Raw genomic sequence first — 72089 nt, forward strand, 5'->3', positions numbered from 1 at the left:
CTATTAGGCCACGTGTCACTATTTGGTTGGGCCACATGTCAGGAGTATTTTTACCCTTAACATTTTCCCCTCAGAGGGGTGGCTCATACCCCACGGGTCGCGTCCTCTAATCTTTACTCATATAGTATTGTTCGAATATCGGGCGGAATGAGCATCGTTAAAAAGGAGGCGGACTGTTCCGTCCGTCTGGTCATGGGATTATTCCTTTAGGCTATCCGCCTTAATCAGTCCACTTGATTTCATTAATGGACTTTAAGTCTTGAAGTCAGTCGGACGAATGGTGCTGCATGGTATCAGGTGGGGCACCTGTTCTGCATTTCTTGGGCCAATGGCTTCTGACCTGGCCGTCTATTTTAACGCGCCGTTTGGGAAACTGTACGTCTTCCCCGTCTATATTAACGGGAAAGATAATTTAACCGTTAGGTTAATTTTTCAAAAGTTAACCATTTGAGCTTCTAGGCGGAGAAAGTAATTTTACCATTTTGCCCCCATAAATTTGCCTATAAATAGGAGTTGTTTGACTTCATTTTTCTACTTTACAACTTTGCATTTTCTAGAGAGAGGTCAGAGCTTTTAGAGAGAGAAAGTGCATTTTCTTCACATCTTCGAGAGCTCCGCCGTGCATTTGACTTTTCCGTTCGAGTTTCCTTGAGTTTTCCGGTCAACCTTCAAGATCTTCAAAAAACTTCTAAAATTTTCTTCTCGCACAGAGGTAACTGTCTACTTCTCTTTACTTCTTATTTTTTCATACTTATATTATTTTTTAAACACGAACTGGTACAATACTTAGCTACGTCCGTTTCTTTTCATGAGGTCGGCCGTTCACCTGGGACTAAGGAGTCTAGAGTAGACGGAGATGATTCCTCCTCTCTTTGGAGTGGGTCCATTTGTAGTGCGTGCCAACTCACCCCCACCTATTCTTCTTTGTCCCTACAGTCGAACATGACATGTACAAGGCAAACGTACGACAAAGATGCCCCTAGGAATTCGGACGGCAGCATGGTAGATCCCCTATTCCCTTATGATCCAAGTAATACGGACGGGGAGGACACGAACACCACTAGGGATGATAATTTTAAATGGATATCCGCAAACCCGATCCACCCGCTATAAGTAAATGGACGAAAATCCGAGTTAAATGGATGAAGGGCGGGTGACGGATGAAGCGGGTGATGGATCGGGTCGGATTCGGGTGGGGCTCCGTTTCATCCGTCACCCGATCCGTCATCCGTTTATCACCCGATCTGCAGTCCACCCGTGTATATATTTTTTTTTCCAATTTTCTTACATACTATATTATGTATGTACTCTATATTTCTAAAAAATAAATATTTCTAAAAATTCTTTAATTTTATTTTAAAAAATATAAAAACCCCCTCAATTCCAAATTATGTAGTACTAAAGTTCATGATTTATTTTTATTTATGTTTTTATTATTGCAATAATTTGGAATAAAAAGTTAATAAATGGTTAATTTTTGAGTTTAAAATTGGCTAAAGGTGTTTTTTTATTTATTTTATTTATAATAATGTATTATATTAGATAGTTACAGTAGGAGATGCATCCGATCCACCCATTTAACCCGCGGATGACGGATGGATCGGATGCGGGTGATGGGTTTTGCGGGTGACTGGTGGATCGGGTGGAGCGAATGATTAATTCGGGTGGATGTAGGTGGAGCTCCATCCGATCCGAATCCGATCCGTTGCCATTCTTAAACACCACTGTTAGTGGTAGTGCATGCTCCGTAGTAGAAGTGATAGCCTCTTTTTCAGATAGACCAAATTAGAATGCACTTCTTCTTCTTCTAGGGAGGAATCCGAGCAGAATCCGGTACAACATCTCTCCCAATATACCAGCTCGGTCTTGATGTCGTTTGAGCTGGTATCTTCTGAAAGGCATCGTTCAGGAAATCAGGCAGACGCTAGGTCCGGCCGTGCGGGGTCGTTTGACCAAAATCCCCAACCGCCCTCAATCCAAACTACCAGGTCAGCCAGACCTAGAACTGGCATTCACATTGCTGAGCCGACCAACTTGCCCTTGCAGCGCTCCTCCTTCTGGAAATCAGGCGGACGCTGGAGGAAAATAAGATAAGGGTAAGAAACCCTTGGTGCCTGAAGGCACCATTTTCACTGAAGGCGGCCAGAGCTCCAAGGAGGGAGCTTGGCCGAAGCTGCTAAATTGGACATAGTGTTGTCCTCTGAATTTGGCTCGGCCAAGGCCCCTGAACCCCAAGCCGCTGAGGAAGAAGCTGAGAACCCGGACGCTGATTAGGCGGCCGAGGAGGCCAACACCGATAATTTTAAGGACCCGTTCGCCTGTACGGTCAGCGATGTTGCCTTGGCTTTTCTGCATCTAAACTTCGAGAAGTTCAAAGAGTTTTTCCATCCGGGAGAAGGCTACGAAATCGTGGCGCCAACCTGCTCTTACTCAGTGGCTGCCTGGGAGAGCAAGAGGCAGCAGAAGAAATGTTTTAGTGTCTACCGCGCCGCCTTGGAAGTGGGCCTTCGCTTATCCTTACATCCGTTCGTCCAGGATCTGCTGAACAAATATAGTATTGAAATTTTCCAGCTAGTGCCGAACAGTTGGGTAAACATTTTTGGCTATCTGGTGACGTGCCTTCGGCAAGGCTTCAAGCCGGACATCCTAATTTTCTATGAAATGCATTCCATGGTCCGGCTGGATGCTGGGACGGATGGTTGGTTTGTTCTAAACACCCTGAAGGAATACTGGATGGTAATGCACAATCCGTCCAAGTGGCGCGACTGGAAGCACCGATTCTACGACATCAAGACCGACAACGAAGCATTCAACTACGGATGAATCGCTTCAACGCTGATCCTATCCAACTCGGTCGTGGATTGCACAAACCCACTAAGTCACCCGTCCACCCTGACTACAGTTATCAATTGGACTACTCAAAGTCAAGTAGGTATTCAGGGATGGGAAGTCTGTAACCGTGCCGTCCAATTAGATTCCCCTAGCCGACTAGCTTAGGAACCCGGTATTCATGTCGGCCTACGGCCTATACTGGAACTACCCCCAAGGTGGAACCTTGTGACTAAGCCGTACGAATTTTTTTTTTTTTTGCATTCTGAAAATATTTTAACACTTTTTATTTTCTCTTTCTTAGACAAAGCTTTTGCAATGTTGGACCCAGAGCATAAGGGAGAGACCAACATGTCCGACTTTGACCTGGTGCGGTAGAAACTCCGTCAGCAGCAGTAAGACCAGGCCAAGGAGGTACTGATAATTTCTTCCCTTTTTTTTTTTTTTTTTTTTTTTTTTTTTGGGCCGAGCTGATATGTTTGAAAGGAAATCCTTCCCTATTTTACTCGGACGCAACACTGTTTGCTATAATGCCAAGTTGATATGTTGGGGAAGGGTATCCTTTTCGATTTCACTCGGACGCCTCTATTTTACTTTGATTGTCGAGCTGGTATATTAGAAAGGGGCTCCTTCTCGGTTTTTCTTGGACACTTATCTTACTTTGGCTTGGTTCTGGTCCTCGGACGAAGAGGAAGCAATCGGCCTCTGCTTCTAAGGACGACCAGTCGTCCAAGGCTAGGAAGACAACAGCCACAAAGGCTAAGTCTTCCTCTAATGCGACCAAGACTGCGCCGCAGGCTTCCCCAAAGCAGTCTAAAGGTGAGTAACCCCAGCTGACATCTAGTGGGGTGTCCAAGTCCGTAAAGCCGCAAACTGAGGTGGTCCACGATGAATCCGTCCATGTGGGTGAAGGGGTAAGTCGTCCCCGGATAAAACGACCGGCAACAAGGCCTCGACTCCGCATGTCGAGGTGATTGAAAAATCTGAGTGGCAAAAGGATGCCTCTTAGTCGGCCGAAGAGCATCTCGGTCGGTACTCAGGAGGTAGGGGATTAGCTGTTTCCCCCTCACACCTCTGCGTTTAACAGCCCATCCCCTTCATCTTTCTCGGAAGGTATATGAGTAGTACGTATACTTTCTTTACTTGAGTTTTCATGAATTGCTTCAACGATCTAACTCCCCTTTTGTTTGGCACAGACATTGCCGAGGAGATTTATATAAAGCTGCCCGGCCAGTCGCTCACAAGCGCTGACCTAAAGGCTATCCGAGAAGCCATGCAACGAGCTGTCCTCAAAGAGCAGCGGGTCAAATTCTGCAACATTGACGAGGGCTTCCTCGGCCCTATGATAAACTGCAGCCCCGAGGTAACAACATTTTCCCCAGGCTTTAATACTTAGTTTTATTTTCACACTTAGGTCTTATTAACTTGTTTCCGTCCGAATGTAGATCATCCTCAGACTTAGTGCCTTTCTGACTGGAAGGCCAAAGACAATATGAACATCAAGGCGGCTTGGGCTGAAAATAAAATGGATCTCCGATGAAAACACCGGAACAATTGCTATGTATGAGATTTGGCACAAGGCCAACATCAATGCACTGTCCGAAAAGTCGGCTCGACAAGCCGAGGACATCGTCAAGATTGGCGATGCTCTCAAGCGGGAGCAACTGTCTATGGAGGCACTGCAGCTGGAGAGAGATGAGGTGATTGTGAATGCCTCTTAGTGAAAGGAAGGCTTTGTGGCCTCTGAAAAACTAAGGACTGAGTTGGCCTTTTCTCAAGAAGCTCTCCGGAAGGCCCAAGGCGAAGTAGACTCCCTCAAGCTTGAGGTTGTGCGCTTGAACAAGTCCATTGCGGACTTGTCTGAGCAGCTGAAGGCGCCACAACTGATTGATCATGAGGAGGCCGTCTAGATTGAGCATAAGGCTGAAGAGAAGCTGAAGAGTCGCTTCTTTGAGGCATTCACCATGATGGTCGAGGATGGCGAGACGGCTTATTATTAGGAGCGCTTCACTCGCCGTCTTGAGCACGTCTACCTCAAGGAAGAGGCTGCTGCTGTTGGTCAGCTCCCTCTCGACTTCTTCGAGACTTCCTTTGACTCTGAGGTCGAGGAAGATGATAAGGAGGAGCAGAAGCCGGACGAGGAGGAGGAGCTTGCTAAGGTTGATGAGGTGCCGGCCAAATGAGGAGCTCGGGTCCCCTTGCTGCAGTTTTCAAGCTTTAAGTTCTGTGTTTTTATTTCTTTTATTTGAACAATTTCAATTTCCTGCCACCTGTTTTGAGTGGTCTTGTAATATACTATTTTTTAATGTATTTTTTATTTTTTTTATTTGTTGTCTGTTTTGAACGACTTTTATTTATGAAGTTTTCTTCTTTCATCCATACTTAGCATTTTTTAGCAATTCATGCCTTTATCTGCTTAGCGTACGAATGAATTTTCACCGGGGGTATGCCCCTTTATTCGGCGTTTCGCCTAGTCCATATTTAAAGAGGTTTGATTAACTTAATAGACTTTATACCTTGAAGGATATGGAGACTTGAAGTTAATCAAATCATAATAATGATTGCACTTAGACTAAGCAAATGCCGAATAAATTTTAGGTAAGTAGTCGTTTAACTAGCTCCAGTTGTGTCGTTCTTTGGTACTATCTCTCGGACGCACCCATGAAATTTCAAGTATTATCTCATCCTGATTATTTCTAAGTGTTTTTTGGGCTTGGGAGCCTAGGTATGCCCTTGCCCTTAGGGTAAAAATGCCTTAGCCAATTTCTAGGTTACCTCATATTCTATCTGTCCGACCTGTCATACAGACGGAAAGAGTTAATAACATTCTGACCATTATGGCCGAGTCGCTGTTCTGGGGAATGCCTTTGTTAAGCATTCCACCCGGCTGTTTAAATATGTCCCTTTTAGGGTCAAGCTACAAGCAGCTTTGTTTCTGTTTTTAGGCGGCATTTCTGCTTATCATTAGGTAGACACTCACGATATAAATGGAAAAATTTTAATAACAATGTATGACTTTTTCCATTAATATTGTCAAAATTACATTATTTTTGGCCGTACGACTTTAATTACATTGCTCGACCATTTAGACCTAGTTGTATATACAAATTTTTGGCTAAGTACAAAAACTTAATACATAATATTTTTTGAGGTTGTCCGTATTCCATATACGTTAAATAGGACGACCATCCAAGGCTTCAAGACAGTAAGTACCATCTCGCACTTCTTCCTTAATTCGGTATGACACTTCCTAGTTAGGGGTTAGCTTTCCATCCTCTTTTGCTCGACCTACCTCTTCCATTTTTCTCAGGACCAAGTATCCAATATTAAGCAGCCGCTTTGACACTTTGCGATTATATGCCCTCGTTATCCTTAGACGATAGATTTCATGTCTAAGCGCCGAATTGCCCCTAGCTTCTAGAAGGAAGTCTAGAGCAGTCTTCATGGCCTCCCAATTGGCCGATTCATCATATAGCATCACTCGTACAGTGGGATCATACATTTCAATTAGGAGCACAGCCTCAGCACCATAGACCAGAAAGAATGGGGTCTCCCCTGTTAGACTCTTTGCTGTCGCTCGAATGGACCATAGTACGTTGACCAACTCGTCAGCCCATAGGCCGCCTGCTTTCTCAAGCTTCTGCTTGATGCCATTGAAGATCAATTTTTTGTATGTTATAACTTGGCAATAGCCTTTGGGCGTCCGATCGAGGCAAAGCAGTGTGTTGTGCCCTAGTCACTCAGCCAATCCCTGAAATGGTAGGTATCAAATTATGGTCCATTAACGAACACCATTGATTGCGGAACACCAAAATGCGTGATTATGTTTTTCCAAATGAAGGCAGATACATCTTTCCATTTGATTCTTCGGACGGCCTTAGCCTCTACCCATTTCATAAAATAGTCAACTGCTACTAACATGTACCGCCTCTGCCCCGATGCAGGAGTATATGACCCCTAGATGTCCATGGTCCATTTTGCAAAGGGAAGTGGACTACTTATGGCCGACAAGCTGTTTGCCGGGCGGTGAATAAGGGTTGTAAATCTCTGGCACTTATCACATTTGCTCACCATTTCCATGGCATCCGAATTCATGCTCGGCCAGTAGTACCCCATATGGGTAACTTTCTCAACTAAGGTCCGTCCACCTATGTGTGATCTGCAATGCCCCTGGTGAAGGTCGTCCAGCACCTCATGCCCCTCTCAGGCGTAACACACTTCAAGTAGGGCTTTACAAACGATCTCTTAAACAAGTCCTCTCCTTCATCTCAAACCATGCCGCCTTTTTCTTCATCAGCCAACTCTCCTTTGGGTCGTCCGGAAGAACTCCATCTTTGAGATAGGAGATTATTCCGTCCATCCATGTGGAGGTTATGTCAATGATCTGCACGGGCTCGGCATCGATGCTCCTCTTTTCCTTGACTTCCCAAAACATAGATCTTGGAGTATCACATGATGTCGAGGAGGCTAGCTTTGACAGGGCGTCCACTTGATGATTCTCGAACCAAGGGGCTTGTTGCAGCGTGAAATGTTCTAGGCTCTCAGCCTCAACTTTCACCATTTGCAAATACTTCATCATTGTCGGATCCCTAGCCTTGTAGTCACCATTCACTTGGCTTACTATCAGCTAAGAGTCCGAACATGCATCAATCTTTGTTGCCTCGGCTGCCTTACACATTCTAAGGTCGGTTAAGAGGGCTTCATACTTGGCCTCATTGGTGGAGGCTTGAAATTGAAATCTACAAGCATATTCAAATTTATCTTCTTCGGGAGATAGATATATGATACCAGCGCCGCATCCAGTCGCTATTGCACTTCCATCCACAACAACTTTCCATATCCGATCCCTTGCCAGCTGTAAATCCGGCCTTCTCATTTCGGCCAAGAAGTCTGCAAAGGCTTGGCCCTTGATTGCTTTTCTGGGTTTGAATGTGATATCAAATCCTCTCAATTCTAAGGCCCATTTAGGCATTCGGCCGCTGGCCTCCAATGTCGTGAACAACTTCTACAATTATTGGTCCGTATACACCACAATCGAATGAGCAAGAAAGTATGGCCTTAGCTTTTTTGATGCCATAAATAATGCCAAGTCGAACTTTTCAATGGGTGGATACCTATGTTCGACATTGTGCAGAACGTGGCTAATTAAATACACAGGGATTTGATGGCTGTCCCTTCAACAAGCAGGACGACACTTAAGGAGTGATCTAAAATAGCCAAATACATGTATAACTTCTCATCCTTTGAGTAGACTGACAAGCCGGGGAAGTGTATGCAAATGATTCTTCAATTGTACGAAGGCTTCCTCGGCCTCCTTTGTCCACTTGAACATTGCCTTTTTCTTGATAGCTTGGAAAAAATAACGGCACTTATCCCTTGCTCTTGACAGAAATCGGTCGAGTGCAGCTAAGCAGTCGGTCAGTCTTTGAACTTCTCTTATGGTTCTAGGTGATTTCATGTCTAAGACCACCTGGATCTTCTCAGGGTTAGCCTCAATGTCATGCTGATCAATTAAGAATCCGAGAAATTTGCTGGACTCAACACCAAAGACACACTTCTTTGGATTTAACATCATCTTATGCCGCTTGAGTTCGGTAAACGAACCTTTCTCGGAGGTCACTCAGATGATCGGTCGGCCTCTTTGATTTAACAATCATATAATCAATATAAGCCTCCATTGTTCCGGACGATCTAATCTATGAATACCGTATTCACATGTCTCTGAAATGTGGCAGGGGCGTTCTTTAGGCCGAATGACATAACTTTGTAGCAATATAGGCCCTACTTGGTCACAAATGCTGTTTTTTTCTTGGTCTTCTCCCGTAAAGGGATTTGATGGAATCCGGAGCATACGTTCATAAAGAGCATTAGGGCATGCCTAGTCGTTAAATCAACCAAGCCGTCAATTTTAGGCAAGGGAAAGCTATTCTTATGGCATGCCTTATTGAGGTCAGTGTAATCTACGCACATCCTCCAAGTTCCATTTGGCTTCTTGACCAAAACTACATTGGCCACAAAGTTAATGTAATAATACTACCGAATGAAATCGGCATCCAGCAGCTTTTTTATTTCGGCCGCGGCCGCCTGATTCCTTTTTTCACCATGATTCCTCTTTTTCTGACGGACAAGCTTTATAGCCGAATTCATAGCCAGCTTATGGATTGCTAAATCTAGGCTAATACCCGGCATCTCATGAACTTTAAACGCAAATATATCTTTGAACTCTCTTAGCAGATTCACCAAGTCATCTCCAAACAAGCCTATGGCCATAGTGCCCACTTTGACCGTCCGATCAGGCTGGTATGGATTTAGCACTATGTCCGTATGATCGCCAGCCGGCCGTGGCCTCAATTCTTCTGGCCGACTGACGGTCATTAAATGCTATGCTTGCTCTTTCTTGATCGACTTGTGCTTTTTGCCGACCTAGTATGCTTGGAGTGACCCTTCTTCACAGTTTTGTTCGGATGCTTTCCCTTGTCCGAGTGATGTTGGCTTCACAGCCAGTTGATTGCATTCTTTTGCCATGGTTTGATTTCCCTGAATGGAACCTATCTTCCCATTCGGCCGCTCAAACTTCATCAACATCAAATGAGAGACGATTACAGCCTTTGCTGATGTCAAAGTTAGGCGGCCAATGATAGCATTGTAGCCGGTGAGCTCCTTAACAACTAGGAAGGGGACGACCATGTCCCTTCCTTCCCCTTTCTACCCAAATCAGACAGGCAAGTCTATCCGTCCGACCGGGTGGATAATGCTCCCACCGAAACCAACCAACGGGTGGGAGATATCCCTTTAAGGTATCCTCTGTAAACTTCAGATTCTTCTAACAATCTAGACTGATTATGTCAGATATGCTGCCTGTGTCGATTAGCACTCGTCCAACCTTCAAATTGGCGACTTTTGAAAGGAATGATGTCCTTCCAACAAGTGTATTATTCTGATAGAGGGTTCGAAATTATTAGAAAGCTAATTCTTTAATGAGGTAAAGTGATCGGAATGCCTAGGTGGAGGTCGCTTCCGATCAGTAATATTAATGCATAATTAATATTACGGCTTAATCTTGACTGAACCCTTCGGGTCGCACCCCAATCGAATAACCAATCCGAATCGACGAATCAATCCGAAGGATTAGATGAGTCATTAGAGTATTACGAACAAAGATGTCGGATATCAAGCTTAGAGCGTCTAGACCGAGCGTTGCAAGTCGAGTCGAATTTAGAATTCGACGAGACGTAAAATCAAGCAAGCGACAAGTTTGAGCCTAGCCGTAGCCACGCATTGACCTAGCCATTCAAGTGATAGGCTAGGCGAGGTCACTAACCCATTCGCATCATGGGTGTCTAGCATTCCTAGCACACGCACATCGCATGGCACAAGCATCGCAAGATGCGTGCATGCGTGTGGTGTGGCTGTGCATGTGTGGCTAGGCGTGCTAGCATAGCAGCACTAGCCATCGCATCATGCTAAGCATGGGCTAGCATAGCCCGCAAGTATCGCAAGCATGGTGCGTTGCATGCTTGCTAGCATGCTAAGCCAAGCACCCAACCATCTTAGCGTTGCACCAAGCAACAGCATCACATAACAACGTGCTATGCATGCTGGGATATGCGTGCGTGCTTGCTAGCGTGCTAGGGCCTAGCGCTCAGCCCATTGCAGCCTCGCACCAAGCAGCAGCATCGCATAGCAGCGTGCTAGGCATGCTAGGCTATGTGTGCGTGCTTGCATAGCAGCGCCTAGGAGCAACAAAGCAGCATCACATGCGTGCTGGCTGGTTGTGTGCTGCGGGCTGGCTAGCGATGTGCTGGTTGGCTTGCTGTGCAAGCGATGTAGGCTGGACGGCTGGCTGGGCTGCCCAGCCTTGGTGCTAGGCGCCGGCTGGCAGCCTTGGCAGCCAAGGCAGGCTGCCAACCAGCCAAGTGGTGGAGTGGTCCAGTTTTGAGTGGGGACCGATTTCAAGGGCCTTGCTTGATGAGCAAGGTTATGGTCCTCCCCCCCCCTGAAATGGTCCTCACCTAATTCTTCCTCCCCCATTGCCACTTGTAGCTTGTTGATTGATTTAGCATTTTATTTTATTTTTGATTAAAATAAAATAAGGAAAAATGCAAATCTTCCACATTGATTGAGAATGGGAAATCAAGGTTAATTTCCTTATAAATACCCAAGGTTTGGGTTTTGGGAAGAACACTTGAGTGGAACTAAAACGGCATCTCCATAGAAAAGTGAGAAAACCTTAAGTTTGTAATACTCTAGTTTTTATTGGTCAAGTCCCGACTAACCTTCGGGACTAGGACTGTTCGGGTCGGGTCAAGGGTGCGAGCCGTAGGAGGTCGTCGCACTTGCGAGGCTTGGGCTTTAAAGTAAGAGCTCCTTAATCGAGCGAAGCACGCGTTAAAGGTAAGAGTGTCTTTTCTCTTTCTCTCTTTTATGTTGTTAGTTATGTGATTAAATATTAGTTGCTTTAATTAGTGAGCGGGTCTTGGGCGGGTTTCTCTTTCGCGTAGCGTTAGACGCTACGAAACCCAAAAACTTTCAAGATGAACACCATGGGGGCATTATGGGGGGCTTTGATTTTGCCTCGGTCGGCCTCACAAACTGTCACCTCTGGAAAGGACTAGACCTTGACCCCTTCAGCGTGCATGACATTCCCCAAATTCCAAGCATCTTTCTTAATTCCCTTCATGGTTGGGCCGCTTGTAGCAAAGCAGCCTGATATGATGGCCACGAACCCTAAGTCTGTGTTATTTCCATCGTCATCTTTTTCTTTTTCTTTCTTCTTCTCGCACTTGTTTTCTGTCGAAGAGTATGTGAACTTGGACTTCATAACATATGAGGTTAGCAGCCCCTCTTTGAATTTGTGCCTTCTCCATATTGAACCTCTGTATGTACGAACGCAGCCCCTCTTTCTTCCCTTGGATGATGGTTGCCATGTTAAGACTAGTCTTGTAGGGTGGAATATTGTAGGAGAAGTTTCCAACAGACAATAAGCTGAGAGTTGTGAAGCGGTTGATGCATCCGACTGGCAGACTATTGAACTAGTCTTGAGCATTTGCATAAGGTGGCATCATCCACACTTTGCAAGTACATCAAATTTTTGTACGAGGAGATATGTTCTTTTGGCTTGCCCGTACCGTCATTGGCACCCACAAGTATAATCTTCACTTTTGCTGGATGAGGAGAGTTAAGAATTTCTTGAGAAAATGGAGACGGCTTGTCACCAAGATTCAACAAGCGCATTTGCCAATCAATAGGCTGATGTTGTGCGGCCGGTTCGCCCAGGTATACGACTTGAGCATACGGCATGCCGTATTGCCCATACTACCCGTACGTTAGGGCAATAGGCGACAAAACTGCACCATAATCATGGGGCACCTGAAACTGAAGTGGTTGAGTTAGAGGAACTGGGTTGGAGTACGGTGAGCTTGACTCCTGCTGGTCTTGGCCGAGCTGGTATGCTTGGAGAGAGTGTGGTTGGAGAAATCATCCGTTATGGTGGGAGTGGAGGCAGTGTCCGAGTAGTGTGCCTACTCGTGACGCTTGTTCCGGAGATAGTCACTAGCATCCTTTTAGTGTAGGGACGACTCGTTTGGCTGCCTCAAAGGCTGCTTGGTCTGCCCCCCTCCCCAGCCGACTGTGTTTTCTCAAGTAGCCTAGACCAGTTCATCCAAGGCACCTTGGTGACCTTGCATGTCTTCTGAACACTACTAGAAAACAGGCGATTTCTGACGGAAAAATTCCGTCAAAAACACTTTTCTGACGAAATTCAAGAATCGGAAGAGGTTTTTTGGCCCGGAAAAGTCCGTCGGAAATTTCCGATATAAAACATTCCTCCGGAAAATTCCGACGGAAATTTTGTCGGAAAATGTTACCAAAAAAAAGGCCCCCACCCCACACCACCACCACCCCACGACCTCACCTCACCCCTAACCTCCCCCTGCTCCCACCACTTAACCAACCCCACACAATGACGACCACCAGCCCAAACCCCACACCACGACCACATTTCACCACAAAAAAAAACAAAAAAAAAATTAACCAAAAAAAAAAATACCAACAAAACAGGTAGATCTAATATTAACCAAAACATGTAGATCTAAAATTAACCACCAATACAACGACAATTAACCCAAAAAAAATCAAAACAAGTAGCTCTAACATTCCGAATTTCAGTAAAAATAAATTAACCACAAAAATTTTAAGGAATTAAATAAATATACAACTATCAACAAAAATTTATAAACTAATATTACAATTACTTGAAAAATTAACCATAGTCAGAAATTTATTAAAAAATAAAACTAGATTTACAATCTAACCTAAATAAAAACAAGATCTACAATACTTGTGCGGTTGATGATTCTTGCGACGGTGGTTGTGTTGTTGTGGTCGCCCTTGTTGTTTTTGCATGGTGATGGTGGTGTTGTGGTCACCGTTGTTGTTGTTGTCGTTTGTTGGTGATGGCGGTGGTGTTGTGTGAAGGATTTATGTCTTCATCAACTGCTTACTAGATATATAAATGGATCAAATTATGGAGATAATTAAGTTCGTCCATTTGGGTCGTCGTGATATCATAGCTAGAGGTATTAACGATCTTTGGGCTAGTAAAATAGGCCAAATACCAATTGGAAGAATCCTATAAGGTCACACAAAGGGCCTAGATCAAGCATAAGAGGATGAGGCGCATGATGGGCCTCATCACTCTAGGTGGTCAGCCATGAGGGTGGTTTGGAGGGTTATTGGGCTCCCTAACCTAGTTTAATTATAATAGGATTATAAATAGACTAGGTGCCTAGGTGTTTCATAGAACAGTTTGACTGTTAATTGAAACACTAATTAGTAAATACGAAATCAAGCCTCTCAAACCTCCCTCTCTCTCATGGCTCTCTCCTCCCCAAGGCGCTAGTGGTGTGCGGTGGTGGTGGTGATCGTTCGTGGTGGTCGGTTGTCCAAGGAAGGTGGTGATCGCGGTTTTCCCTTTTACTCGACCAATCTAGCATTGGTGAACGTTTAATCAAATCCCGTGGACTAATTAGAGTAGTCACGCTTGGGGCTCTATTCTCTCCCTGATTAGCTAATCGAATAGCTACGTGGAATTCACACTTCAAAGGTATAATTATGTGATTCTTGTGTGTTATGCATATGATCCAGATTTAGGTGCGTATGAATATGATTCATGGAATTCTGCTTATAGTACCTAAAATCCTACATTATGGTCGCCGTTGTTGTTGTTGTTAGTTGTTGGTGATGACGATTTTCGTTAATGATGTTGATATAGTTGGTTGTTGTTGTTGGGTGTTGGTCATGGCCGTGGTGAAAGAAGAGGAGAGAAGAAAGAGACGGACATAGAAAGTAAGGAAAGAGAGGAAAGGAGAGGAAACAAGGAGAGGAGAGGAAACAATGAGAAGAGGCAAACCTCGAGAGAGGAAGAGAAGGGGAAAGAGAAGAGGGAAAGAAAAGAGGTGGAATAGAAAAGAGGTTAGGGTTAGGGAAAAGAGACGGGTCACGAGATTTGTTTTTTTTTTCCTTTTTATGAGGTTATGTTTCGACGGAATTTCCGTCGGAAATTTCCGACTGAATATTTTCCGTCGAAAATGACCTTTTCCGACGGAATATTCCGTCGAAAAGTACAAATACTTTGACAGATTCATATTCCGTCGGAAATTTCCGACGAATTGTTTGCATTCGTCGAAAATATCCGACGTTATAAAATTACGTCGGAAATTTTGAATTTTCTGACAGAATTACGGTTCCGTCGGAACGAGTCCGTCGAAAATCGACAGTTTTCTTGGAGTGGAACGGAGTATTCCCGGCCTCCTCAGTATTGACCGTCTTCCCCCGGGGTTTCTTTCATACACCCTCACCCTCTCTTCTGGCCAGCTGTCTAGAAGAAGAGGGAATCTTACCCTTCCTTTTGCAGCTTTTCCAAGGCGGCCTTTAAGGAAGCAGCCGTGACAGTAGGATCCTCCGCCTCATGGAATAGAGTGGTAAGAGGATCGCTAGTGTTGATTGTTGCAACGAGATTCTCTACATGTCCGTCCTGATCAAGACCGGGTGTCTGACCATCTCTAGCCATTTCAAACGTGTATCCCCATAGACGACGTCATATTTTTCGGGGCTTCGTAGAATCCCTCGAGACACAGGTCTTGGATATAGACGGACGGTCTTGGACTTCTGCAAAATAACGAATATTCCGCTTGACGAAATATTCACCTCTGACGATCAAGTTAGTGATCGGAAAACGATGTAATGTAGAGAGACAAAATAGAGAGAAGTTGGAGCAATTTAATACTCTTGAATGATATGTCTTAATCCACCCCTCCCATCATAAATGATTGGGGTATTTATAGAGGTAGGAATGTGTGTCATCTAGGGTTTCATGACCTAGAATGGTGTGCTCTGATTGGCGGCACAATCAAGCAAGGACAAGTGTCCTTTGGGGCGCCGTTTTAGCGCCTTTCTCCGGTTTCGGGCCTCCTGATGTAAGGTGGCCTTTCTCTCATTGAGGTGCTCCTATGTTTTGATATGTGTCAGCATACTATTGGGACACGTCGCCCATCTATTGGGCCACGTGTTAGGGGTATTTTTACTCTTAATAGTTGTTATAAGTTAAGTGTAATTGTAGATTTATAGAGAACACTTAGGTTGAGTGTTGGAATTTTTATTGAGTGATTAGGAAAAAGATACATATGAGCGGAAATGGACATATTGATTGGACCGTCACCATTCTTAAATCCAGTTGATTGACTTTTCCTTTATTTTAAATGGTTGGTCAAACCTCTTTTTAAATTTTTTTCTTTTTTTATTAAATTTTTTTTTTGAAAATTAATTTCTGAATTTTGGAAAAAAATAAATTATTTTCATTATTTTATTAAAATCCAAAAATAAGATTAAATTAAAAAAATTAAAATAAAAAAAAATTATTCTTCAACGTTCTTCATCCATGGATGAAATTAACTACCAATTTATGATTTTTATCCCTTAAATTCACTCGCGCATTGATGGAGAATGAACACATGCCCAATCTACACACCATCTACGATTTTTTTTTTTGTTTTTGAAAATCGAGGTTCGTGCGAATCTGGGTTGTTTCTTAATCCTTAAAGAATAAAACATTTTAATTGGACAATCTCAATCAAGGGATGCGAATGAAATCGATGATTATATGTATTCGAAAATCTTAATTTTCAGTTTTTCGATAAATCTGGGTTTGTGAGGTAAATCTTGGAAGAAACCGTAAAATATTTTCTTCAAAACTCTGTTTGATCCAAAAAAACGAAGATGAAATTTTAAATCTTGTTTTTGTATAAGGTATTCACCTAAATACTAATAGGACATTACTTGTGATGCACATCTTTAATAATTATTGCCTATGACCATATGTCATTTTGGATTTACAAATTTATTCACACTCTAATATTATTACTTTATATTAATAAGTTACTTTCTGTTTATAATTTGGATTAGTAAAACTTTTGCATGGTAAGTACTCTTGCTTAATATTCTAAATTACCCTATAAATGATAATTACCTTTTTATTTTGACAATATATTGATCACTTGATAAACTTACCATTATTGTTATAGAAGGGTGTCTGTTAGAATATACTTGATATATTATATTATAGAAACAATATCCCCTCTTCCCTAAAAAGAAATTACACAATTCAAGTTTTTAGATAAAGAACTTTGCTCTAAATGCTCCCTACCTCATCTCTGTTAATTGCAAAAGTTCAAATATATATATTTATGCAAGTACAAACTAAATACCTAGAGAACGCTAAAACTCGACCAATTATGTATGTATTTGTCAATAAGTATAAATGATATCCGTAAAAACTTAATATTAAGAAATTATACACTAAAACGACCAAATTACAAATATTGATCAAAGTGGTGTATTGTATATAAATAGTGTAAACATCAAATTGATGCATTTGTTATGAAACGAACGGGCAACACACCAAAACCAACCCAAAGACAAGTCTTACCAATAAACCTGAAGAACGGAAGCACTCGATAACCATTTAAACCTTTACTTTGGACCCGTACTTGCGTTGCTAACTGGAACCTCAAGAGGGACAGTGACTGAACCTTGATATTTGTGATGGGAACTGAAACCTGCAAAGAGACCGAAGTGAAATCTTGCTGGAAGCTATTGAGAGTTGAACCAACTGGAAGATGAATGCACCATGTAGCTTTAAAACGAACCTATGACACCATTCCACTCCAAGGGATGGACAAACACTAATGCTTCCTTGGAGATATTTCTTAATGACTCTTCCATGAGAAACCTGGAATCCAAATGCAGGTTTCCTACTTGCAACTTCACCAAAGGAGAGAGAAAGACATTGGAGGACTTTGTTTACCCTAAACATATATTAAAGATGGAGAGCCTCATTCAAGATAGAGGTTAACAGAAATGACTGACTTGGTCATCACATACACTAACAAAGGGATGATGGTAACTAGAAGAATACTCAAATCATCCTGCAAACAAGACAACACATGTAAAGCAAACACACTTCTCCCTTCAACAAAACCACTAATTGAGACATGGAACCCTAGAGCTAGAGCAAGTGCAGAAATGAAAATTCACATTAAAATATAATTCCAGAATGTCTCTCTATAGCGAACCCCCACCACTTTCTTTTTCTCAAACCCCTGCTCGCTGGCAACAGGCGCGCTACTCCTAGCCGTCGCCGGTGAGTGCAATCCCTTAATTTCTATTTAGTTTAATTTCTTTTATAGTGGTCTCTAGGTGAAGAAAACAAGGGATTTGCAAAGCCGTTTGTTCTTCATCCTCTTCGGTGGTTCATCAATTGTGGTGTCTCGTCAAGCGTTTTGCTCATCAAAACAAGGACCAAAGGCTACTCTTAACGCCGCTGTCGAAAGAAATTTTGTTAATCCCAACGGTAAAGGTAAAGTTAAGGTTAGGGTTTCCTCGCTTTTTTCCAAGGTTCGGTTCAGTGAGGTGGTTCTTACATTGGCCGTGACAATTGTTCTTTGTGTTAGGTCGGTTTCTGCCAGTGAGGTTTAATTTGGTTCTCATTGCTTTTTCTTGTTGACCCACAAATTTCATTATGTTTGTGTGCTTGTTTTCTTGGCCTTGGTTAATAGTGGTTAGTTTGTTGTCCTTGATTTACCTTAGTTTAATTATGTTATCCTTCTGTAATTTACTGTTTTGGTTTTGGTTTTTAATAATTCTCTTTCTCTACTTGGTCATGAGTTAGAGTTCCATAGGGTAGTTTCAGTTATGGAGGTTCACGAAGTGTTGTTGTTGTCCTTGGAGCCTTGTTGGTTGGTTATAGGGGTTGTAAGGTTAAGCAATCCCTTGCTAGTTAGATTGGTGGTCCTTTTGGTTGCCTTTTCGGGGTGTACGTGACTATGTTCCTCTGGTAGTTAAATATTTTCAGGTGAAGGGGAGTAGGGATGTAAGTGGGGCGGGTCTAACTTTGGCGAGTCGCGGGGCGGGGATGGGTCTAAAATCCATACCCGCCATGGGTGAGGGGCGGGAGTGGATTTGAAGTAATACCCGCCCCGCCTGACCCACCCCATACCCGCATTATACCCAACTCATATGTATATAATAACATTCAGCAAAAAAAAAAAAAAAAAAAAAAAAAAAAAAGAGTTACTGACTAATGAAGTCTCTAGACACTAGACTTCTAGAGAAAAAAAAAAACCACACTCATTCAGTCATTCTCAAATCTCAACCCTAGCCGACACACACTACTCTCTCCTCTCACCTCTCTTCTCTCAAGCTCAAATGCCCAGATCTACTGACTAGTACTATTGACGCCCCACCCCACCGCAACTGCCTACTTTGATAGTGGCGGCCGACCTGATTTTGCTGCCGGTAAAGTTCGTCACCGGCTTCCGACTTCGTTCAAACTTCTCCAAGTCTACACTTGAATTAATTTATAAGGTATATAAATTTTTCCTTATTGTATATAGATCGACGATTGTTCACCAAAACCTCCTCACCACCAGCGTCGACTCCAACTTCGACTTCGATTTCATCGACGATGGCGGCTCCTGCTATTTTCTATCGTCCAATTTCTTCGCTGAATTTCATGTGTTGTATATCATTGGTAATATTCAGAATTTTCACCTTGAATTTTCCGATTAGCTTTTAAATATTCAAAATTTTAGTGATTGTTTCACTGATGTATTGTTCAAAATTAGTTCATATTTTCGGTAATTTATCTTCTTTTCAATCTAATTTTTTCTGTTTTTAATCCATGTATGATCAATTTATTTTGATTAATTAGTTGATTTTAGAAAAATTATATTCTTCAATTAGTTGGTTTTTAGGATATTAAATTCATAGATGATGTTCAGTTTATTTTGATTAGTTTGATTTTATAAAAGTTAGATTATCCAATTAGTTTATTGCTAGGATTTTGGGTTCAATTTGGCGGGTATGGGGTGGGGATTTGGGGGGTATGGGGCTGAGACGGGAATGGGGCGGGGGTGGTTTTGGAGTTGGACCCACTGGGGCGGGGATGGGGATAATTTTCGAACCCGTCGTGGGGATGGGGGTGGAGATGGGGATGAGAATGTGAGGCAGGGATGGGGAAGGAAATGCCAAAACCTGCCCCGCCCTGCCCCGTTGACATCCCTAAAGGGGAGTTTTCAATTTGATTCTGGGTTTCCCTTCTCCAGGAGTTTGGGTGGTTTTCCTTGTTTTACTTTCTAGGGGGTGGAGTTACCTATGCAGTTGGAAGATTTCCCTTGCATTTGGAAATTGCAGCGGAAGAGTGGTATTGAGGAAAGAGGTTGTTTGCTGTCCTGTTGCTTGGTTGTGGGATGATATGGGCATTAACATAATTAATAAACTATTTAGATAATTAGATTGACGCGAATTAATTGGGTTAAGCCGGTTAACTTTCAAATAATGCGTTGTCTTGATACCATTTAAGAATGTGAAAAATAGTTTGGCATTGCTTCTCATTCATCAAAGATTAGTATATATACACCAAAGACTTTTAGGTTAAGCTAAAGCTAAACTAGGAAAGATATACACTAAATATATTTTAAGATAATAACAAAAGGTTATTTACATAATCTATCATAGACCTCTTTATAGTTTATTAAGTGCATGCCTAATTTTCAAACATTTTTATTTGCATATATGCTAATTATACTGAATTATTCAAAATAATGAGAGTTAAAATTAACATTTTTTAAACATTTATTCACATCTATATTTTTTATTTTTATTTTTTACAAATAATTTATATTCTAGTTTTTAATGTACTACAGTCAAATTAAAAAGTACTCCCTATGTTCCATAAAATTATAATATATAAGTATTATCTATCGGTCAAAGTTTTATATGGTAAGCATTGGACATAAGGAAAAGAAAATTATCACATGCTATTTTTTTAATTTACATTTCAATGTAAATTTCCATAAATATTGTTACTAATATAAAAATAAATAAATTAGTTGTCAAATACGAGCATTGGAAAACAAGCTATGCATGAAATGGAAAGAATTTGTATGAATGGATGGAGTATTCTAGATTAGAATGCAAGTTTTCTTTTTTAAAAGTGATAAAATCAATATTATGTAAAATGTTTTTTAATAAAAAAAAAAGGAACTAAATTAAGTTAAAATTGTTGCCTAGAGGTATCGAACCCCTGACCTACGTGCATCCAACAACTTATATCTTACTTCCCCAACCACTAGAGCAACGCGGAGTATATTAAATGTTCATACATGATATTATTTTTATACTAAAACAATGTTGTAGCAGATTTCATTTTTTTATTATTTTTTTTCTTGAGGGGCTACCCCTTGCTCCAACGTAGGTCCGCCAGTAGTTTTCCTTGGAGCCTTCTTGGTTGGTTATAGGCGTAAGGTTAAGCAATCCATTGCTAGTTAGGTTGGTGGTCCTTTTGGTTGCCTTTTCGGGGTGTGACTATGTTCCTCTGGCAATTAAATAATTTTCGGGTGAAGGGGAGTTTTCGATTTGGTTCTGGGATTCCCTTCTCTGGGAGTTTGGGTGGTTTTCCTTATTCTATTTTCCAAGGGGTGGAGTTACCTATGCAATTGGAAGATTTTCCTTGCATTTGGAGATTGCAGGGGAAGAGTGGTGTTGAGGAAAGAGGTTTGTTTGTTGTCCTTGTTGCTTGGTTGTGGGATGATATGGGCATTCCTACAATTGCTATCATCCTTTTGTTGTTGGAATTGGTGATGGAAAAGTCAGTCATTTCTGTAAATCAAAATCTTGAAGGAGGCTCCCCATCTTCAATGTTTGGGGTAAGCAAAGTCCTCCATTTTCTTGCACTCTTTGTTGGTAGAGTTGAAAGAAGAGAACCTGCATTGGGATGTACGGTTCATGGTAGAGTCGTTCCAGTTTATGACTCCAATGGGTTTGTTCCTAGACTCCTAGAATGCGGCTATGATTTTCGATCCCTAGGAGTGGAATGTTGTTTAAGGTCCTTTCTTCAGCAATAGGGTGCATTCTTTTTCCGGTGTTAGTACCAATTTGGGTTTTAATTTCTTCAATTAAATTATTCTGCATTTTCGGTCCGTATCGAATGTTTCAATTAATTCGGCATCTCTTGGTCCACATGTTGGATGTGGTACGTTTCTCTTGGTTGATCGGGCTCCGTAATATTTGGTGTAATGAAAGATTTTTGTGGTACTTTCGTTCTCTTTGTATTTCCTCCAATGGTCAGTGGCTGATGTATGTGGGTTTGTTTAGGCATGCTGCCTTAGTTTATTTACACAAGGTTGTATCTTTTGTTGTTCATATTAGGTTGTTTTTGGTTTCTTTTAGCTCTCTTAGGTTGTAATGTCGCTTTTATTTATGAAGTTCTCTTTGTCAAAAAAAATAATAATAATAATAAATAAATACCTAACTCAGCAAGCATACTTTTATGATATTCTATTACAGTGTATATATCATATTTGTTAAACTTAGAATCATAATACACCAAATACACGTATAATAGAATATGATATATACACTATAATAGAATATATTCTAGCAATGTCTATTATCATGACATATGTGTACATCAAATGTATTCATATTAGATTTTAGGAATACAAATTAGTTCACATATGAGCAATACTTTACATACTACGTATTAGATATAATGTCTATCAATAAGACAATATACATTTTTTCAATGATACGTACTTTTATCAACTTAAATTAAACTCAAACCTTTAAATGTGGATATGTATGGATTAAGTAAAAATTGTAATGTATTATATATTTTTTGAAAGTTAAATTTTAAATTAAAATTTACGGTTTTTTCACGAAATACCCATGAGTTTTAACATAATTCTCCAATTACCACCAAAAGTTTTCAAATTCACCATATACCATTCAGTTTTTACACAATACCACACAATACCTTTTTTGTTAACGGACGTTAGGCTGCCGTTTATGGGATTTTACAAATTCACCATATACCCACTATGTGAAAACTTATTTCACTATATACCCAAAAATCATAACAGCTACTTTTTATATTAAAAAAAAAATAAAAAAGTCGTTCCATTTTTTGTAACGGTTAGTTTATGTATAAAAACACCTTCCTAGAGGGATTCAAGCAGCCACACTTCTAAGTTCATTTGCAAACATGTCTACACATTCTAAATCATCATCTTCATGCTATGAATCTGCATACGTTAGAGTGTCAAACAAAGCCTGTTCATGTGGGAGGAAATTTGCAATAAAAGCTTTGACTCTGCAAATATCCTAAAAGATTGTATAATAAGCGTGATGCATGTGAAAAATTGAGATGGTGCAAGGGAAATGCTGAGCAAAATAATGTTGGTTCGGGTTATGAATTTCAATGTAGGGAGGGCATTGATACACAATTTCATGGAGATGAGAGCATGTTGAAGCAAGAAATGAAGCAGCTCAAGAGAAGACAAGTACAACAGCAAAAATAGTAGATGCAACAATTAAAATTGGCGTAGTTATGTTCATAATGATTTCATTTGTAGCATTAAAATGAGTTTTTCATGTAAACAAAATATCATTGCTACATAAATATGCACTTGGAGTACTACATAATTTGTTCTTACATAATGAGTTTCATGTCCAAAAACTGATTTAGGCAAACAAACCAAGCAATTCATAACATAATTTGTTCTTACAAAAGCTTTTAAAGGTTAGCAAAAAAAAAAGAAAAATGACAAAAGCAGCAGTAAACCCAGAGAGCTTGAGTGTTAGCCTTTCTCTTCCTCCCCCCTCCTTTAGGTTGCTTTGAAGTGTTGGCAGCCTGTTTTTTTTTTTTTTTTTTTTTTTTTTTTTTTTTTTTTTTTTTTTTTTTTTTTTTTTTTTTTTTTTTTTACAGCTTCCACTACTACAAAAACATGAAAAGAAACCCCCCTAAAATTGGCCTAAGAAACCACTTTAGAGGGGGTTTTAAGCTCAGTGGTCTGTTAAGTTAAGAAACCACCTTTTATGGGGGTTTGTTTGCTCAACTTTAGGACCCCCTTTTTTGACAGAAGGGGTTTCTTAAATACATCTAAATTGATTTTTCAAAGCATTAAAGGAACCCCCTTTTTTCAGAAAAGGGGTTTCATATATTATACATAAGAGACCACTTTCTAAATAGGGGGTCTCTTAGATATGTTCGTAATTTAAAAAAAAATTATATACAGCTATACTCGTATATATGATAGCTATACCACATATTCAATTTCATGCCTTTCGTAAGCTACAAATCTCACATATTAATACTACAAGCTCAACAAAAAAGAATCATATACTTAATTTTATTGTTTTACAATTTACTACTATAAAATTAGATACATAATCAAAAACTTTTACAATAACTAATTATCTAAAACTACTAAACAAATGACGATCGTATCCAAACAAAAATTAATATACTTCCATCATGCCTTTAGATTCTTTGAATTCATTTGATGAATGACAATATCCACCTACAAAACACACAAAATTAACCAAATTAATTAATAAATCAAAGGTTACAACAAGTAAAAAGATTTTTCAAAAACCGAACTTAAAATTAATAAAAAAAGATAAAAAAATAATTTGGAAAGGAATATAAAAAACAAAATATGCAGAGTAGTATTAACAGTTTCGAAAAAAGATTAAATTTAGTAGTATTAACAATTTCGAAAAAAGATTAAATTTAAAATTAAAATTAGACTCAATACTAACGACAATTGAAATAAAATAATTTAAAACAAAAGTACATCATCTTAAACCAATAATGAATAGCATAACTAAATCCGAATATATGTAAAAGTCAAATATAAAAAAGAAAATAAAATTTCAAATTATGAGCAGATCTTAACCAAAGTTTATTGAAAACACTGCTAGAAAAACTAAAAAAAAAAGATAATCGAAAAAAAACGATCGTATAAGAACCCGAAAAAAGAAGATGTAAAAAAATAAGAAATATATAAACAGATAAAAAAAATGTTGAAAATCATAATTTAAAACCAGATTGTTAAAAAATTTAAACGAAAATAACATAACAAGTTAAAAAAACTTTTAAATGAAATTCTAAAGTAAGATATGTTAGAAATGATGATTAAAAACAAAATTAAAGGAAAAAAATCAAAGTGAATTTCTAAAGAAAAAAAAAACTGACGAAAAAATGAATCATTAAAATAAATGTTATTCTTACCTTTGATTGCTCCCTTAAATTCTAGACCGATGAGAAAATGCTCAAGATCTGTGCGTTTGAATAGAAAGCTAAGATAGAGGAGGCTTCTATGGAGGAAAAAGAGAGGGAATGTATGTAGTGTTTATGTAGGGAGGGTTCAATGGACGTAAGAGAGAGAAAGAAGAAAAGAATATAAGGGGGCAGTTGATAGGGGAGAAATGGAGAATAGTTAGGGTTAGTGGGGGAGCTGATATAAGAAACCCCTTTTCTTAAGAAACCATTTTTCCTGTAATAGGGGTTTCTTAAATAGTAGTAAATTTGTCGAAATAAATAAGAACCATTTTCCTTTAAAAAAGATTTCTTTTATTCATGTATAAGAGACCCCTTATTTGAGAAAATAGTTTTCTTTCATTAAGAAACCCCTTATTTGATAAAGGGGTTTCTTATTAGTGATTCTTTTGGCCAATTATGTAGTAGTGTTCTTTTCTTGGTTTGCACGTTAATGCATTGTGCCCCAACTCTTTGCATAGGCTGCACTTGTTGTTCTTGTGCCCTTTCCCTTTCTTAGCTTCACTACGGTCTCTTCTTCTTTGCTTTGCTGGTGAAGGGTATATGGTGAATTTGAAAAAAGTAATCGTTATAATTTTTGGGTATATGGTGAAATAAGTTTTCAAATAGTGGGTATATGGTGAATTTGTAAGATCTCATAAACGATAGTCTAATGTCCGTTAACAAAAAAGGCACTGTGTGGTATTATATAAAAACTTAATGATATATGGTGAATTTAAAAAATGTTGGTGGTATTTGGTGAATTATGTTAAAACTCAGGAGTATTTCGTGAAAAAATCGTAAAATTTATATTAACATTTTTTTGTTTTTGGAACCATATTAATTGATATCCTTTTTATATGAACTTAATATAGGATTAATAAATATTCCATTCTACCACTTTATTAGGATAGTATCAATATATGGAATACAATTTATGATGATAAGTAATTAACTATGATAACTCGATTTATTGAAGAAAAGATTTTTTTTTTTTTTAAATTGTCATATTGTAATATTTGTAACATAAGTTTGACTTGACAACTTTTGTCAAATATTAAAAGACATTTAGACTTCAATTGTTAAGTTAACCATATATATAATTGTTGATTAGCTATTTTTTTGGAAAATAATATTATAAATAATATTATAGTATTACTTATTTAATTCACAAAAATCACAATAGTACCAGATTAAATGAATAATTCATAGGTTGTTGTTCGTTGATATTTAATTAGTTGAATCACTAAATAAATATTTCATGACATAAGCTTGACATACATCGTTTCATAATGTATTGACCTATAAAAAAATATACGGTCATAACCTTCTATTGATAATAAACATGTTACCGTCTTCAATGTAATTTAGATTAATTATTAATAGTTAAATTGAATTTGCATTGATAATCTAATGAAAATTGTTTGATGATGACATAAATATAATCACAAAAGTCATAATCATAGCATTCAATATGATTAAGTACAAAACTCTTTATGGTCGTATACGAATAAACAATAAACTTTTTTTTTGTTATAGGTAAATACATAAAACAAAAACAAGATTTAAAATTTCATCTTCGTTTTATCTCATCAAATAGGGTTTTGAAGAAAATATGTTACGGTTTCTTTTCAAATTTTCATGACGAACCTAGATTAACGAAAACCTTACAATTTTAAATTTCGATTACATAAAATCGCAAATTTTGCATCCCTTGATTGAGATTGTCCAATTAAAATCTATTACTCTAGGATTAAAAATGAACCCAAATTCGCTAGAAACCCGATTTCAGTAACCTTAAAATTTCGTATATGCTATGCTAATCGGGGCATATTTTTAATCCCTGTCGATAAGCGAGTGTATTTACGAGATAAAGATCATGAATTGGTTGTTAATTTCATCCATGGATGAAGAACCTTGAAGAACGAACGTTGAAGAACAAGAGAAAAAAAAATTTGATTTTGATTTTTTTAATTTAATCTTATTTTTGGATTTTGTTAAAAACTTTTTTTTAATAAAATAATTAAGAAAATAAAAAAAAAAGATTTTTGAAAAATAAAAAATCAATTTCCAGAAAAAAGAAAATGATTTTAAAAAAAATAAAAAATTTATAAAAAAGGTTTGACCAAGCATTTTTTAAAAATAAAGGAAAAATCAACCAATAAGATTTAAGAATAGTGATGGTCATAATAAGGATGACCATAGTAGAAACATCAAATAAATAACTTGAGTTCAAAACTTCAAAACATAAGTAATATAAAACATTCACAAGTTGGAACCAATATAAACATGGCCCTTCAAAACCAATTTAAAAATAAAGCATAATAGCGTTAGTCCATAAATCATAATTAGATAATTCGAAATATAAAATTAAGAAAGCATAACAGATAGCTCTCTCCATTAATTCCCTTCATGCTCTTCATGCTTTAATTGCTTGCCACTTTCTCTTTATTTCAACCCCTCTACTCACCATATAAATAGGTCATAGTAGCGCCAATCCAAAGGAAAGCCAAACACAAACACAAAAGTACGAATCTACAAAAGTTGAGTACATATGCAACTATAGAATTAACACACTAGCATGATCATCCTAGCAATAATAACTAAGACATGCTCGCCATACAATTCACAATTCAACTTTTACACATAACTAACAATATTAATTATTAATAAATAGCTTTGGATTACGCATCGAACGAGTATCCTTCCTTAACTATCCCTTAATAAGAAGAGACCTCTCACTTGGGAGCTAACCAAGCAAGTATCAACTAGTGTCAACTTGTGACAAAATTCCAGCGCATAATAATAATAATAATAAAAAAAGTACAACGTCCTATTTCCCTGTAGAAACTATGATTAAATATAAAACCCCATAACTCCCCCCATATGTTCATACTCTAGGTGTATACGTTTCAAGAGTTTTAGTGTGTATCCTCTTACACTTTACGTGATTTACTAATTTAACTTGTGATGACTCCAACCAATCAATCAAAAATAATTAACATAACAACGACCATCAATACATACCTCAATTCAATAATTGAATTAATGAGTGAGCACATACTATTTATTTAATTAAGGTTCCTTGCCTATTTTTGTGCACAAAATTACACTATTACTACCTTGGTGCATAAAATACACTAATAAACTTCCTTCACTCAATCCCAACTTATATGAGTGAGTAAATAGATAAACTAACTTCTTGACTCAACTCCAATAATATATGGGTGAGAAATAAAATCATGAATCATACCTTTTTTAAACATATATAAGCCTTGATTATTAAATTCATGCTTCCTTGATACTTGAAAATAAAACATAATTCCATGATTCATACATATTCAACTTGTATCATGCCTCAAATAACATGTTGACATGCTTGCATAATAATTCATGATCAACAAACAACAAATCCAAACATTTAATCAACCAAACATGCTACTAATTCATCACTTGACACATACTTTACATTCCTAGCATGATACTACGCATATACAAGTATTCTTATGCGCATACGTACCTTAAATAATGCCTAAACTTGGCCACATTAAACTCGCTAGAAATCACCTATCTCAAAGCTTCCTACAAATAAAAATACATAACCATAACCAATCCGCTATTCTCACAAATTTCCAGCAACTATTGTATTCTTTAAACCTCACTAGTTAACCCAATTTAATGGTTTAAAAGCCTTAAAACTTTTTCTTTAAGTGGGTACTTAAAACTCTTTCAAAAAGACTTAGTTTTTATGACTTCAATAAAATTTCAGCATACTTAATTATTTTTATTTTTTTTAATGGATTCCAGCATACTTATTTAATATTAAACATCACTAATATATCAGAAAATCATATTTAAATCATCAAAAACCTTTTTTCCTTTTATGGGTAATCAAACCTTAACATAATAATTAAAAAGTAGTGTGTATAATAAAATTCCAACATTAATTGAGGGCTTGAAACTCATTAAAAACATGTTCTAATCATTAATTTAACAACCACAACAACCTAGAATCAAAACCTAATCATAAATATTAAATTCTCAAATTCTAGGGTTTGTAAATTAGGGTTTTTAATAAATTAAAATCTGAATATGATTAAAGTATGATTAAAACAACATAAACTACCCAAAACAACATCAAAATATGATTAAAATCATGCTCTGAATAATTAAAACAAGCTTAGAAATTAAAATAGGAGAAATGTTTTTTTTCTTTAATACCGAACCGGAAGGAGAGGAAAGAGAAGAGAAGTGCACGGCCGCCGGTGGTGTGCCGGTGCTGCTGGTGGTTGCCAATGGTCAGTGGTGGCCCGGTGGTTGCCGATTATGAGGGAAAGAGAAGAGAGAGTGGCGTGGGAAGGAGGAGGAAAAAAGGAAAAAGAAGAGTGAGAAAAATAAAAGAAAAAGCTTAGGCTTTATGAAATCTGACAATTGATTTTATAGTGTAAAACCTTGAGTTTTGGGGTATTTATATCCCCTTTTTAAAACAAAAACATTTATTTACACAATTGTCATTGCTAATCCTACTCCTCCTTGAACTCTTCTTTGGGGCTAACTTGTTGGGCCCTAAAAAACTCTTTTATTCCCAACATGTTAGTCCAATACTTTTAGTGATGTTGATCCAATTTAAAATACTTTATTGCCTCAATTAATAACTCATGTTATTTTATACACACTTATTTATACTCAAATAATTAATTCATTTAAAAAGAAATGAATCATTTTAATTTATAAATAAAACAAAAAATTCATATATATATAATATTATAAAAATACAGAGTACTATTCCAGCCCTCTTTTCTTTTTCTCTCTTCTCTCTCCTCTCTCTTCTAGGGTTTTAGTTTTCTTGGTCGTTTAGGCCAGAAATAGTCGAATTTCTTCGTAAATTAGACTATTTTCGACCCTTTTTCTTTAATTCAATATAGTTTATTGCTTTGATTTACGTTTTAGTTTGTTTTGATTTGTTTTATTCTCTCCATCGATTTGTAAGAGTCTGTCCCAATTTTCTAGGGTATTCCCAATTCTCTGGGATTTTGATTCTCATCCATGGATGGGAATTTTATTTTCAGGGATCTTATAATAATTGGGAAGGTGATTTGGATTCCTATGGTTCAAGGGTTTGTCATCAACTTTTCGGTCAAAACATCAGTGCGGATTGCGATGGTCTCTACTTTGAAAGATGCAAAGACATAAAAAATCATTGCTCGCGTCAACTTGAAGCGGTGGAGTATGAGTTATGCCAAATATTCAAATTAGTTATGAATTTGATTGTAAAAGTTAAGGTATTTTCTTTAAATATGTGGTTTACAGATCTTTATTATTGTAGATGTCGTATGGATATCATTTAATGATATTATTACTACTTTGCGTTTAAGAAAAAAAAGAAATAGAGATTCACGCCCCTCCCTTCTATTATACGAGTATTTCTTAATGTCATTCAAGGACAAAATATGAGGGCAAAATATGGAAAAGCACCATAAAGCAACCTTCATCTCACAAGATGTGTTGGTGGGAATGCAAATACAAGTTCAATTTTACAGATTTCTTTAAGGACTGAGGGAGATTGTGGCTCAAATGACCCCTCTTTCGTTGGAGGATGTGATACCAATAGGGATGCAAGAGTATTGGAGGGATTGGGAGGTGGACTACCTTCCCTTGAACCCACTACCAACTGATCGTCCATTTGTGACTCTTGAGCGTCCTATTCAAAACTTAAAGATGAAGTTCATTCTTTTGAACGTTCAAGGAGCAAAAAGGGACGAGTTCATCCCACATGCAAGGCATTTAGTTAATATTCATCATGCAGCGGTTTTTGTTTTTCTTGAAACAAAATCTGAGGATCTTAGGGCAAGGCAAGTTATGTTACAATTAGGATATCATGAATACAAGGCAATCGAAGCAGCAAATGATAAAAGAGGTGGTATTTGGGTTTTTTGGAAGAACGTTGTTAATCTAGCTGATTTTAAAGAGGATGCTACCTTTTTAATGGCTTATTTCACTTCAAAAATCTGAATTAGGAGGCGTTGGTTACGGGTGTGCATGCCCCTCTACACTAAAAGAAAGGCATCCTTTATGGAGGGAAATGCAAGACAATCTTCCACCTCCTAACGCTCGATGGTTGTTGTTTGGTGACCTCATTGAGGTCACATCGCAAGATGAAATATTTTGGGGAAGGCGTTTTCGTCATGCTTAGTGTCTTGATCTGAATAATTTCACTAATTCTGCAGGTTCGGTTGATTTAGGATATAATGGGAATCTTTATACTTGGAGCAATGCTCGTCATGGTGCAACTTTAATCAAGGAGCGTCTTGATCGTGCTTTAGGCAATCTGACTTAATTGGAGCAGTTTCCGCACACAAAAGTACAACACTTACCATTAACTTACTCTAATCTTGCTCCAATTCTTATAGATTGCACTAATCAAATGGTTGTTGGTCCTTTTCCTTTAAGATGCAAGGAAGTCTGGTTCAGTCCTCTCGAGTTTACCTCTTTTTTCAATAGCAATTGGTTGTCTTCTAATGATAATTATTTGCTAGGTTTAGATAAATTTCATGCAAATATAAAGGATTGGAATCACAAAATTTTCGGAAATTTAAAATACAAAAAAGATAGACTTTTAGCTAGGTTGGGTGGTATACAAAATTATTTTGCTAGAAATCACTGACTTATCTAATAAATTTGGAAAAAGAGTTATTGTTGAAGTTAAAGGATATTTATAAAAAGGAAAAGATAATTTGAGCGCAAAAGGCTAGAGCAAATTGGAATACTAAATATTTTCATATAATAGCTAAGATAAATAAATGCAGAGGAAAAATCATTTGCCTACAAGATTCTGATAACAACTGGGTAAATAATGATGCAATTTTAAAATTTATAGCAACAGAATTTTTCAAGAATATTTTTGAATCTAAGATAAGAAATAAGGGAGGATTTTTTAGCCTACAAATAAGTTATGTAATATAGACAGTCAATTGTTAGCTTTATTTAAGCCAAATTTTGAGGAGGTTAAGCATTACTTATTTAATTTGGAGCCAATGAAATGTTCGGGTCCTGATGGTGTGCAACCAAGGTTCACTACTAGAAATAGGCCGATTTCCGACGGACTTTCTCTGAAGGATTTTTATTCCGTCGGAAATTTACGACGGATTTCCTATGGAACACAAATCCGTTGGCATTTATGGGCTTTTCGACAGAATATTCCGTCGGAAACTTAATGTTTCGACGGAAAAAAAATCCGTCAGAAATTTCCGACGGAATATTCCGTCGAAACATTTACTTTCCGGCGGAATAAAATCCGTCGGGAATTTCCGACGGAATATTCCGTCGGAATATAATTAAATAATAAAAAAAACCTAACAAACCCTAATAAACCCAGTTTTCCCCTCCCCCTATCATTTCTATTTTCTCTCTCCTCTCCTCTTCGCCTCTCTTCTCTTTCTCTCTCCTCTCTTCTTTCCTCTTCTCTTCTCTTCTGATCTCTATTGTCCTCCGTTTCGCTTTCTCCTTCCTTCTCTTTCTCCTTCCTTATCCTTCTTCTCTCCTTCCTTATCCTTTTCCGTCCCCTTCGTCCTTCTTCGTCTTCTTCGACCACCACAACAACCGGTGACGCAACAACACTACCACCACAACAACGACACCAACAACCACGACAACCAACAACGACACCAACCTAACGGCGACACATTGTAGATCTAGGGTTTTTTTTTTTTTTTTTTTTTAATTTTTTGTATGCTCTATTAATTTCAGAAGATAAATGTCTATATATATATTTTTTTTTTTATTTCATTTGTATTTTTTTATTTTTTTCGGATCTCTATTGTACGATTTGGGTGTTATGAATTTTTTTTGTTTTTTTTGATTTGTTATTTTACGAATTGGTGGTTGTTACGAATTGGTGGTTGTTGGTGGTGGCTAGACAAGGTGGGGTAGGGTGGGGATCCGATTAGGGTGGTGGGGGAGGTTTAGTTTGGACAGGTGGATGTGGGAGGTTTGGATGGGGGTCTGGGTGGGGTGGGGTCCGTGGGGTGTGGATTAATAGGTGGGTCTGGGTTAGGTGGGGTGGTAGGGTGGTGTGGGGTTAGGCCTGGTGTGGGTGTGGGTGGGTTGGAGGTGGTTAGGCGTGGTGTGGGTGTGGGTGGGTTGGAGGTGGTTAGGCGTGGTGGTGGGTGTGGGTGGGTTAGGGGGATGGTTAGGTGGGGAAGTGGTGGCTAGACAAGGCGGTGTAAGGTGGTTGGGATGGTGCTGGGTTTTTTATTTTTATTTTTTTATGCTGTTTCCGACGGAATTTCCGTCAGAAGTTTCCGGCGGATTTGTATTATGTCGGAAATTTCCGACGGACTTTCCGGTGGCCGGAACTCCTCTTTCGATGAGAAAATTCCGTTGGAAAGGCCGTTTTTCCTACAAATTGTTTTACGACAACCTATTCCGACGGAATTCAGGGTGTTTCCGACGGAATTTTTTCGTCGGAAATGGCCTGTTTTCTAGTAGTGGTTTTTCCAGGCACATTGGGATACTTTAGGTAGCATTATTCATAAATTTTATGCGGAGAGTTTTGGTAAGAGTTCATTTCCTACTGAGGTTAATAAGTCTTACATCTCCTTAATAGCAAAATTGGAAAACCCTACTACGTTAGCTCAGTTTAGGCCTATAGGATTATGTAATACCATGTATAAATTGATTACAAAGTTTATTTCTTCCAAGCTTTGTCCTTATTTTCATGATCTTATTAGTACCTTACAATCAAGTTTTATACAAGGTAGAGGAATAGAGGATAATGTTATTATCATAAAAGAAATGGCTCATAATTTTTAAAAAATCAAAAGTTGAAAAAAATATCATAGCTCTATAATTGGATCTCACTAAATCATATGACAAATAAGACTGGAACTTTATTGAAGAAACCTTGCTTGGTTTTAATTTTCTAACAAATATGGTTAAGCTTATAATGTTTTTTGCATTACCGCACCACAAATTTTGGTTTTATGAAATGGTGAAATCACCAATGATTTTTATCCCAAACGAGGCATTGGACAAGGAGATCTGATGTCTTCTTACATTTTTGTTATGTGTCTTAAGAGATTATCATTTATGATTGAAGAAAAGGTTAGCCAAAAGCTTTGGAAACCGATTAAGGTAACAAAATCAGTTGATTTGTCTCATATTTTTTAAGCAAATGATGATTTCTTGTTTGGTCAAGCTTCAAAGCCAAATATTAAAGTAATAATGGATGTTTTAACTCGATTTGGGGATACTTCTGGTTTAAGGGTTAATCAAAGCAAATTAACTGTTATTTTTCCCAAAAGTATGCTCATAACATTAGAAAAGACTTAGTCTAGGAATTTAATTTCTCTTCTTCAATTTCTTTTGGCAAATACTTAGGAGTTGAGATTAATCCTAATAAGTTGAGAATAGGGGAACACTTTGGTCTTCTAGACAAAACTTATAACATAATTGAAGGTTAGCAGTCAAATCTTACTTATTATGGTCGGAAGATGCACTCTTGTTGAATCTGTTCTATCTTCTTTCCGGTGTATATAAGGCAACTAACAAGTTTATATCTTTACTCTAATTTGGAGGATATAGTGAAACAATGCATAAAATTTCCTTGGAACAAGATTGACGGGACTAAATATTCTTCTAGAATTAGTTGGAGTCACATTACCAAACCTATGGAAATTGGGGGTTTAAGTATTAGGAGACTCAAATTATGGAATATGGCTTTCATGGCTAAGTAAGGATGGACTCTTCTTAATAATCCTTGTAAACTTTGGGTAAGGAATTTTAATGAAAAATATTTGAAAAATAGTGCTTTCTTTGATTGTAATGCTAAAGCATCATATTCTCAAATATGTAAAGATATTTTAAAAGGAAGACACCTTTTGGCCTCGGGTTTAAGAATAGGAATTGGAAATGGTAATACCATCGCCTTTTGGTATCACCATTGGGTTGGTAATGCTCCTTTATATTGTCTCGTTAATTGTGAAGTTCCAAATTCTAAAGGCCATTGGAATGTTGCAAACATAATAAGAAATGGAACTTGGTATTTAAATGACATTTTGAATCTCTTACCTTTACTAATAATTGACATGCATGATTAAGGTTACTCCTCTTTCAAAAAATCAAAACATGGAAGATTTTATCATTTGGGATCTTAGTAAGTCTGGTAATTTTACTATTCGATCTGCTTACCGTCACCTGTTAAAAGGATCTTGTCTACCTTCTATTGGTTTGCAATCTCAGAAGGTTCTATGGAAAATTCATGCTCCTTTTAGATACATAATGTATTCTTAGAATTGTGCCATACTATTTTGCCTATAGCTGAGATAATTTTTGCCTATATACCCCTTATCTCCCCCATATATTCAAGTTGCAATCTATATTTAGAATCACACGTCCATTTGTTTAGGGAGTGCTTCTCTTCTTCTATTATGTGGAATCACATCTTTGCTAAAGTGTATCAAACTTCCAAATTAAATTTGATTTTTCTATTTTTAAAAATTCAAATTAGAAGGATTGGATGAATTATAACCTAAGTTTAGACAACAAATGGAGATTAATCTTTGTGACAGCCTTATGGCATCTTTGGTCTCAAAGAAATATGTTGGTTTTTGAGCAAAAAAGCATATCTTCACCTTCCCTTTTCACAAAATTTCTTCTTGATTATCAATTTAATAAAACGGTTTTACAGGAAGCAAAGAAGACGGATGGAACCAACAAGGTGCAGTCATGTAGCAAGATGTGGGAAGCTCCAAAGGCATGGTATTTCAAAATAAATACTGATGGTGCTTGGTTAAATTCAGCAGTTTCTTCTTGGGGGGGGGGGGAGTAATAAGGTGTTCTGCTGGCACTTCGTATGTTGGGTCTCTCAAGTACAACGCTGTCTCACCCCTAGATGTTGAACCTTATGCTCTCAATGATGGATTTTCAATCGCTGAAGACTTGAAGATTAAAAAGTTTGAGATTGAGACTGATGTAGAGTGCCTTAGAACTATGTTGCTGACTTCAAATCCTAACCCTCGCCATGAATTAGCAACATCAGTGTGTGATATAACTGTAGTCTTGCACAAGTTTGAAGTTGCTATTATCGATCTCTCATGTAACAAGGGAGAAAAATGTGGTTGTCTTTGGAAAGGATATGGCAGTGGCTTACAAAACACGTGCCTTATTGTGTTCGAGCAATCTATGAGGTTGATCTTCAAGGAGTGGCTGATGTTGCACCAGATAATTAAGTCTGCAAGGTGATGAGTGCCATTTATGGCACCCAAATGGCGTTATTTTAGAATACTTTTAGTTGCTTTTATAGCTTTCTTTATATCTTTTCTCTTACTTTTGATCTCTTATTCTCTAGGTTGTCTCATTTTCATTTACTTTAGCTTTTCTTCTATTTTCGTTGATTTAACGTCTTTTCTCTTTTATTTGTTTTCCTTTCTTTGTTTGTAGGTATAAGGTGAAGTCCAAGACCTTTCATGATGATTTCTCGGGTTAGAGGATGTTCAAAGTGCAAGGTGAAAGCTCTCATATAGCTCACAAGGAAAGGAATGGCTAGCTTCAAGAATTGGTGATTACTCTCATGAGCTGCGCTCGCATGAAACTGTGGTGTTGAACCCACCGTAAACTCATTTCGGGACTGCCATATCCAATGACGATCAAGAGGAGCGCACCACCTACATCGAAGAGTGCACGAGGAGATGCCCTGTTCCAGTGGCGCGAGCGCGCATATCATCTGCGCGGGCGCGCATTGCCTTCGCACGAGTGCGCCAGCTGGGATCCCTGTTCCGTACCAAGATCGTCGCGGGTGCGCATGAGTGTGAGAGGGCGCGCCTGTACGGCTCTATTTTGGATGTTATCCTTATTTCTCCTTAGTTAGTTATACTATAAATAGACTTTCCTTCTATATTTGAAGAAAAAATTAGGAAAAAAAAATGAGAATTACAATTAGAACTGGATTTTTGAGAGAGAAACTTTGGAGAATTTGGTGATTTCTACATTTGATCTTCTTCTACTTTGAATGCAAGCATAATTTCTTTGATTTGATCAAATTTTGTAAGATTCTTCTTCTTCTTCTTAATTCAATCTCTTTGCATTTGATTTTGATTAGTTGTTGCAATTTCATGTTTATTGATTGAATTGATTTTGATTATTTTGTTTTGCAATGATGATGATGATGATTTTGATGATTAGTTTTGTTTTGTTTCTTCAATTCACCATGATTAGTGAGTAGATTTTCTGCTAGGGTGATGGTGAAGCATGCATGAATGATGCAACATTACTAATTAAAGGATTTTGATTGATTGAATGATGTGATTAAAATGGTTGATAGAATTGTGCAGGTGTTTGTATTGATAGGAGTAGCTAACATTAATTTTTAAGCTAGATTGTATTATGATTCCTAATGACATGACCACTTGATTTAGGGATTGCATTTATTGATTGAATTTGATTTGTGATTCTTCTTGCTAGTCATTCATCGAGGATACCTAGCTTGACTTCTAGGAGATAGCCTTTTTAGTTCTCTTGATTGCAATTACTATTTTCCCCTGCAACATTTGGTAGATCGATTCCCCTCAATTGACATTCCTATCTTGATTGCATGTGGATCCTAATCCCAGTGCTTTTGATATTGAATTTCTACATTGTTTTAGTTGCTTAAGACTATAGTTACACATTCAACACTTTCCCATTCTTCGAAGTAGCTTGACCCTAGGCTATAGTAACCTTTCTCTCATTCCTCGTTGTTCGACCCTTGACTTACTACTATACTTTGTTTAGGATTTGTCGAGTGTTTCAAATTTTGTTGATAAGGTTTTAAGCATATAATGACGTGTTTAGATCATCTATCGCTAGGTTGTACAGGCATGGATGGAAGTTTCTTTTGGGTTAATATGGTTGTTAAAAGTGCAGTACCAAGGTGGGTTGTATTACAGATGATATAGTGCCTTTTCTATAGGTTTAATTTTGTGCAGCATCCATTTTCCTTGTAAAAATTATGTGGTGCTTGATGTAATTAAAATAAAGCTTTAGCCTGTTAATATAAGTCTTTTATTATGTGTTAAAAATGTTCTTAAATTCATTCTTATGATCATGATGTTTCTCGGTCTCCGCATAATGCGTCACATATAATATAATAATGTTTTATATATATATATATATATATATATATATATATACTTATTGTTACTTGTGTTATTTTGTAAGTATAGTGCTAGTCACATGATTTAGACTGAAAATTCCCCACCTTGCTATCGAGGCACTAGCTTCCTCAGCCCCGATTTTTTTACAATGACATGGACAAAACATGGGAGAATTTTTATTGTAAGGTGGTTAGCAATAATTTCAAGGTATATTGGTTGAGACTAATCGTTATTAAAACACTTGATCAAAATGTACACTAATATTTGACTAATAACTTCCTTCTTACTTTGTATCATTATATAAAGGCTGTGAATAAAACATGTTATGATATAATACAACAATATTGGGATCTAATCAAGAATATTGCTGCACAACCTTATGGTCTTATGAAACTTGGAACGACTTTCAACACTATAAGGTAAGTGATTATTTTAGTTAAATTTAAAAATGCTCTTTCGTTCTTCAAAAATTCTTTAATATTTATATCTCATTTTTGTTTAGTCATTTGTTGACCCTTAACGAGCTAACATCGAGTCTAACCGATATATACAAGTTTGTGGCTAAATATAGCAGGCAGTCCAATACACTTATAAATGAAGTTTGTACAAAGATAGTTCAAGCCCCAGACACAAAGTTATTAGGAGGTATTACACATGCAATTCTTGTATCTCGAAGAGATTCATACCTTGAAACAGACGATGCATCGAAACTCGTACGTGTGCGTGGTCTGAAACCAAATGCAACCAAATCATGGACCTGGCAGGTAACTAAATTATATTTTAAAATTGATCAAACATAAATAGTACTTAATTAATGCACCACATCCATTTAAACCAATGTTGCTTGTCTATTTAATTGATATAGTAGATGTGTTTCAAGTTAGTCTTGCGCCAAGGTTGTGGATACGATACGATGTTTTCACCAGAACCTTACAACATGACAAATCATATCGACTGTTGCATTGAAACTTACAATGTTGGTACACGTTTACGTTGGATATCAATTTTCTATGGCGGCAAATTGGAGATTTGTTTTGATATTGCTCTTAGATTAAATTATTACAACTAGTTAACATGTTTTATTTGAATTAATGGTAAGACATGAAATCATCACTTAAGGACTTTGCAAGTAACATTATTTTCTCAAATAGGCGTATGGATCCATACAGTTCTTTCGGGTAAATTTAATACAAATTATTATCATATACAAAGTACAAGTAGATTTATATGTATTCGATCTTTGTTTGTTCGACTTACAATTTTCTTGGGTGGAGTAGGCCAATAGGGTGGTGGAAGACATCTCAGATATATTAATGGCAATAAATAAAAAACAAGTTGTGATTTATTTTGAAAATTTAAATTTTAGTATAGGATTATAATCAATCTGGTCCTTTATTTATTCTATTTGCTCTGTTTTTTTGTCCAAAGGGTCTCACTGTTTGGATTATGATGGCACAAAACCAGAAGATCCAAAATGGTTAGGATTCAAAGGGAAAAGAAGATCGATATAATGGCTAGATGGATTCAAAAGAGCCACTGCCTTAAGACAAATAGCCTAACATGGTTTTGTTGGGCTTGTTATTAGTCTCTGTTGCACCTTGTTTGTTTGTTTGTTTGTTTGTGTTAGATATAACTTTTAGCAAATGGTGGTTATGGTAGATATAGCTAGATACAGGAAATTTAAAACTCTCCCTTTAAGTTGTATGAAATATTATATTTTATGTGGAAATATCTTAACAATCAATTAATTAACAAAAAGTTGACTTAAGATAATTTAAGGGAAAATTAAATCTAATACGAAGCACAAATTAGAATAACATTTTTTAAGGATTATAAAACATGACTTAAATAATTATTTATCGTTTTTCTATATATATTTTTTTTATATCTAAACTATTGTTGTTGGGCTTGAATGATCTCCAAGACAAATCCATTTAAGTCCTATTAATTAGTAATGACGTCGATTTTGTACTCTGTGTAGTTAGATGATATAAGATTTCTTGTCTTTAACTTGTAGGTGCTACATTTTTTTTAAAGCATTAAGATTTCTTACTAATCTGCAAACAGTGGCTGATCTTACACTAAAAGGAATGGGGGTGCAAGTTTTGAACTTTAATAACTTCTAATTAAAATTATAGATATTTAACTTTTAACAAAAAACATAAATCTTTCTGAAGTGAAGTTTAAAGCAATGTAGTCAATCGACCCTACTTAGCTCATATAAAAGTTTGTTACGTACAATTAAAATATAATAATCAATCACTATAAGGAAACAATATACAAATTTAATCAAACTATTTAATTTACACAAACTTAAATGGGCTAATAGATACAAACAACATATTACAAAACATGTGCAATATATGTACAATATATGTACAAAAATAAGTTAATTTAAAAATACATACCATTTGGGATTTGTAGTTCATAAATTTTGAGTTATGAAATAAATTTGTAATGTTATGATTCGAGTGTAAAAATTTAAAGTCTCAATAAAAATAAATATAAATATTAATTTTTTTTAATTAAGTAATAAAAGTATCTATGTTAGATTAAATTTTAATTAATTTTCATATATTTGGACCCACTTGAAAAAATTGTTGGATATGTAGTTAACATAATAATTTTATCACGCATGTCTCGTAACTCTTACAAAAATTATAGGGGTCAGACCCCTATAAGCCCCATTGAATATCCTCCTCTGATTACCTGTGTTATTTTGTAATCATAGTGCTAGTCACATGATTCAGAATAAAATTTCCCCACCTTGCTATCGGGGCACTAGCCTCCTCAGCCCCGATTTTTCACAATGACATGGACAAAATGTGAGGTGGTTAGCAACGATTTCAAGGTATATTGTTTGAGACTAATTATTATTAAAACACTTGATCAAAATGTATACTAATATTTGACTAATAACTTCCTTCTTACTTTACACCATTATACATAGCCTGTAAATAAAAAACGTTATGATATAATACAACAATCTTGGGATCTAATCAAGTAAATTGCTGCACAACCTTATGGTCTTATGAAACTTGGAATGATATTCAACACTATAAGGTAAGTGATTATTTTATTTAAATTTTATAATTCTTATTCCTTCTTATAAACGTTTTTGATAATTATATCTTATTTTTGTTTAGTCGTTTGTTGACCCTAAACAAACTAACATCGAGTCTAGCCAATATGTACAAGTTTGCGGCATAATATAACATGCAGTTCAACACACTTATAAATAAAGATTTTATGGAGATAGTTCAACTTACGAACACAAATATTGTAGGAGGTATTACACGTGTAATAATGCTTGTATCTCGAAGAGATTCGTGACTTGAAACAGACAATGCATCGAAATTCGTACGTGTGCGCGGTCTGAAACCAAATGCAACCAAATCATGGACCTAGCAGGTAACTAAATTATATTTTAGAATTGATCAATTATAAACAGTACATAATTAATGCACCACATCCGTTTAAACTAATGTTGCTTGTCTATTTGATTAATAGACTTGTTTCAAATTAGTCTTGCGCTAAGGTTGAGGAAACAATACGATGTTTCCACCAGAACCTTACAACATGACTAATCATATCGACTATTGCATTCAAATTTACAATGTTGATACACGTTTACGTTAGATATCAACTTTCTATGGCGGCAAAGTAAGTTTGAGATCTATATTGATATTGATCTTAGATAGAATATTAACAACTAGCTAAAATATTACAATTGAATTAATCATAAGACATGAAATCATCACTTAAGGACTTTGCCAATAACACTAATTTCTCAAATGGGCTTATGGATGTAGGACTTTAGGTACTATAAGCGAAATTTAATGAATAATATTCATAGGCACCTAAAACAAGATCGCATGCATAACACACAAGAATCACATAATTATACCTTTGAAGTGTGATCTCCAAGTAGTAAATTGATTGACAAATCAGGGAGAGAATAGAGCCCGAAGCGTGACTCCTCTACTTAGTCCACGGGAATCAATCAAGCATCCACCAATACTAGATTGGTCGAGTGAAGGGGAAAAATGCGATCACCACCTTTAATGGACAACCGGCCACCACGACGAACCACCACCACCTTCCACACCACCGGCGCCGAGAGGGGAGGAGAGAGCCGTGAGAGAGAAAAGAGAGTTTGAGAGGTTAGGTATCGTGTTTTCTAATTAGGCTTTCAACGTAACAGTAAAACTGTTCTCACTAAAAACCTAGGCACCTAGTCTATTTATAATTCTATTATAATTAGACTAGGTTAGGAAGCCAAAAACCCTCCAAACCAACCCTATGGCCGGCCACCTAGAGTGTATGAGGCCCATCATGGGCCTTTTCCTCTTATGCTGATCTAGGCCCTTTGTGTGACCTTATAGGATTCGTCTAATTGGGCTTTAGCCTATTTTACTAGCCCAAAGATCGTTAGTACCTCTAGCTATGATATAACGACGACCCAAATGGACGAACTTAATTATCTCTATAATTTGATCCATTATTTATCTAGTAATCGCACTTGACGAAGACATAAGTCCTTCAATCTCCCACTTGTGTGAGTTAAGTGCTCAATATTCAAATTCCTTAAGTCAATATGTGTTGATTGATAATATGATTGCATCTCATGTCGAGATCATATTAATCTACAAATCATTTCTTGAAATCTGAGTTAGAATTACAAAACCAAATGATTACTGAGTAATACATTTGAACTCGACCACTTATTTTTTGAATTCTCCCTCTTCAAGCGACCATGACACATTTCCTAATTAATTAGGTAGACTCAATCCAATCTTGTGGCAACTATAGCTCCCACTCAACTTTTGAAGTAACTAGGAAACATCTTTTATAGTCCCCTTTTACGGAATGACGTTTGGATGTACCACAGTTAAATCAATCATTGAATGAAATCAATGTTCAACTCATGTCAAAGGAATCCACTAATATATCCAGAAGTTCTATACTTGAACTTCAAAGTAGGTCAATAGTTCGATCATGCATCATTCATGCATACCCATGTGATTAAACGAGCATCTCTATGCCCCTATAGCCCATGAAACTGCACTATCCAATCAATCTTACATGTCAGTCCATCTATCGAAATCATTTATGTCCAATTTAATGATTTCGAACTAGGAACTTAAATAATTTGTGAATTTAGTTCACCCGTGGGGTTCCATTCATCAAATCACGTATTTGATGACCCCATCAATTCATAATTATTTTGGACATTTTATTTTATATCAAAACCATGATTAAATAAGATAAATGAAATTTCTGATTAAACATAATTCTACAAGTTAATGTATTACTTATGCAATAAGTTTTCTCAAAACATATACAACTTAAATTACACAACTTGCTTTAATCCAAGACTTTAGTATGACTCTCATACTTGAGCTCTGAAAGGGGTTTAGTAAGTAGACAAGTGATATTCTCACTCATATGAAACTTTGCAGATCTTGACATCCCGCTAGACAATGATCTCTTGAATGAGGTGATATTTCATATCTATTTGTTTGGATTTGTAATGTGACCCTGGCTCCTTTGATTTGGCAAAGGGGCTAATTTTTGTCACAAAACAACTTGATCCAAATTTTCCCTTTTAACTGCTTCTACTGCAGCTAAACACTCATATTCTGACATCGAGTCTGCGACAGTGCTCTGCTTTGAAATCTTTAAGCTCATTGTTTCTGCATTCAGACATAAAATTACCCAGATCAAAATCTAACATCATCTTTGTCTGTTTGGAATCTCGCATCCGTATAACCTTTTGACAACCAGTTCACATTTTCCACCTTGAACTAGAGACATTCCTTTAGTCCTTCTCAAGTACTTAAGGATTTGTTCTTAGCAGCTTTCAGTGTGCTTATTCTGAATTTGCTTGAAACCAGCTACAAATTCTCAAGGCATTTGTAACATCCAACTTTGTAGATATCATGGAACATATAATGGACCCTATAGGCATAAGGTACATTATCCATACGACTTAACTCTACTGGCTTTTGAAGACACTGAGATTTACTAAGCGTAATACCATGAGACATGGGAAGAAATCCTCTCTTAGAGTCTTGCATCTCGAATTTGTCAAGAACCTTATCAACATAAGTCTCTTGACTTAGTTCAATCATCCTTCGAAACCTTCCTCGATGGATCTTAATTCCCAATGTGTACTTGGCATGTCCTAAGTCTTTCATACAGAAACAACTGTTTAACCATTAAATGACTAACTCAAGCATTGGTACGTCGTTCCCTATGAGCAGTTTGTCATCTATATACAAGACTAAGAAAATTAGATTGATCCCACTAAACTTCTTGTATACACAAGATTCTTTTTGTTCTTTAAGAAATCAAACTTTTTGATTGCCTTGTCGAAACGAATGTCCCAACTTCATGATGCTTGCTTCAATCCATATATGGAATCCTGAAGTTTGCAAATCTTTCTAGGATTTTCCGAATCTTCAAAACTCTTAGGTCATGTAATATACACATCCTCCACCAAGAACATATTCAAGAAGGCGGTTTTGACATCTAACTGCCAAATTTCGTAATTGAAAAATTAGCAATCGCTAGAAAAAACCCACTAGACTTAAGCAACCAATGGGTTTAAACCCATTTGCAAGTCTATCAGGACTAACACATCATTTTTTGATATGGATTCCATTCTGAATTTTATGGCCTAAAGCCATTTCCTGAGTTGGTACTCACCAAAGCTTGCTTCTAGTCTATGAGTGCCATGCATTCCATTAGAAAATTTTGGAATCCTCAGTTTTCAGAATTTTAACAAACTGTTTGTTTTTTACTCTGAACTATCTACTACAGGTATGAGCAACAATAGAAATATTCTCTTCAACTCTTTGAAGTTTTTCATTCTAGTAGGAGATTCGCTAGTTGAATTAGCTTGCTCCGACACATGTTTTGTCAAATTAACTGACTCATGCACCCTCGTCTTTGATGTAGTGTTATCCACATCCATTTTTGCTTATCTTGAATCTCTTTGAGAGCCACTTTACTCCCACTTGGCTTTGTAGAAAGGGAATCCCATTCTAAAAAGACAATATCGCGAGCAACAAACAATTTTGTTATCTATGCGATTGTAGAAGTAATACCCTTTTGTTTTTATGGGATAACCCACGAAGAAACATTTATCTGAGTTAGGGTCTATTTTCTCTCCTTTGTAAACGTTTTACATAGGTTCATTAATCCTTAATCTTTTAGAAGAGACAACTTTGGAACATTTCCAGTCCATAACTCATATGGCGTCTTCTCAACTACTTTGGTCGGGTTTCTATTTAGTATATTCGTCGTTGTTTTCTAAATCATATCCTCATAACGATATTTGTAAATCATTAAAGCTAATCTTGGATCGAACCATGGCAAGCAAAGTTTGAATCCTGCTTTTTAACACACTTTTAATTGCGGTGTTCCTTTGATTGTGAATAATTCCACAATTCCTTAGATGATCATTAGAGTTTTGAGTTAATATTTATCACAACAATCTTATTGTAGTGTTTTAATTGTTTATCTCAACTTGATTTTGTATTTCATTCTGGAATTTCTTGAACTTTTCAAAGATTCCCACTTTTGCTTCATTAAGTAGATATAGCCATATTCACTTAAATCGTCAGTAAAAGCAATGAAATAGTTAAATCTATATCTAGCTTTTGAACTTATTGGTCCTCACACATCTACATGTATGAGTTCCAACAGGTCATTAGCTCCTTCACCCTTTCAACTAAAAGGTGATTTTGTCATCTTACTAACAGGCTAAAGTCGTATCACCTAATCAAAAGTAATTACTAAAACCACTAACTAAAATAGATAGGGAAGTAGGGTCGAATCCACAGGGAAACAATGTTCTTTTATTCCTAATTAATTATTATAATCTAAATTATCAAGTAACAAGTATGGTTTTTATGTGAATTTATCTAAGGGAACTAATTATACTAAGCAAATAAGACTAAGAGAATATCAAATAAATAAAAGCTTAGGGGTATAGGTTCACCAATAAATAATATTACGGGATAACAAACAACAATCAATTATCAATGTATAAATTAACCAGATTATAAAGGGCTTTCGCTACGTATTATAATCACATAATTAATCTAGCGGTATTAAATCGCATCTCTCGAATTTGGACTTAACCATTTATAAATTAATCTGCCTATTGAAACTAAGCCTAAACATCAATTCTCATATGTTGAATCTCGAATCAATATTGCGTAACTCATACAATTAAACCTGTGCAAATCTAATTACATAGCATTATATCAATCAATAGGAAATTAACCCAAAACATTAACAATCAACAATAATAGATCATCCCTTCATATTAATCATGGATCTCCAAGAACCCTAAAATTAAACTACTTGCACATATTAAAATTAAACTAAACAAAGGAATTAAAATAAACATATTTAAAACAATAATAATATAACTAAATAAAGACAAAATTAATCAAAGAATAAAACTATGATATACGTAAAACATGAAACCAAGAACTAAAGTTAAAGCATTAAAATGAAATCTTAACATCTAACTAAAGAACAACACTAAAAAGCTAAACTAACTAACTGAAGGAAAACGTCGCCCCTAACTCGATAATACCAGGTAGTATTTATAGAGCCTTCATTATAAATCCTAAACAAACTATAATTACCATCGCCTAAAGAAAAGCATCAGATTTTTAAATCAAAACCCAACACAAACAAAACTAATGAAATACATGGCCTAATAAAACAAATTACAGCAACCCAAAAAACTTGCGCCCCATCTTGAGTAGGGCTGCCCGATATGGCCTGGTTGCTTGTTTGGGTCAGTTGACTACTTCCGAATGTTGGGCTCCTTCCTCTTGAACTTTTGGCTTGGACTTGAGCCTTGTTGACTTGAGTCCAAGTTCTCACTTATCTTGGTTTGTATTTCTGGTTAAAACTTTGTACCTCTTTCACTTAATCGAGCCCTTAATCACCGAACTAAATTTTCCTAACTCGGTCTTGGGCTTCAAATATACAGTCATAAAATACGATCAAACGCCAATATCTTCATAGTGGTTTAATGAGCTCGGGAATTATCACAATTCTGCAAATTCCTACAAAATAAAACCAACTCTACAAAAACACTAAAAAACGTATATTAGTAATAAAAATAGCTCCGCGGAGCTCAAATAATCACAAATATGACCGTGGGACGGGGAATAAAAATATATATAAAATAGACTCATCATTCCCCTAACAAGCATGACTCACAATTCTCAAGTGATTCATAATCAAATGAAGATAAGAGTCCATCTAATTGTAATCTTTGGATGCGCAATTAGTTTATGTGACCTAACCTTACTATGTTATAAGTAGGTTAGTTTTGAATCATCTGTTTTCGCTTTCGTGATCTACTTATATCAATGTCATAAAACAAAATTAACTCATGGCTAGCAAAATGAAAACAATTTATTACCTTGTCATGGATCAACACTTGCCCATGACAAGTAAACCAAATCAGTATTTAAACAAAAACTGAAATATTGTCTCATCAAAACCGGAAATAAGTCTAAAATCATCATAAACTAATCAGAAATTAAAACTTTGAAGCTTTCTCTGGCCACTTGAACACTTCTTGTGCACCTTTAAGCTTCATTTTCATGCCAGCCTCACTTCTTTACAGTTTCTGCGCAACATAAATAATGTTAGCACTACAACTTGGTATCACATACCTAAGTGAAAGTTACAATGTTTATAACATATTACATGAGGTTGATTCTCCATTCTTCTTGAGGTAGTCAAGGTATTTCTGGCAGTTACGCTTCCAATGCCCTTTCTTCTTGTAGTAAAAGCATTCACTTTCACCTGCAGGCTTGGGCTTTGGAGTCGCCTTGGGCTTTTCAGGAGCCTTACCCTTGCTCTTGGCACTTACCCCTTGCCTCTTCTTCTTGAACCCCTTCCCTTTCTGGACCATAAGAACCTCTTTCTTAATGTACTTAGGGATTCTCTTCTCTGCACTAACTAGCATAGCATGCAACTCATTCATAGTCTTGTCAGCATCAGACATGTTAAAGTTCATGATAAACTGATTAAAGAATTCCGGAAGTGAGTGGAGAATGATGTCAGTAGCCATCTCATTGTTGTATGGGTGCCCCAGTTTCTCCATATTTTGAATAAGTCCGAACATTTTAAAACATGATCATGAACCGTTGCACCCTTCTCCATCTTACAATCCAAAATCTCTTGATGGTGCTTGTACCTCTCAACGCATGCCTGTTTCTTAAACAAGGCTTTGAGTTCTTGCATGATGGTGTATGCATCCTGGTCTTCAAAATGATTTTGAAGACCTGGCTCCATAGTAGCTATCATCAAGCAGGTGATTGGCACAGCTCTATCAAGAGTCTCCTTATGCCTACGCTTTTGAGCCTCAGTTGCGTTTTCTGGCAAAGGTGTAGGCAATGGGGTGTCAATGACATCCTCTATACCTTCAGATTTCAGAACAAGTCTCAGCATTCTTTCCCAGTTGGAAAAGTTGTCTCCTGTCAACCTATCCTTCTCAAGGAATGGTCGTAGGTTGTAAATATTGTTGTCATTGTTACGGCTACCCATCTATGGCACAATAAGGCAAAGTTCAATAATTATGTTTAATTAAAAATAAAGTACCATAAACGAATTTAAATAGGTTACTTTAAAGCATTTCATTCAATAGTAAATGATCCCAATTTGAATTAAGTGATTCCAAGGCCCTTTATTTGTGCAATAATTGACCGGACTTTGGCCCTACCATCAACCATTATATTTTCAAGGTGACATCAACCATTACATTTTCAAGGTGAGTAAACTCTTTACTTATTACAACTCTTGTAACTCTTGGTTGAATAATTAACCATCTAATGTTTAATTATTACCCTTTGCTTCAAGGTCTTAAACTCTTTAGGTAACCTTGTTGAGCACAACCAATTAAAAATGTAAAACTTAATTTACCCCAAGTCACCTAAGATATAAAAATGACACCCAGCTTAGGCATGACCTATCATTAATTATCGAAGGGTTGTTGGGTTTTTAATAGGAAAAGCAACCTCAATATTACCGGGACCTAGATTTACTATGTTGTGATTAATTAATATAGTGAACTCTAGCGCATCATCAATCAACGTAAATAAAATCTAGCATGCATAATCTACTAATGCATAAAAAAAACATGACATAGTATGGCCTCTTAGTCCTAAGATAACTAGAATTGAAAAGCTCCCACTTGAACCTTCATGGATCTCCATCCACCTTGCTCCTTTGGGCCTTCACTTCATGGGCTTCTTTGGACTAAACTATTTAAATAACTAATCTATTTACTTTAAATAAAAATTACAAAAATACTTAACGGTACGCAGACCGTAGTTAGATTACAAAAATATATTACGATGCACAAATCATATTTTGAATCTATGGGCCATACTAGTCTAAATATATATATAGTAACATAATATCATATATGATATAAAAGTTTCCTATAATAAAACACTCAACATGCTTGCCTAAACTACAACATCGAATGTTCAAAATTAAGGCAACACAATTCCAAAAATATCTCATATTTTCAATCATAATTAGATAATATCGTATATTATTCATTGCCATCTATAAAATATCATATATTTTAAATTTGGCATGAGATGAATCAAATCTTATTTTAATATGGAAAGATGAATCATATTTATTTTCCATGCTTATCCTAACTTACTTAGGAGATTCTATCCTAATAACTAGCCAATCAAATAATTTTAAAATCAATTATTTCCTAATCAAATTATGGGATAATCACATTATTTAAATAAATTATTATCCTTTTGGAATATGCTTAAAATATCTTAACAAATCCTATCCAAAATTAACCACTTTAATTATGGATAATCACCAATTAACAAATTTGAAAAATTTGATTTTATCCCCAAAATAAAATCTGATTTTATTTCGAAAATTAATTAAACCATTTTTTTTTTTTTTGAAAAATTGTACCACGCCGCTGGCCACCGTGGTTGGCTAGCCACAGTGGCTGGCCGCTTTTTAGCAGCCACAACCGTAGGCGCAGCAGCGTGCAACGCTTGCACAGCTGCTCCCCAGCCACCCCCGGACCGCCTACCCTCCCTTCCCTCCCTCTTGGACTGACATCGGTCAGCAGCCACTGTGGCTGTGCCACCAAGCCTTGGCTACCGGCCATTAAAATCCTTTTTTTTTGTGTTTTTAATTTATTTAAAACCACTTTTGTTAAATCAGTCCAATAAATAAAATTAAATCTTATCCGACATTAAAATTAGGCCAAATTAGAAAATAACACCTGCTAAAGACCCCGATTTTGATATTAACACCTGTTGAAAAAAAAGTTTTATTATAACACCTACAAAAATCCCAAAATTTTGGTTTCTCCACCCACTAACGGGCTTTGGATCGAAACCGTTAGTGAGGCCCGCCATGTACACGTGTCATCTGTGTATTGGTTTAAGAAAAAAAAACACCTAACCCCCTAACCCAGCCAGCCCCACCTCTGGCATCGACGCCGGGACCCAGTCCCCTCCCTCTCTAGTGGCCGGCGCCGGCCTCCCCTATCCCTCCCCTGCCGGCGACGTGCTCTCCTTTCCTCCATCCCCTAAACAAAACCCCAAATCGTCATCTTCTTCCCCAAAACCCACTTCCCTCCTTCCCGAAAATCCTCCTCGAAGCCTTAGAAACCGTCGGCCTCTCCCTGAACCACCACCTTTTCCTCGAAACCCACTTCCCTCCTTCCCGAAACTCCTCCCTGAAGCCTTAGAAACAGCGCAAAACCACAAACACCCACATGAAGAAGGTGAGAAGAGCGGCGCGAGAGGAGGAGAGGAAGAAGGAGGCGGAGGCGGGAGCGAAGAAGAGGTCAAAAAAAGAAAGGAAGAAGGTGGCGCCGGCGAAATCTGGGTGAATCTAGGGTTTTTTGGTTCTTTGGGGAAGAAGATGAAGATTTGGGGGTTTTTTCGGGGATGAAGGAGAGGAAAGGGGGTCGCCGGCGTTATGGGAGGAGGTTTCGGCGGCTGGCTTGGCTGGGGAAGGTGGTGCCAGTGGTGGGGCTGGCTGGGTTAGGGGGTTAGGTTTTTTTTAAACTTTTTTTTTAAACCAATACACAGCTGACACATGTACATGGCAGGCCCCACTAACGGTTTCCATCCAAAAGTCCGTTAGTGGGTGGTAAAACCAAAATTTTGGGATTTTTGTAGGTGTTATAATAAAACTTTTTTTTCAACAGGTATTATTATCAAAATCGGGATCTTTAGCAGGTGTTATTTTCTAATTTGGCCTTAAAATTAGGGTTCTTCATAAAATTTATCCAAATTTAATTCTAACTCTTAAATTTAAATTGATGATCATACACAAAAAACTTTTATGCATAAACCAATTCTAATTAAAATTTTGAAACATGAAACAAATCGAATTTAACCAAAAACAAGCACAAAAATCAAAATTTTAGGGCTATGACATTCGAAAAATTTGAAATTAGGGTTAGGGGTTGTCGAAAAATCCAAGCATATTAGGGCTAAAATTCGGTTCTCTCTAGGCTATTTTAAGCATAATCAAATCACATTTAATCAATTTGAAGAGTTAAATTACATTTAAAATAATAATTGAACCACAATTAAATTAATTCCCCCTCTTAATTGATTATAAAATTATGAACATGGACTTCAAATAATCGTATTATTATAATCAAGCATGTTCATGCAAGAGGCTAACTGATACCACTGTATGACTTTAGGTACTATAAGCAGAATTTCTTGAATCATATTCATACGCACCTAAAACAAGATCACATGCATAACACACAAGAATAACATAATTATACTTTTGAAGCGTGATCTCCACGTAGCAAATTGATTGACAAATCAGGGAGAGAATAGAGCCCCGAGCATGACTCCTCTACTTAGTCCACGGGATTCGATCAAGCGTACACCAATACTAAATTGGTCGAGTGAAGGGGAAAACCGCGATCACCATCTTTAATGGACAACCGGCCACCACGACGAACCACCACCACCTTGCACACCACCAGCGCCGGGAGGGGAGGAGAGAGCCGTGAGAGAGAAAGGAGAGTTTGAGAGGTTGGGCATCGTGTTTGCTAATTAGGGTTTCAACTTAACAGTAAAACTGTTCTCACTAAAAACCTAGGCACCTAGTCTATTTACAATCCTATTATAATTAGACTAGGTTAGGAAGCCAAAACCCTCCAAACCAACCCCTATGGCCGGCCACCTAGAGTGATGAGGCCCATCATGGGCTTCTTCCTCTTATGCTTGATCTAGGCCCTTTGTGTGACCTTATAAGATCCTTCTAATTGGGATTTGGCCTATTTTACTTGCCCAAAGATCGTTAGTACCTCTAGCTATGATATAATGATGACCCAAATGGACGAACTTAATTATCTCCATAATTTGATCCATTATATATCTAGTAATTGCACTTGACGAAGACATAAATCCTTCAATGGATCCATTCATTCTTTTCGGGTAAATATAATACCAATTATTCTCATATAGGAAGTACAAGTAAATTGATTATATTTGATCTTTGTTTGTCCGACTCATAATTTTTTTGGCTGGAATAAGCCAATATGGTGTTGGAAGATGTCTTAGATACATTAATGGCAATAAATACAGAACAAGGAGTGATTTGTTTTGAAAATTAAAATTTTAGAATAGGAGTTTATTATACTAATCATTTATTTATTCTGTTGCACTGTTTTTTGTCCAAAGGGTCATACTATTTGGATTATAATGGCACAAAACACAAAGATCCAAAATGTTTAAAGAATCAAAGAGAAAAGGAGATTGATGTAATGGCTAAATGGATTAAAAAAAACAATACCTTAAGACAAATAGCCTAATATGGTTTTGTTAAGCTTGTAATTAGTCTCTCTTGTACATTTTTTTTGTTTATTTGTGTTAGTAATAACTGTTAGCAAATGGTGGTTATGGTAGATATAGCTACTGATACAAGAAATTTTAAACTCTCCCTTCAAGTTGTATGAAGTATTATATTTTATGTGGAAATATCCTTACAATCAATTAATTATACTCAAGATAATTTAAGGGAAAATTAAATCTAAACAAAGCTTAAGGGAAAATTATATCTAAACGAAACACAAATTAGAATAACATTTTTTTTAAGGATTATAAAACATGACTTAAATAATTATTCATCTTTTTTTTTTTTTAATCTAAGTTATTGTTTGTTGCGCTTGAGTGATCTCTCAAGGCAAACCTATTTAAGTGATATTAATTGGTAATGACGTTGATTTTGTGCTCTATGTAGTTAGTTGATGTAAGATTACTTGTCTCTAACTTGTTTGTGTTACATTTATTTTAAACATTATGATATCTTACAAATTTGCAAACAACGGCGGATCTTACACTAAAAGGTAGGGGTCCAAGTTTGAACTTTAATAACTTCTAATTAAAATTATAGATATCTATCTATTAACAAAAAATAATAATTTGACCAAAGTCAAGTTTAAAACTATTAAGTCAATCGACCCCACTCACTAGTAGAAAAAATGAATTACGCAGCGCATTTTTCGCACCGGTTCTTGAAAACCGGTGGGAAAAGAAATGGGCAGGATTAGGGAAAATACTTTTCCCACCGGTTCCTAATAAACCGGTGCGAAATCATATTTTTCGCATCGGTTCAAACCGGTGTAAATTACGAAATATATTAAAAAAAAAAAAAAAAAAATCGGGCTGCTTTTCTTCTTCTTTCTTTCTTTCTTTCTTTCTTTCTTTCTTTCCATGTCTGTACTTTTAATTTCCCTCTCGTTTTTGCCTTCGTTCTCTATCCAGAATCCCGAATGTTCACCTTCTCCATTGAAGTGGTTGCCCTAGCTTTCTAACTCCATTGAAGCAACACCTCCACCTTCTCACTCCATTGAAGCAGCACCTCCGCCTCCATTGAATCGTGCTCTATATTCTCCATGGAAGCCGAATCTGAGCTTTCTCACCTCCATTGAAGCTGCTCCTAGTTTGCTTCAATTTCGCTTCCTTTTGGTTTTGATTTTGTTTTTTTTAGCTGTTCTTAATTTTGATCTTCTTTGCGATTGATGAATTGTTGGTTAATTTTGTTGTTGTTGTTTTAGGGTTGTCGAATCTGGTTGTGTTATTCATGTGTTATTGGATTGATTTTTAATGGATTTACTCGTGAATTTATTCTATGTTTGAGTGATTTTTGCCAATTGAGGTTAATTGGAAGAAATTAAGGGTTTTCTAATTTCTCGAGGCTTTTAATTGGAAGAAATTAAGGGTTTTCCAATTAAGGGTTAATTGGAAGAATGTCATGCAATTCAATTTCGTCAGGTCTCTTTCAATTTATGTACATACATTATTATTGTTAATATATAATTCGTGAACTCTTGTTATTGTATATGTTGAAAATTTTGAAATTTATTTTATTGCATTGAGTTAAATTTATCTGTATTAAGTAGAATATGATGGCATTGAGTTAGATTTAAAATTTATTTTGCGGAACTAAGTTAAATTCTTGCTATAGTGAATAGAATATTGGTGTTTTCTGTATTGGTTGATTTTTTTTTCTAGGTCAATTTGATTCTTTAGAAGTGGGAAATTGGTGTACAACTTATGGTATGAAAACGCAAAAAAATTGATTACTAATAGTCATTTCAACTGAAGATACTTATTATAGTATAAGACTGTCAATTCTAATTCCATGAACAAATATCGCCACACCAAAATCAATTAGGGAAATATTGGCAAAGCGTGTCCCAATCACAAAGACCACTATTGCAGGAACGAATGACATAGGAAGGTTGTGTGTTGGTCAGAGAGTCTAAATCATACAGTCATTTTTATGTTTTCTATTTGTAAATTATAAAACTGAGTGTAATTCTTTTGTTTCATCACACCAGCAGGAACTATAAGGGTCTTATTGTTCTAATGAAGACTACTGATAAAGGTAAGTCTGATCAATTTATCACTATTTTATATTTTTCCTGGTATCTTTACTAGTTTAGATTCTTCGAATTAAGTAGTACTCTGTATTATTGTATTACTCATATTTATAAAAGGGCTACATTTAGTGTTAGTTGGATGCTAAGTTAGTGGGATGCTTCTCATTGGTTTGTTTGCCCTTTATGGAGGTCTTGATACTAATTGAGCTTTTGACAATCTAAATGTTAGCTATAATGGTTGATGCTAAAGAAAACTTTAGCTGGGTTGGTAAATCTTGTTCCTTGAAAAGCATCCAGTGTCAAACATATACTACCTCCGGTTTTTTTTTATGTGCAACTTTTGCCATTTTAGTCCGCTCACTATTATGTGCAACTTTCTTTTCTCTTTCTATTTTTAGTAAAAAAAACTAATCAAATGTCAATTTTACCCTCATTTAAAAAATTAAAACACAATTTATTAACTATAATCGAATTTATACTCACTAATTCTCACCCAATTTTCACCCCAACCAACCCAATCTAATTCATCAACTCTTCATCTTCAATTCAAGAAACCCAAAACCATACCCATTCATCTTGGGACTTGTTATTCATCGCCCGCAAATCTCTACATAAAGCCCACATTTTATAATTTTTTGACAAATTTGCCCTTTTTATAATTTTAACGGAAGATAAATTTTTCGCACTAAAAAAATGTGGAGCAGCACCGGATCGCCGAGGATCACCGGAGAATCGCCGTCGTCATCGGAAAACGAGGTTCGTAACGCATCGTAAGGACGAAATGGTGGCTGGCGCCTAGCCAAAAGGCCATGCCGTGGTTGTGGCGCCTAGCCAGGACGCCGCCACCGTGGTCACGGCGCCTGGTGGAGAAGCCTCGACCATAGTAGTGGCGCGTGGCCAGGACGCCGCAGCCACGGCCAAGGCGCCTGGCCACCACGCCGCCACCATGGCGGCGGCGTCCTGACCAGGCGCCCCGGCCGTGGCTCCGGCGTCCTGGCCAGGCGCCAGTAGGGGAATTTTTTTTTTTTTTTTTTTTTTTTTTTTATTTTATTTTATTTTATTTTTTAATTTAATCCCCTTTTTTTTTTTTTTGTTTGTTTTTGTTAATTTAATCTTAATGTAATTATATTTATACGTTATATGTTATTGTTACAGGATTATGGTGGAGACGGAAATGATTACAGTGGGATTTTTGTACATGATGGCCTGTTCGAAGATGCTCAACAAGCGATTGATTGGGCAAAACAGGTTGCAATTAGATCAGGCTTTTGTTTAGTAGTAGCAACTCATAAATCTCAACGGGATGGTAGAATGGATCGCATTTTGAGATGCGACCGTTATCGCAAAAGAGAAGAACGAGATTTCAGTAAAGCGATTCGGTTTGACTCAAAGCGGAAAGGTTGTGGGTGTCAGTTCCGAGTTAAGGTTCGACAACATCAAAGGCGTGACGGTTGGGAAGTGAAGGGTTACGACAAATGGGGATATCACAACCATGAGCTGATAGCATACAAAGTGGGGCATCGGCAGTTAAGCGGCCTAAGTCCAGCTGCGAAACTAGTTGTAAAAGAAATGAGTGATGCTCAAGTGAAGCCCGCTAAAATATTAGCGTCTGTGTTAGAGAAATTCCCCGAAGACCAGCCAAACCGAAGACACATCTACAACGTCAGACAGAAATTGAGGTTTGAACGGTCAGAGGGAAGGAACCCTATACAACAGCTTCTGCACCAGGCACAAGCACGTGGTTACCTTTACTGGTTTGAATCTGACGAAGACACATCGGAGGTAACTCATTTGTTCCTTGTCCATCCTGATTGTGCTGATATGATTTCGTCTTGGCCATCTGTGATTTTGATCGATTCAACGTACAAGACAAACAAGTACAAGTTCCCACTGGTTGAGATGGTTGGGATGGCTCCAACGAACCAGAACTTTCTGATTGGTTATGCAGTCATGAAGGATGAGACGGCTGCGAGTTACCGTTGGGTGTTGGAAAAGTTGAGAAATTACATCGGCCCAAATGTACAGCCATCGGCCATCGTAAGTGATTGTGAGGGAGGTCTTTTTGCCCCTATAGCGGAGCTGTTTCCGGAGTCGAGCCATTTACTGTGCACATGGCACATCAACAACTGCGTGAAAGTCAAAGCCTACAACCTTTTCAACAAGAACTTAGATTCAGCAGAGAGATTGGTAAATGGTAAGTGGCGGAAGATCCTGCAAGCTACCACGGAGGCAGAGTACGATCGAGCCTTGGAAAACTTAAAGGATGCGTACAAGTGGTGCCCGCCAATCGTAGACTATGTGATGCATCAGTGGGTACCTCAGAGGGAAAAGTTTGTCAAATATTGGACGAACCAAGTTCTTCATTTTGGGAACACTACGACATGCAGAGTCGAGAGCGCTCATAGAGCTTTGAAGGACTGGATTGATTCTTCCACGGCTGCTCTGGATACACTGTTCGAGAGAATAAACAAGGCTATTGATACTCAGAGGAACGGCATCAAGAACTATCTCGAGGACTCCAGACGACGACATGGCATGTTGTATGGCCATTTCATATTTAAGATTCTCAACGGTCGTGTGTCACACCACTGTTTGGGGTTGATTCTGAGCGAGTATACCAGGATGAGGGAGTTGGGCGATGAAGTGGCTATTCGGTGCGGATGTGCTATATCAATGACTCATGGATTACCTTGTGCATGCACCATTCACCGCGTAATTACGCAAGACAGGGCGTCGTTACATGTCGATCAGGTTCATCCATTCTGGCGGACGCTCGTTATCGGAGAGCATGCTGTTCCGCATACGGTTCACCGTGAACAGGAGGAGTTGGAGCAGTTTCAGATGATGTTTGACCAAGTGTCCTCCAGTCACCCTTCGATCATTCGTAGTGCTACACACATACTTCATGACATGTTCAATACATCGTGTTTGGATACCGAGGAACCGGAAGGGGTCGAGCGACCTAGGGGTCGACAACCACGGCGGAACAAGAGTGCGTTTGAGTACATTCGCGGTCGTGGCCGTGGCCGTGGCCGTGGTCGTACATCCTCATCAAGTGGCAGCCAATCATCGTCGTCGGTGAATATGCCCGGCACCGGTAAGACATTCGACTTCAATTTCTTTTGTTGACTGTTTGATTAGTTTACTGTTGACTTGTTTATTGTGTTTATTGATGTGTGTAACAGGGAGAATGGACATTGAACATTTTCCATATAAGGACAGGATCCCTAATATCATGATGCCATTCTTGGACGGGTGGAATGATGTCATTGCAGATGGTAACTGCGGATTTCGGGTTGTGGCGGATGTGTTTCAAATGGGTGAAGACAACTACGGTTTAGTGCGGCAGTTGATGTACAGTGAAATCGCATCAAACCGAGATGTGTATGGCCATGTGTACGGCGAGGACTTGGATAGGTCTCTGCAGCGTATCCGGTGGGGAGGGGGACCTTGCGGTCAAAATCATTGGTTCGATGCGCCACTTGATCTCTTTGCCGTTGCAAACATCTACAAGTGTGCAGTCATGCATTTCGGCCTTGGTTTACATAGTCGAGCCTATTATCCATGTACAACGGTTCTGCCCTGGTGTTCGCGCGAGACCGTCACCAGACCGGTAAGGGACGTTGTTATTGGATTTCTTGGGCCGTCATACAGACATTTTATCCGATTAGACATGTCACCCGATTTTCCGGTCCCAAATATCATACCGAAGTGGTATGAAATTCGTAGAGCAAGCGTGGAGGGTTGGGATGCTTTGTACCATGCTCGCGTGCAACAGTGGAACAATTTAATTGCCATGTAGTTTTTGTTGATGTACACCTACCTTTTACTATGAGGCCTTGTATTGTCAATACTATGTCATTTCTATGTGTTCATTTTTAAAAGATAATGTTTCATTATAAAAACTAACAACAATAATTTCAAATATTACAAAATAAAATGATAATATTGAATTTTAAAAACTAAGAACAATAATGTCAAATATTACAAACTAAAATGATAATGTCTAATTTCAAATATCAGTAATCCCTCTGTGACGCCCACTGCCACTGCTCAAGGGTCCGTTCCAGATCGTCAATAACAGCTCTGCCTGATGCACTCGTCATGCAGTCCCTTTCCTCAAAAAGTCGGTGTCCCAACTGCATAATCTTGCCCATCCACTACACAAAACAAAAAACATGAAACGACGTATTATACATATATATATTAAAATAAGAGAACAACAAATAAAAGATGAGACGTACCGCATAAGAGGCAGTGGCAGGTGGCACATCGTCATCATCTGCGTCGTCGATGTCTTTGATCAACCTCGGGTGCGAGTGCCGGATGTACCATTCCATGTAGTGCTGGTCACACATGGCAGTCACCCCACTTGGCGGCCGCTGCAGCTCCGCCGTCCATAGGCGGGCAACCATCGGAAACTGCTCCCACATGGATATCATGTTTGACGGCCATTGGACGACGTACTCCTTCGACGACGCAGATCGTACCGCCTTACTGGGCCATGCCGGTGGAGGTGGGACAACTTGGACAAATCCAAGCTGGCGAAGACAGCGCTGCGGCATGTACGCCTCTACGATCTCGCGATACTGAATCAGTCCAGTGTAGAGGGTCCTGGGTACCCTATTACTAGGGTTCTGGCCAAAAGGCATCCAGTTCACCTGCACATTATTTAAAATCAGTAACAGTCATAAAATAAAGCATCAGATTGTAAAAGTAGAAATAATTTAATCACTGTACCTCTAAGGGGGACATCCTGTCAAGCGATAACCGTATGGAGCGCAGGCGGTCAACGGACTTCTTCTCGACACGCGGACTCCACGCACAGGCACGTGGCTGGCCATCACCAATGGGAACCGGGTCGCGGTGTGGTCGAAACGCAGGAAAATACTCGTATATCCAGGTCTGTAACAACGTCAGACATCCAGTGATACCTGCTGCATCAGCCCGGCTCGAGAATCCTAACTGGCGATACAGATACGCCAGCGTAGCCGACCCCCAAGAAAACTGGCCTACTCTGTCTATAGGTCCCCCGGCCACCTCACCCCTCACCATCCAAGAATCATTAACGGCCCTCGACCGTTTTCTGCTACCCGCAGACACAGTGGACGCAGATGATGTGCCAGATCTACTAACAAACCTACCATCTCGACCCTTACGCACATCTACCCTATGCGTCTCATACGTATCATCAAGTCTCTGACTGAATGGACCGTAATCATCATATGGTCCACTCTGATCGTCGACATCCTCATCTGCATCATCCTCGTCCTCGTCCTCCTCCTCCTCGACCTCCTCCTCCTCGACCTCCTCCTCCTCCTCCTCATCATCATCATCATCATCTTCATCGTCCGCAGAACAGTGCACCCGTTCTCTGCGGGCCGAGGCCGAAATACCACGGGATCTAACGTGTCTGGGCCCCGAGCTCTCCATTGAGTAGATCGTACTCCTCACGACGTCAATACTCTTCCCCGCACCAGGTCTAAATTGCGATGCCTAACTCCAAGTAAATAACGAAACATAATAACGAAAACAAATTAAAAAAAAGTCGAAAATAAACACAAAAGCAAATAAACAAGTCACGGAAATAAAATTATAAACATAAAAAATATAAAATTAAAACAAATAAAAAAACAAAATTTAAAAAAAAAAAGATAAAAAAAAAAAGGGAACATACAATTTAAAAAAAAGAAAAACAAATTTTTTAAAAAAAAAAAAAAAAATCGAAAATAAAATTTAAAATTAAAAAAAAAAAAAAAAAATTTAAAAAAAAAAAAAGAACGAGGCGCCTAGGCAAGGCGCCCATACGGTGGTGGCGGCGCCAAGCCCAGACGCCACTACCACGGCGGCGGCGCAGAGGCTCGGCGCCATAGCCGTGGTAGTGGCGTCTGGGCTTGGCGCCGCCACCACCGTATGGGCGCCTTGCCTAGGCGCCTCCGCCGTGGTGGTGGCGTCTCGCCTTGGCGCCCCACCGTCGCCGGAGGTTTTTTTTTTTAAAAAAAATTACAAAAATTAAAAAATTTACCTTCTGGCCGGCAAACCGCCTTCCGCCCACCGCCGGTGCCGCCACTTCCTTGCCGGGCCGCCTCGACATAGCTCTGGAAATAATTTAGAGAGAGAAAGTGGAAGTAGAGAGTAGAGAGAGAAATTGTGTGTTTTTTAGTATGAGGGCAAAAGTGTCATTTCACTCTTATTTTGTGGGCTTTATGTAGGAATTTGCGGGCGATGTTTAACAGTTCACTTCATCTTCCCCCATATTTTCTCTCTCCTCTTCAAAACCATCTTCATCTTCATCTTCCCCCGTATTTTCTCTCTCCTCTGTCAGGGTTGGTAGTCATGGTCATGGGTTTTCATGAGGGTGGTGGTCGTGTGGTTGGTAGTCATGGTCGTGGGTTTTCATGAGGGTGGTGGTCGTGGGGTTGGTAGTGGTGGTACTGGTAGTGGTGAAGGGCCCGCGTTAAAGGCGGCAATGGTGTTGGTTCGGTGAAGGGGGGGTCGTGGTTTTCGGTTCGAGTTGGGGGTTTTGTTTCGTGGTTCCGTTGAATTGGGTTCTGGTGTTGGTACGGTGGTGTTAGTACGGTGAAGGCGGTGGGTGGCCGCGGATCTGGGTTCTGGTGGGTGGGTTTTGGTGGTTCCATCGGTGGGTTTTGGTGGGTGGTCGTTGTTCTGGGTTTTGGTGTGTTCGTGGAGGTGGTGGTTCCGTCGGTGGGTTTTCGTGAGGTAGGGTTGGTTACGTGGGGTTGGTTGTGGTGGTGGTTTCGTGGGGGTGGTAGTGGTGGTGTTGGTGAAGCAGACGGTGGTGTTGGTGAAGGCGACGGTGGTGTTGGCTGGTTTTGGTGGTGGTAGTGGGTGGTTGATTAATTTTCATAACATTCTCTCTCCACCTTAATTACATACCCCTATAATACATTAATCACCATTATCATTTTTTGCTTCGTGAACCGCAAAAAGCCTCAAAGTTGCACATAAAAAAAAACCGGAGGTAGTATACGAAGTTGAATGTTGCCTGTTGAGCTCTTGGGAGCACTAATTGTCTAGGAGTGTTTATTTGTGTGCATTTACATCTTGACGAGGATATATTAATGATTGTTAAGATTTTGAAACTGATTTACCTTTCATTCACTTCAAAATCTTCTAGGTTAAGATATGGGATCCAAGTCTTCGTGGTTCTAAGCTTCGGGCCACTTTGCAAGGCCATACCGGGTAACTTCTACATCTTATATTTATTTCTTGTTTTCTTTTGGGACAAATAATGAAGGATTATAGTGTTAAAAGGAGTACTAGTTGGTGACTGACACTCATTTAAAAGGAAGTGTAGAGATATATTTGTCATGCCTTATAGTGCTAAATGTTACATTGTCTGAAAATCAGTTGTTTGTGTCAGGTCAAATCAGGTATGCTCAGTAGTCAGTTTCAATTTGTTTTGGATAGGGAATTTTGTTGCATATGTTGAAAATCAGTTTCACACTTCTGTTAAGGTCTTCAGAAGTGACAATGGAACTGAATTTTTTCAAGATGTTTGTTCTGCTTTCTTTTCTTAGAAAGGTATTTTGCATCAGAGAAGTATTCCTCGTTGTCCCCAGCAGAATGGGAGAGTTGAAAGGAAACATAAGCATCTCCTTGAGACTGCTTGAGCTATTAGATTTCATGCTGGTTTACCAATTAGATTTTGGGGTGATTGTCTATTGGTTGATACTTATTTGATTAACCTCATGCCTAGTTCTGTCTTGTATTGGATCTGTTGTATCTGTTGTTTTAATTATGTGCAGGTTTTAGCTATTGTTACTGTAGTTTTGTTAGAAAGGATGACTGATGAAGATGATGATGACAGGTTATATTATTAAGGACATGGAACGTAACAACTTATAATTTTTTTTTTACAATTTCGTTTCTATAACTCACTTTGACAGGTTAAACAGCAGCAACAGCCAGCACCAGGCAGGCACAGCACCAGACAACAGCTAACAGCCAGCAGATAGCCAACAAGCTTTGCAAAACCAGGTGTGATTTTGTTATGGGGTTGTGATTTTGTTGAATGATGCTGAAATCCCATGTTTTATTTTTGTAAGTAATTTTAAATGGGGTTGTGTTTCTGTTGTGGAAATCTGAAAAAAAAAAAAAAAAATAAATTTACTTTATTATGGGGTTGTAATTTTGTTGAATGATGCTGAAATCCCATGTTTTATTTTTGTAAGTAATTTTAAATGGGGTTGTGTTTCTGTTGTGATTCATGTGGAAATCTGAAAAAAAAAATAGTTTTTGTGGGTTTTTGTTAAGTGTAACATAGAAAAAAATTTAAGTCCTTTTTTTTTTAAATCTATGACTTATGGTGTGGATTTTGTCTATATGTGTATGATTTATGCTTAATAATATTAGTGTGGGTATAATTTATTAGGGAAAATGTTCGCTTTTGATTGATGTTGATAATAATATTTTAGTAGGGTGTGGAGGAATGTCTACTGTTTGGACAAAACCTTAATTACTCAAATGCACCAAGTGATACTATTTTCACCCTAAAAGGCGGCTCATCTCTTGTCCCTCTTGGTCCTTAGCCTTCATATCCCTTGGTCAGTTGGTTGATGCTTAGATTAGTTACTGTCTCTGTTCAGTGATTATCTGTATTTATAGCTTATCTTATTTCAAGAGATATCAGTATCATTCTAAGGAATGAAAATGTTCAGGCCACTCTTTTGTGTTTCACCTCCTGGGGATGTTATTCTTCTGGTTCTAACTAGCACATTTTGGATGTACATACGTAGCTTACATGCATTAAAATAGAACTCACCTAATTAAGGCTCTAGTGGTATTAAATTGGTGAAGTAGACTGATCATACATGTATGAATCTTATAATATATAATAGAGCAGTAACACCAAGTTGATGAATAAGCTTGTTCACACTTATAAAGATGTATCAGCTTGTTCTGTTGGCTCTATGATCCAAGAATTTGAATTGCAGCAAATGTTTAGTACGTGTGCCCGAATCCAACCCGTGAGGTCTATAGCTATCTTCACTCATATATAACACCACACATCACAAAGTACATGTAAACACATTCTTTACTTGAACTAACAAGGCAGACAGTGACTGTAAAAGCTGAGGTGATTACTTTTGTCAACTTAAGGGATTGCTTCTTGACACTAGTGTGCTTTATTTCTCTTTTCTATTTCTAGGATGCACCGCAAGAATGGCCAATTTGCATCTTTGAGAGAAGGTTCGACATCTTTCAATTTGGAAGCTAAAAAGAACTTAGTGGTTGGTAGAAGCCTGGGACCAGAAACTGTGTGAATCCTTGTTAATTTAATCCTTGCTCCTCCCATATGCACAATGTGCTGAAGGATAGTAATTAATTTATATCCGAATTTCTGCTTATTCCCTTTCTAATTTTCTCTATAATTTCCAGTTCAAACAAGTGTCAGCATTGTGGTATTAGTGAAAATGATACACCAGTTATGCGACGCGGACCAGCTGGTCCAAGAACCTTGTGCAATGCTTGCGGACTGATGTGGGCCAACAAGGTGTGAATTCATAATATTGTATTCAAAATGTTTTAGAGTTGAGATTCTTGAGAGAGATAAAATGTTATAATATCAACATATATGCATTGAGCTTTGCGTAATTAAAATAATGTGTTGTAGGATAGAGGAAACCATTTGTGTAGGATTGTGTCTATGTAAAATGGTCTATGTAGTCTAAGTTTCTGATACTAAGGAGCGATTATGTTGCTAGAGAAGAAATTATGAGCCTGATTTGATAATTGAAACAAATTTGGTTGATAATTGAACTATGAAATTGGACCTATTCTCCCATTACTACTACTGTTTAATTGGAAATATGAATTTGGACCTCTTCTCTCAACAATGAACAATGATACAGTTAGAATTAGATTCATCTCAATAAATTAATCCAAAAGAAAATCATTTTATGGTTTATATGCTGTATTTATAGGTAGTGTGATAAATAATAATGATCAAAGTTAGCAAGGTTTGATCTTTGATGACTGAATATTATTTTGAGATGGGATGAGTGATACTTGAAAACAATCATCAGTTTGGTAAGAGGCGATTTGCAATATAATTCATGGTTGTTTGCATATATCTATCTTTTCTGATGTATGCTTGACAAACAGACATTGGATTTTATCAAAGTCTTTATTTTTATCAATTAAGAAATGTCTTCAGGATTCAGGACAGGGTAATCAAAATTTTATGATCTATTCTTGACTTGTGCTGACCATATATGTCAACTTCGGCCATTCGAAAAAGATAGGAGGAAGTACTTCGCCTTACGTATCCTGTTATAAGGTAATCAACTTCGTAATGCACATAATGGCCAGAGTCTGAGAAGTGAGAACCACTAATGTTACAAATGCTCTTGAGTGATCTTTGCTAACTACGTAGTAAATTGTTATTCTAGTCTGTTGGTGCCTTGCATTTGATGGATTATTCTTTCTGGCATTGAGTTTTTTCCCATAAGTGATCTCTAGAAATAATAGAGCGTCACCAGCACAACACCACAGCAGCTGCAGCAGAACCCAGCAAAAACAGCAGCCTGACCCAGAGCAGCCAAACCAGCAAGCAACACAGCACTACAGCAGAGCAGCAAACACCCAGCACAGCTTGACCAGAGCAGAACAGAAACACAGCAACTCAAGAACTCAAACCAGTCACCCAGCCAGCCTAAACATAACAGAGACACAGCCACAGAAGCAAACAGATGCCCAGCCAGCCTGAACAGAACAGAGGCACAGCAGCGCAGCAGAACAGAAACAGCCGCACAGCAAACAGCAGAGCAGCCTGTTAGCCTGAACACACAACAACACAACATCCAGCAGAGCAGCCACCAGCACAAGACCAGGACAGCCCCTGCTAAAACTCAGACAGTATGCTGTTTTTGAAGAAAATATATATGTTAGTGTTTATATGTCCATTTTTTTTTTAGTTTTTTAAAGTGTAATATTACAAGTTATTGAAGAAAATATATGTGTTTAATGTATATTATGATTATATACAAGTATTTGGTACAATTTAAGTGAAAAAAAATGCAAAAAAAAAAAAATTATTTTTTTGGGGCACTTTTGGCACCGATTTTGGAAAAGAACCGGTGCTAAAAGTTTTTTAAAAATAATTTTGGAGACTTTTGGCACCGGTTCTAAGTAAACACCGGTGCGAAAAGTTTGGTTTTTGGCACCGGTTTTCCACAAGAACCGGTGCGAAAAGTCATTTTTCCCATCGGTTTTAAACCGGTGGGAAATCTATGGGGTTTTAGCACCCCCCAAATCCAGCCCGGTTCAAAACTGGTGCGAAATGGGGGCTTTGAACCAATGGGGAATTCGTATTTTCGCCTAGTGACTTAATCGTTATAAAAGTTTGTTATATGCATTTAAAATATAATTATTAATCACTATAAGGAAACAATATGCGAATTTGATCAAAAAATTTAATTTACATTAACTTATTTAGGCTAATAGATGCAAACAACATATTACGAAACATGTGCAATATATGTACAATATATGTACAAAAATAATTTAATTTAAAAGTACCTACTATTCCGATAGAGGGTTCGGAATTAATTAGAAAGCTAAATATTCAGTGAGGTCAAGTGATCGGAATGCCTAGCTGGAGGTCGCTTCCGATCAATAATATTAATGCATAATTAATATTACAGCTTAATCTTGACTGAACCCTTCGGGTCACACCCAATCATAGAACTGAACCGAAACGACGAATTAATCCGAAAGATTATATGAGTCAATAGAATATTTACGAAAAAAGACGTCGGATTCCGAGCGAACCGAGCGTTGTAAGTCGAGTCGAATTTAGGAATTGACGAGACGGAAAAATCGACCAAACGACAAATCGTTGCTAGGGCAAGATGGCTAGCATGGCTAGCCAAGGGCCACTGCCGCAAGGCAATGCTTAGCCGCAAGCTCAGCATGCCTAGCATGGCTGAGCATGCTGGCCAACCATGCCTTGCGCTCATCGCAAGGCCAGCATGGTTGATCGCGCTTGCTAGGCAAGCCAACAGCTAGCCCCGCACCATCGCAAGGCCAGTAGCAAGCATATGCTCACTGAGCCTCACGCATGGTCGCAGCAGCTAGCTGGGCGCAGCCTAGCACAAGCATTGCAACAGCCAGCTAGGCGCTGCCTAGCACAAGCAACGTAGCTGCAACAGCAACTCGCATTGCGTGCGTGGCCTACTGGTTGTGCGTGCATATATGCGGGCTGGCTGGGAGGCCCAGCCATGGCGCTAGGCGCCAGTGAGGCTGCCTTGGCTGCCAAGGCAGGCCACCAGCACATGCTTGATGGGAGATGAGATTTCAAGGGCTCCTTTCCCTATAAATACCAATCATTTGGCATTAGGAAGGAGCACTTGAGTTGTAAACTTAAAGGGATCTCTAAGAAGACAAAACCTTCGTTCTAATAATCTAATTTATTTTTTGCCTAGCCCCGACTAAGCTTCGGGGTAAGGGTCGGGTCGGTTCGGGGAGCGAGGGTGTAAGCCGTCGGAGGTTCGCGCATTTGCAGGATTCTACGCTTTCAAGTCCGAGCTCTAGTGAGAACGAAGCACGCGACAAAGGTAATGATTCTTTCTCTCTCCTCTTGTTAATTATGTGATTATGGTTTTAATACATGCGTAATTACTTTAATTTGTGTGCGGATTTTGGGCGGGTTTCCTTCTGTGTGATGTTGGACATCACAAAACCCAACAGATATAATATTTTTATCACACACATCTCGTAACTTTTACAAAAATTATAGGGTTCAGACCCCTATGAGCCCCAATGAAGATTCTCTCCTGATTACTTGTGCTATTTTGTAATTATAGTGCTAGTCACATGGTTTAGACTGAAATTCCCCACCTTGCTATTGGTGCACTAGCCTCCTTGGCCTGGTTTTTGACAATGACATGGACCAAAGATTGGAGAATGTTTATCGTGAGGTGGTTAGCAACGATTTCAAGGTATATAGTTTGAAACTTATCATTATTAAAACAATGATCAATATGTATACTAATATTTGACTAATTTAATAACTTCCTTCTTACTTTATATCATTATATTCAGGTTGTGAATAAAAAAAAATGTAATGATAGAATACGTCAATCTTGCGATCTAATCAAGAAAATTGCTGCACAATCTTATGTTCTTATGAAACTTGGAATCGAACGATTTTTAACACTATAAGGTAAGTGATTATTTTATTTAAATTTTATAATGTTTTTTCCTTCTTATAATATTCTTTGATAATTATATCTTATTTTTGTTTAGTCCTTTGTTGACCATCAACGAACTAACATCGAGTCTAGCAGATATGTACAAGTTTGCAGTACAATATAACTGGCAGTTCAACACACTTATAAATGAAAATTGTACGGAGATAGTTCAACCTCCAGACACAAACTTAGTAGGAGGTATTGCTCGTACAATTTTTGTATCTCGAAGTGATTCGTGCCTTGAAACAGATGATGCATTGAATTAAAACTCGTACGTGTTCGTGGTCTGAAACTAAATGCAACCAAATCATGGACCTGGCAGGTAACTAAATTTTATTTTAGAATTGATCAAACATAAACAGTATTTAATTAATGCACCTCATCCGTTCAAACCAATGTTACTTGCCTATATGATTAATAGATTTAATTTGTTTCAAGTTATCTTGTGCCAAGGTTGTGGAAACCATACGAAGTTTCCACCGAAACCTTACAACATGAAAAATCATATCAACTATTGCATTCAAATTTACAATGTTGGTACACGTTTACGTTGGATATCACTTTCTATGGAGGCAAAGTAAGTTTGAGATCTGTTTTGATATTGATCTTAGATAGAATAATTACAACTAGCTAATATGTTTCAATTGAACTAATTGTAAGACATGAAATCATCACTTAAGGACTTTGTAAGTAACATTAATTTCTCAAATGGGCTTATGGATCCATTGAGTCCTTTTGCGTAATATAATACCAACAATTATCATATATGAAGTACAATTAGATTGATATGTATTCGATCTTTGTTTGTCCAACTCATAATTTTTTTTGGTGGAATAAGCTAATATGGTGTATGAAGACATCTCAGATACATTAATGGCATTAAATACAGAACAAGGTGTGCTTTGTTTTAAAAATAAAAATTTTAGAATAAGAATTTATTCAATTTGGTCATTTATTTATTCTGTTTGTTCTGCTTTTTGTCCAAAAGGTCTGACTGTTTGGATTATGATGGCAAAAACCAAAAAACCCAAAATGGTTAAAGAATCAAAGAGAAAAGGAGATTGATATAATGGCTAGATAGATTCAAAAGAGCCACTACCTTAAGACAAATAACCTAATATGGTTTTGTTGGGCTTGTTATTAGTTTCTCATTTACTTTGTTTGTATATTTGTATTAGAAATAACTGTTAGCAAATGGTGGTTATGGTAGATATAGCTACTGATACAAGAAATTTAAAACTCTCCCTTAAAGTTGTATGAAGTATTATATTTTATATGGAAATATCTTTACAATCAATTAATTACAAAAAAGTTGAATCAAGATAATTTTAGGGAAAATGAAATCTAATACAAAGCACAAATGAGAATAATAATTTTTTAAGGTTTATAAAACATGACATAGATAATTATTCATCGTTTTTTTTATCTAAATAATTGTTGTCGAGCTTGAGTGATCCCCCAAGGAAAACCTATTTAAGTGCTAATAATTGGTAATGATGTTGATTTTGTGCTCTATGTAGTTAGATGATGTAAGATTTCTTGTCTCTAACTTGCTTGTGTTACATTTTTTTTAAACATTAAGATTTCTTACCAATTTGTAAATAGTGGCGGATCTTACACTAAAACGTATAGGGGCCAAGTTTTGAGCTTTAATAACTTCTAATTAAAATTATACATATTTAACTATTAACAAAAAAAACAATAATTTGACCAAAGTCAAGTTTAAAACAATTAAGTCAATCGACCCCACTTAACTCATATAAAATTTGAACATACAATTAAAATTTAATAATTGAACACTATAAGGAAACAATATGCGAATTTGATCAAAAAAAAATTTACACAGACTTATATGGGCTAATAGATGCAAACAACATATTACAAAACATGTGCAATATATGCACAATATATATACAAAAATAATTTAATTTAAAAATACGTACCATTTTGGATTTGTAGTTGATAAATTTTGAGTCATGAAATAAATTTGTAATGTTATGATTCGAGTGTAAAAATTTAAGATCTCGATAAAAATAAATTTAATTGTTAATTTCTTTAAAAAATAAGTAGCGGTATAAGTGTATTTTAGATTAAATTTTAATTAATTTTCATTTATTTGAACCTACTTGAAAAAAATGTTGGATATGTGAGTCGACATAATATTTTTATCACGCACGTCCAGTAACTCTTACAAAAATTATAGGGTTCTCATTGAAGTTCCCCCCCTGATTACTTGTGCTATTTTGTATTGTAGTACTAGTCACATGGTTTAGACTGAAATTCCCTGACCTTGCTATCAGGGCACTAGCCTCCTCGGTCTCGACTTTTTACAATGACATGGACCAAAAATGGGAGAATGGTTATTGTGAGGTGGTTAGCAACAACGAGTTCAAGGTATATTGTTTCAGACTTGTCAGTATCAAACACTTGATCAAAATGTATTCTAATATTTGACTAATAACTTCCTTTTTACTTTATATCATTAAATACAAGTTACGAATAAAAAATGTTATGATAGAATACAACAATTTTGGGATCTAAGCTAATCAAGAAAATTGCTGCACATTTTATGGTCTTATGAAACTTAAAACGATTTTCAACACTATAAAGTGAGTGATTATTTTATTTAAATTTAATAATATTGTTTACTTCTTATAAAAATTTTTGATAATTATATATTATTTTTGTTTAGTTCTTTGTTAACCCTCAATGAGCTAACATCGAGTCTAGCCAATATGTACAAGTTTGCGCTCAATATAACGGGCGGTTCAACACACTAATAAATGAAGTTTGTATGGAGATAGTTCAACCTCTGGACATAAACATTGTAGGAGGTATTGAACGTGCAATTCTTGTACCTCGAAGAGATTCGTGCCTTAACACTGACGATGCATCAAACTCGTACGTGTGTGTGGTCTGAAACCAAATGTAACCAAATCGTGGACCTGACAGGTAATTAAATTATATTTCTATTTGATCTAACATAAATCGTACTTAATTAATGAACAACATCCGTTTAAATCAATGTTGCTTGTTTATTTGATTAATAGATTTGCTTCAAGTTAGTCTTGCGCCAAATTTGTTGAAACGATCAATAAGACAAATCATATCGACTATTGCATTCAAACTTACGGTGTTGGTACACGTTTCCGTTGGATATCAACTTTTTATGGCGACAAAGTAAGTTTGTGATTTGTTTTGATATTGATCATAGATAGAATAATTACAACCAGCTAACATGTTTCAATTGAATTAATCGTAAGACATGCAATCATCACTTAAGGACTTTGCAAGAAGTAACATTATTTTCTCAAATGGGCTTATGGATCTATCCATTCAGTCCTTTCCGGTAAAAATAACACCAATAATTATCATATATAAAGTACAAGTAGATTGATATGTATTCGATCTTTGTCTGTTCGAGTCATAATTTTTTTGGGTAGAATAGGCCAATAAGGTGCTGGAAGACATCTCATATGCATTAATGGCAATAACTACAGAACAAGGTGTGATTTGTTTTGAAAATAAAAATTTTAGAATAGGAGTTTATTCAATCTGGTCATTTATTTGTTCTGTTTGCTCTGTTTTTTGTCCAAAGGGTCTCACTGTTTGGATTATGATGGCATAAAACCAGAAGATCCAAAATGGTTAAAGAATCAAAGAGAAAAAGAGATCGATATAATGGCTAGATGGATTCAAAAGAGCCAATACCTTAAAACAAATAGCCTAATATGGTTTAGTTGGGCTTGTTATTAGTCTCTCTGGTACCATGTGTGTTTATTTGTGTTAGAAATAACTGTTAGCAAATGGTGGTTATGGTAGATATAGCTACTGATACAGGAAATTTAAAACTCTCCCTTTAAGTTGTATGAAGTATTATATTTTATGTGGAAATTTCTTTAGAATCAATTAATTACAAAAAAGTTGAATCAAGATAATTTAAGGGAAAATTAAATCTAATACGAAGCAAAAATTTTTGTAAGGATTATAAAACATTATTTCGATGATTTCATCGTTTTTTTTTAATCTAAAGTATTGTTGTTGGGCTTGAGTGATCTCCCGAGGCAAACCTATTTAAGTGCTATTAATTTGTAATGGCGTTGATTTTGTGGTTTATGTAGTTAGATGATGTAAGATTTCTTGTCTCTAACTTGTTTGTGTTACATTTTTTGTAAGCATTAAGATTTCTTAATAATTTGCAAATAGTGGCGGATCTTACACTAAAAGGTATGAGACCAATTTTTGAACTTTAATAACTTCTAATTAAAATTATAGATATCTAACTATTAATAAAAACAATA

The 72089-nt window shown here is 37.2% G+C and overlaps 2 protein-coding genes and 2 long non-coding RNA genes across 5 annotated transcripts; 3 read left to right on the forward strand and 1 right to left on the reverse strand.

Moving 5' to 3' along the window:
• Window positions 1-18116: 18116 nt before the first annotated feature.
• Window positions 18117-19063, forward strand: LOC110699731. Its single transcript, XR_002506974.1, has 2 exons — window positions 18117-18681; window positions 18780-19063. It is a non-coding gene; the product is annotated as an uncharacterized LOC110699731 (long non-coding RNA).
• A 38203-nt stretch (window positions 19064-57266) lies between these two features.
• Window positions 57267-58469, forward strand: LOC110699732. The gene is made up of 2 exons (XM_021877258.1): window positions 57267-57668; window positions 57757-58469. The coding sequence occupies exons 1-2, from the start codon at window positions 57413-57415 to the stop codon at window positions 58371-58373; spliced, it is 873 nt and encodes a 290-aa protein (XP_021732950.1). The 5' UTR covers window positions 57267-57412; the 3' UTR covers window positions 58374-58469.
• A 93-nt stretch (window positions 58470-58562) lies between these two features.
• LOC110699888 lies at window positions 58563-59188 on the reverse strand. Its single transcript, XM_021877393.1, has 2 exons — window positions 58816-59188; window positions 58563-58731 (listed from the first exon to the last, which is right to left on the reverse strand). The coding sequence occupies exons 1-2, from the start codon at window positions 59134-59136 to the stop codon at window positions 58591-58593; spliced, it is 462 nt and encodes a 153-aa protein (XP_021733085.1). The 5' UTR covers window positions 59137-59188; the 3' UTR covers window positions 58563-58590.
• A 1630-nt stretch (window positions 59189-60818) lies between these two features.
• Window positions 60819-64088, forward strand: LOC110699734. 2 transcript variants are annotated; one of them, XR_002506977.1, is made up of 5 exons: window positions 60819-61553; window positions 61710-61774; window positions 62482-62572; window positions 63744-63854; window positions 63974-64088. It is a non-coding gene; the product is annotated as an uncharacterized LOC110699734 (long non-coding RNA). The 2 variants fall into 2 exon arrangements; XR_002506976.1 differs by having other exon boundaries at window positions 60819-61774.
• The last annotated feature ends 8001 nt before the right edge of the window (window positions 64089-72089 follow it).

Source organism: Chenopodium quinoa, unplaced genomic scaffold (genome assembly GCF_001683475.1).
Source record: "Chenopodium quinoa cultivar QQ74 unplaced genomic scaffold, ASM168347v1, whole genome shotgun sequence".
Classification (NCBI taxonomy): Eukaryota; Viridiplantae; Streptophyta; class Magnoliopsida; order Caryophyllales; family Amaranthaceae; genus Chenopodium; species Chenopodium quinoa.

Bases quoted from the DNA above. Each gene is read 5' to 3' on its own strand.
- LOC110699732 (XM_021877258.1), top strand. From the start codon at position 57,413: ATGATGTTTGACCAAGTGTCCTCCAGTCACCCTTCGATCATTCGTAGT. The intron at 57,669-57,756 runs GTAAGACATTCG...TGTGTGTAACAG, and splicing joins GGTGAATATGCCCGGCACCG to GGAGAATGGACATTGAACAT.
- LOC110699888 (XM_021877393.1), bottom strand. From the start codon at position 59,136: ATGCCGCAGCGCTGTCTTCGCCAGCTTGGATTTGTCCAAGTTGTCCCA. The intron at 58,732-58,815 runs GTACGTCTCATC...TGTTTTGTGTAG, and splicing joins CTGCCACTGCCTCTTATGCG to TGGATGGGCAAGATTATGCA.